The sequence below is a fragment of the Podarcis liolepis genome, assembly GCF_965112155.1.
Source record: "Podarcis liolepis genome assembly, chromosome: 12".
NCBI lineage: Eukaryota > Metazoa > Chordata > Lepidosauria > Squamata > Lacertidae > Podarcis > Podarcis liolepis.
This window is the reverse complement of record NC_139563.1, coordinates 42742639-42814727: the sequence shown is the minus strand read 5'-3', so window position 1 is coordinate 42814727 and position 72089 is coordinate 42742639. Positions and strand designations below refer to the sequence as shown.

Here is a 72089-nt window from a genome sequence, read left to right as displayed (position 1 = left end):
AAACACACAGGCCTTTTCTCACACCTAACACATGAATGCATGCATTTATTCATTCTCTGTCTCACATGTATACCCTACCTATTCATTCAATCTCTCGTACTTAATTCACCACCCCTACTGGTGGCTAGACTTAGGGGGGGTGGTTGGGGTAATCATTTTAGCTTCTTAAAAGCCTAACTGCTGGAGGGGCAATGTGATATCAATGGAGACTACAACTGGCTAACCATTCCCTCCCCAACTGCAGTTTCTATGTGGATTGCTCCTCACACAACAATTGTCGGAGGCAATGGAGCATTTCCAACAATCCAAGCAGGGGGGATTGATGGTGGTCACATTGCATAGGGCTGGGGTCACATTGCTGCACCCCCCTCCAACCATGCAAATGGCCTCCTCCATTGGGCTGGAAAAGAGCCTTAGACTGGCTCTGATGGGAGGCTGGTTTCAAAACTAATTGCAGCTTAGTTGGTAGAGCACAAGACTCTTAATCTCAGGGTTGTGGGTTCGAGCCCGTGTTGCGCAAAAGATTCCTGCATTGCAGGGGGTTAGACTAGATGACCCAAGTGGTCCCTTCCAACTCTGTGATTCTGTCTGTCTGAATGGGGCAAGCCGGAGAGGCTGCAGCCTGAATGGGCCTATCCCTGTTTTATAATAATATTTCTGTTGTTAACCACAAGTTATGTAGCTGAAAACGAAGCAGGATAGAAATGTCTAAATTGGCAAAGAGCAGGGGTCAGCAAACTTTTTCAGCAGGGGGCCGGTCCACTGTCCCTCAGACCTTGTGGGGGGCTGGACTATATTTTTTGGGGGGGGAATGAACGAATTTCTATGCCCCACAAATAACCCAGAGATGCATTTTAAATAAAAGGACACATTCTACTCATGTAAAAACACCAGGCAGGCCCCACAAATAACCCAGAGATGCATTTAAATAAAAGGACACATTCTATTCATGTAAAAACACGCTGATTCCTGGACCGTCCGTGGGCCAGATTTAGAAGGCAATTGGGCCGGATCCAGCCCCCGGGCCTTAGTTTGCCTACCCATGGCAAAGAGCATTACGAGTATTGCTAGCCCCACCCAGCACTCACCCCCAGGGCACACAAACACCACTGGAGCCAGGAATTGGTAGCTAAAACCAGCAAGGCCCAAAGAATTCACCTTGCCAGGGAGGCACATTGGCCAGGCCCCCAAAAAGCGTTTCACCCCACCCCCACCCCTCCCTGCCCTTCGTTCCACCCCTCATTCCGCCCTTTTTAGTGATATTTTTCAGGTCCCTTCTGAGTTTGGTGCCATGCAATCGCTTGTCCCATCCGACGCGCGTAAAATCGGTCTTTGCCTGCGCAGTGCTTTAAGTTGGGAATTGCTTTATTAATTAAACAGGATCACATTGAACAGTTTCCATCAGCTTCCAGGGATGTGACAGAGGCCCTAACCGGGTGACTGGGGTTGGTGGTGGGTTGGAGGTGGGCTAAGAAAAACCTGGGAAATGTGTAGACCAAACTAAGGCCCAGGGGCCGGATCCAGCCCAATCACCTTCTAAATCCGGCCCGCGGACAGTCCAGGAATCAGCCTGTTTTTACTTGAGTAGAATGTGTCCTTCTATTTAAAATGCTTCTCTATGTTATTTGTGGGGCCTGCCTGGTGTTTTTACATGAGTAGAATGTGTGCTTTTATTTAAAATACATCTCTGGGTTATTTGTGGGGCATAGAAATTCATTCATTCCCCCCCCCCCCATATAGTCCAGCACCCCACAAGGTCTGAGGGATAGTGGACCGGCCCCCTGCTGAAGACGTTTGCTGACCCCTGGTGTAGACGCTCCTGTTGACTCTGTAACCAGTGCACTCTCCCATCATGTGCAGACATAATGATGGTTGCAATCCATCACTATTCTGTCGTTTATTAGGAAATACTGTGTTTTGATGCATCTCTGCCCCTGTAACCAGCTTCGGTCTGAATTGAGGAAAAAGCTGTGTTTTAAAACAGTAATGTGCACATAGCCTAATTAATCTGTTGACTCCTTCTACAGCTCAGTGTAAAAAGAAGTAGCTTTGCTGAGGCCTTTCTAAGCCTGTTTGGAGATTTGGACAATGACTTTGGACGCATAGCTGAGTAGAGCGATGCAACTCTGTCCTAGCCAGCGAGTTATTTCTGTTATGTTGTCAGGCTGAAGAACCTGATGGTGGAGAAAATGTTTTCTGCCATCTCCAAATTCCAAAGTGGAATTTAAAGCTTTGGACTGCTTTGTTTCTTGTGAAAACAAAGGCTTCCCCCCCCCCCCGCCGCCGCCGCAATGTAGTTTGGCACGGTGTTTCTACAATTAAAGCGTCTGACCACTTGAGGGGAAAGCCTGATTAGACTGAGTTCAAAAGTGCCTGATAAGGATAAATGGAGCCCATGGGTCTAATTTTCAGAAGGCAGAATGTTCCCACTCTGTTTTGAAGTCAATGCCGAGGATAAGTGTAGAGATTAAATGTGCAGATGGCTCTGCTACTTTGTAGAGTTTGAGATTTGGACAGAAAGTAATCAAACAGACCAAATTTCCATAAACTCAGCAGTGAAATGGATTTGTTTTTTATTAGATTGCTTTATTCAAAATAAGTTTGGTAGTAGCTGTGCTCCTAGTGCCAGGGGTGCCAACTTGAATAAAATACTTGGGGGGGGGGGTGTCAGGTAAGCCCTGTCCTGCATATAATGGGTTGCACCCATACCAATTGAATGGCAATGCCCACCAACTTTGGGGGGGGGGGCAGTCCCCTCAAATATTTTGGTCCCTAGGAGTTGGCTCCTATGCCTAGTGCAGTGCTTCACAAACTTTTTTCTCTGGACCACACGGAATAAAAAAAATCAACTGGTAAGAAGTACATTGGAAAACAAAAAGAAGCAATTCCTAGCAGTGATTGGTTTATAACATAGAACACAACTACTTTATAATATGATCACGGAACATCCAGAAATTACAAAACAATGCAGCTACATAAGAACGCAAATCACTCCCAAAATATAATTATAAACGAGCCTCTTGCAAATATATGTACCTTATGGTGAGTAGGTATGCAAAGTCAGTGAGAGGTGCGGGCTAATCTGCTGGGTAATCTCATTTATATTAGGTTTAATTTGAGACAAATAAACTCTCATCTCCTCATCAACACAAAGAAGCTTCGCTCTTGCTCTCATTTTGAAAAGATATACATCCGTATTCTGCAAATAAATTTTTTGTTTTGATGTTATATTATACTATACTACACTGAAATGTTTAAATGTTTCTTGGATTATCCTTGAATCTTCCTGTCACACTTTCCAGTCTCTCCTGGAGCGCCACACCCTTTGAGAACCGCTGTCCTGGTGGCATGAAGTTCAGAAAGCTGCTCCTTAGAATCTCCAGAAGTGTAGCTATTAATTGAGGGCTTGTTTACATTTGATGTTTATTTAATCTACATATCCTCCATTCAAATTAGACTGGGGTAGTCCACACAACTGTATGTATTTAAATCTGTATATGAGGAGCAACTCTGGTCTTTCCCATTCATACCAGTGGTCATTGCCTTGTAAGACTCAGGGTTCAAATCCCCACTCAGCCATGAAGTTCACTCAGTGACCTTGAGCCGGTCACTGTCTCCCAGCCTAATCTACTACTTCACAGGGTTGTCGTGAGGATTAAAATGAGCAGAGGGAGAGCCATGTGGCCCTCTTGAGCTCCTTGGAGAAAAAGGTGGGACATAAATGAAAATAATAATAATAATAATGCCTTCTCAATGTGAGTTTCCCTTTTTAAAAACCTTGCTCTGTTTTTGTTTTTTTGTTACATTTGACATTCAATAAATAAATAAAAAATTATCCATGCTAAAAGCACTATCTCAAGGCACAGCTAGGATTAACATGAATCCAATTTAATTAACTGCACAATTTGTTCATTCATTCTTTTGTGCTGATCTTTATAGTTGTTTCATACTTTCTGAATGTTGCTAGGTTCAGAGTGTCTGCGGTGGCAAATCCAGTAGCATAGAAATCTCTGCAGTGTGTACCGTATTTGTGCATCCCTTTGTCAGACCGATTATTGTGTTTACAAGGTGATCTCACCAAATTTCTGGATCCATCTTCCATGCACCATTTGTTCCCCCTCCTTGCGTTACAAGCTCTCCGTTCATTTCCTCTTACAGTATCGGTCTCATCAGCCTCCCTTTGCTGGAACACTGCATTTTGATGGAGTAACACATTACATCCCCGCCATTGAGTGTTCACTCTCTGTAAATACCTAAATAAATAAATCCATGCAAGGTTTTAATGCTGCTTCTCTGTAATAAAAGCTGTGAACAAAATTAGATGTCCTGTATATCTGATGCACGAAAGGTTTCCAGCACGAGGATGCAGAATATCTGCTTAAGAATTTGTTGGTTGGAGTCATACAGAAAATTCTGACGGCATGGAATGGCATTTCCCATTTCTCATTATGACCATACTACCTAACCCTTATGAGTGAATGGCTTTATTTTCCTCCCATTAGTCACTTAGAATGTAACAATTACCACCACACCTTTCCACTTTTACAAATAAGACTGCTTTCTTTGTGTGTGATTAAATACTCATGTGCCTCTTTAACCAGTATCTTTTCTGTTTTCTGCTTCCTTAAAAAAAAGAATTCCTTCCTTCCTTTCCCCTTTCTTTTTCGTTAGCCATGTAAAACTGGGACTTGAAACTATTTCCTCCAATTCAAGAGAAATAGTTTAAGAGGGCTCCCATTAGCTTGGGCATGGTGGTGAATGGGTTATTGTGGGGCAGGGTAGCTACATAAAACAGTCTTTGTGCTGACTTGACATCTGTAACCAAGGATAGGAACTGTCAGGATTGTTTCTCAAATGTAATAGAAATATAAAGCTGGTATAGATCATTGTGGGGTATGGAGTATTAAGGGAGGGGTGGTATCTCTGGTGGGGGATATGACTTGCCCCTTCTGGGGTAGGTTGTCCCCCTTTGGTTCCCCACCTGCACTCAGCTCTCACCTGTGGCTCCTAGAAGCTGGCAGCATGTGGCAGTGGTCACACACTGGGAATAGCTGGCTAAACCAGGTGAAGTTATATTTACTGGTAAATGATTCTTTGATTGTCCTTGAATCTTCCTGCCATGCTTGCCATCTTCTCCTGCCACACCAGTGTGGCACACTGCACCCTTTGAGAACCACTGCCTTAGTGGGTGATCAGATGCTGTCAGTCACTTTGTGTTCAGTGGCCCTTCCTCCCAGATGAGTGAGTATCAGGAGGCTTGCAGGTGAAATCTGCAAAACTATCTACGTCTCTTCAATGAACTCATGGAGAGTTACATCCAAGCAAACATACACATGACTGGATTATACAGTTGCATTTTGATGAGACAATGAAAAACCCATTTGAGTGCCGCAGAACTGATATCCTCTTTGTTATCTGGGCTATCCAGTGTTCCGTATGTAGGTAAAGGTAAAGGTGGCGCTGTGGTCTAAACCACTGAGCCTCTTGGACTTGCCGATCGGAAGGTCGGCGGTTTGGATCCCCGCAACAGAGTGAGCTCCCGTTGCTCTGTCCCAGCTCCTGCCAACCTAGCAGTTCGAAAGCATGTCAGTGCAAGTAGATAAATAGGTCCCGCTGCAGCGTGAAGGTAAACGGCGTTTCCGTGCGCTCTGGCTTCCGTCATGGTGTCCCGTTGTGCCAGAAGCGGTAATGTCTTGCTGGCCACATGACCTAGAAAGCTGTCTGTGGACAAACGCTGGCTCCCTCAGCCTGAAAGTGAGATAAGCGCCAAAACCCCATAGTCACCTTTGACTGGACATAACCATCCAGGGGTCCTTTACCTTTTACCTACCTGTGTGTATTTTTTTATTGATTACCCACCCTCCTTTCTACCCTTCTGAAATATGATATTAAGACTATTTTGGCAAGTAGAATCAGACTACCAGCTGCTTGTTCTCCCATTCTTGTGAATGCAATATGTTTCAACTCAGGGCCACCCCACCTATGAGACAAGGTGAAGCGACAGGATCCACAGAGGCAGCAATTGCTGCAATGGCTCCTTGGAGGCTGGAGCAGCCCACCTGCAATTCTGCCTCTACAGCAGCAGCTTGATGAATAGGAGGTGCTTCTGGTGGGGGCCACCCTCTAGGGTCTCCTGGTCCCTGCACACACACCCCCCCCCGTGTGATTCAGAGTGGGACACTTTCCCCCATTCTACAACGGCCTTTGAGTCCCACTTTAACCATCGAGTAAGATTGATTTTATTTCCCCCTTTGTCTGTGGATCTTTATTGCACTCTTGTTCCCAATGTAGATCTTCACTCATCTTTTCTTCTCTGGTGGAGCGCCATTTTGTGGTATGCCTCGGGTGTCAAAATGTATTGAGCCGGCCCTGTTTTAACTGTTTTTAATTCTGAATTTTAAATGGTTGCAACTAATAATAATGGCAATAATGGGTAGTCAGATGTTATTGGACTACAACTTCCACCACCAGCCTCTCTCTCTCTCTCTCTCTCTCTCTCTCTCTCTCTCTCTCTCTCTGTGTGTGTGTGTGTGTGTTAACAGTGTTGCAGTATCTCTCCCCCCCCCCCCCCCGCCCAGCATTATCCTAGGTAGGCATAAATACCATCTTAAATCAAAACTCTTGAAAATCTCCGTTTGGTATGTCCTTTGCTCCTCACAACCTTCTGCATTGTTTGATTTACACTAGAATTGGTTTCACTTGGCTCTTCCGCTCCAAAATGCTGTAATTAATGTTGTCACAGGGCTTATGCCTAGGAGCAAGGATAGCAGCTATGGAATGTGCAAGGCTGGATTCTTCTGAAAAAAATACACCCTAAGTGATTATAGGAGTTCTTAAGACCATTTCAGGAATTCTCATTGCATTGATACTGATCTTTGTATATGACATACTTGTGTTTCCTTTTGCAAAGAGATATTATTCAAGGTAAGGGGCGCGGGTGGTGCTGTGGTCTAAACCACTGAGCCTCTTGGGCTTGCCAATCAGAAGGTCGGCAGTTTGAATCCCTGCAACGGGATGTGCTCCCGTTGATCTGTCCCAGCTCTTGTTAGCCTAGTAGTTTGAAAGCACCCCAGTGCAAGTAGATAAATAGGTCCCGCTGCGGCGGGAAGGTAAATGGCATTTCTGTGCACTCTGGTTTCCGTCACAGTGTTCCATTGCACCAAAAGTGGTTAGGTCATACTGGCCACATGACCCAGAGAGCTGTCTGTGGACAAACGCCGGCTTCCTCGGCCTGAAAGCGAGATGAGCGCCGTAACCCCATACAGTGGTACCTCAGGTTAAGAACTTAATTTGTTCCGGAGGTCCGTTCTTAACCTGAAACGGTTCTTTACCTGAGGTACCACTTTAGCTAATGGGGCCTCCTGCTGCCGTGCCACCGCCGCGCAATTTCTGTTCTCATCCTGAAGTAAAGTTCTTAACCTGAGGTACTATTTCTGGGTTAGCAGAGTATGTAACCTGAAGTGTCTGTAACCCGAGGTACCACTGTAGTTGCCTTTGACTGGACTTAACCACCCAGGGGTCCTTTACCTTGACCTTACCTTATTATACAATGTAAATATTCAGCTTGAAGCCTCTTTTATATTTTGTGTTCACTGAAATGTGACCTCACTTGAGTGCTGAGGCACACTTGGTCAGTGGCGGACCTTGGGTCTCAAATTTCAGCAGCACCCTGTGTGATGGCGAAATCCCCTCCCCCCGGTCTCTCACCTTCCATTCTGCACCATCGTTGCAGCACCTCCTGTGGCGCTCCCAAGACTCCACACTCGGTGCAACCAAACATTACAGTGGTACCTTGGGTTACAGACGCTTCAGGTTACAGACTCCACTAACCCAGAAACAGTACTTCGGGTTAAGAACTTTGCTTCAGGATGAAAACAGAAATTGTGCAGCGGCAGTGGGAGGCGCCATTAGCTAAAATGGTACCTCAGGTTAAGAACAGACCTCCAGAACGAATTAAGTTCTTAACCCGAGGTACCACTGTACAAGTTTGGCCCTGGATTCAAACTTGTGACGCCCAGCATGTGAGACCCAGCATGTGAACCCTACTAGGCTAGGGTTCCTTCAGCAGCCCCTCAGCAGCATGTTTCTCTTATGCCTCCATTTTTGCATGCACGGTACATCAATTTCTCGGATTAGCAAGGTTAAACTTTATAGACAAGTCTGAAATCTTTATATTTGGCTTTTCTATATCCTTCATTCATAATTCATTTGTTTCTGATACATCAAATAATAGCCCAGTTGCTGGCCTAGAGGCTCTCGTTTGAGAGATAGGTTTGATATGTTATCATTCCCAGAATGCAGAAACGATGTGGCCTGGTGCATTTCTAATATTGGATTCTGCATATAGAAAAGAAAGCACACGGTTATTTGCTGATGTACTGCTAATTGAGGGGGGGGGCGGTATTGCAAGAATTGAGTTCAAGCCAAATTAAGCTAGTCACACTTAATTCCCACGAAAATCCATGGAACAGATTTGAAATTGTCTACTTTATATCTCAGTGATTTCAGAGATAACGTGTCCAATATTTATTTATTTCTTATGACATTTATAGCCCACCTTTCCCTCCACAGAGCTCAAGGTGGTGTACACAGCTATCCCCCTCTCCGTTTGATACTCGCAACAACCCTGTGAGATAGGCTAGGCTGAGAGACAGTGACTGTCACCCAAGGGGCTCCATGGCTGAGTGGGGACTGGGACCCTGCTCTCCCAGGTATTTTTCAGCACTCTTAACCACCACTCCACACTGTCTGCACTGTGGCTCCAGCCCACTGCCTTTCCAAAGCACCGAGATCTTCCCATCGCGGCTGCATATTATGTAATAGTCACTATTTTTCTCATGCTTGAAATGTTGACGAAGCAATATTGACATATTTGTATCTGTATTAGCACATGCTCTGTTTTGCACTCATGGTGTGTGGGTTTTAAAAAGCATGTGTGCGTCCTCCCACCTGCATTCTGATTAAGCTCTTTCGCACTTGAGTTTTCCGTGAGCCATAGCTTGCTGGTAGCACATATGCTACTTCAGCCCCTGGTTTCTCTTACCATGGTTGGGAAAGACTCTTTGTTAGCCTCTTTTTAATACAGTCATACCTTGGTTGTCAAATGCTTTGGTACTCGGATGTTTTGGCTCCCAAATGCCGCAGACCCGGAAGTGAGTGTTCCGGTTTGCGAACGTTTTTCGGAAGCTGAACATCCGACGCAGCTTCCTCAGCTTCCGTTTGAGTGCAGGAAGCTCCTGCAGCCAATTGGAAGCTGCACCTTGGTTTTTGAACCGTTCCGGGAGTCGAATGGACTCCCGGATAGGGATTAAGTTTGACAACCAAGGTATGACTAATAATGCTTCCCCATAATGCTTGTGCCTTATCTCAGGGGAAAGGGTTAAGCACTCCCTCCCCGGCGCTTGTTTCCCATCAAATTAGCTTTAAAGTGGCTTTAAGTAAAGAATGCAGGTGGCACTGTGGGTTAAACCACAGAGCCTAGGACTTGCTGATCAGAAGGTCGGCGGTTCGAATCCCTGCAACGGGGTGAGCTCCTGTTGCTCGGTCCCTGCTCCTGCCAACCTAGCAGTTTGAAAGCACGTCAAAGTGCAAGTAGATAAATAGGTACCGCTCCGGCGGGAAGGTAAACGGCGTTTCCGTGCGCTGCTCTGGTTTGCCATGTTAGTCATGCTGGCCACATGACCCGGAAGCTGTACGCTGGCTCCCTTGGCCAATAAAGTGAGATGAGCGCCGCAACCCCAGAGTCGGCCACAACTGGACCTAATGGTCAGGGGTCCCTTTACCTTTAAGTAAAGAAAAATACGTTTGGAGATCTGAGGCCAGATTTCTCCTGCCACATGTAATTTGGCCTTTAGCTACTGGTAAATTCCATCAGTTACACCCAATCAGTTGGCTCAAGTTTCTATATTGTTTTGTGTCTACTGTCTATTTGGCAACGTAGTTCCAAATAATACTATAGCAAGTCTTTCCTCTCTTTACTGTTTAACGTACCATCTCTCCATCTGTGTCTTAAAAATAAAAATCTAACCCTTTCTGCTGCATTGGTTGTGTGACTTTGTGGTCTTGTTGCTCATCTATTGCCTGCATATCATTCTGCAGATACACATTCATATTTTACATATCAGCCCCCAGTATTCTCAGGCAACCAGACTCACTGGCGCCTGCTGTGAATTGACCTATTGGACTTCTCCAAGTTCAGTTTTTACCTAATGACAGGCAGCTGCAAACCACCCACCAGTTAAAATCCCCCTGCTATGCCCAGGAGTGACACTATGTCAGAGAATTGTGGGAAATGTAAAATGATGGGTGGCTCACAGCTGGTCACTGCAGATTGCAATCCTTCTGCCTGCCACTGCTGCTAATCTCACCAGTGTTGGGGTGGGGGTGCCAGATGACCCTTTGCCAGGGCACTCTCTTAAATCTGCAGCTACCCTACATCCAATAACATCCTGAATGATAAAGGCTATGATTTAATGGGTGGACAGAGCTGAATGTGAGTGAAGCAAGCTGGCCGTGCATCTGCACAATTCCCTCTGCTGGTCTGTTACAATCTAAGGGATGCGGGTGGCGCTGTGGTCTAAGCCACCAAGCCTCTTGGGCTTGCCGATCAGAAGGTCAGCGGTTCGAATCCCCGTGACCAGGTGAGTTCCTGTTGCTCTGTCCCAGCTCCTGCCAACCTATAGCAGTTCAAAAGCACGCCAGTGCAAGCAGATAAATAGGTACCGCTGTGGCGGGAAGGTAAACAGTATTTCCATGCACTCTGGTTTCCGTCACGGTGTTCCGTTGCACCAGAAGCGGTTTAGTCCTGCTGGCCACATGACCCAGAAAGCTATCTGTGGACAAACGCCAGCTCCCTCGGCCTGAAAGTGAGATGAGTGCCACAACCCCATAGTCGCCTTTGACTGGACTTAACCGTCCAGGGGTCCTTTACCTTTTTACCTTTTTTTATTACAATCCTTAAACTGTGACTGCTCCACCCAGTAATTTTTCCACTTCTCGATAGGTTTGGTGAAAATCAAGGTTCACCCATCCGTTGACACCACTGTTTTCCTTTATACAACCAGGGTTTCCCTCCACATCTCTTATGTTTTAAACTCCTGCCCTCTCCCTGCATACAGCAGCCACCATTACAGATAGGAGAGTATTAAATTTCACTGTCTGCCCAGAGGCACTGAAGGTGATATACCAGTGATAAAACAGTAAATACAATTCATTTTTTAAGAAAATTAATCCAAAGGCATAGCCACCTCAAAGTACTGCACTTCTGCTTTGAAATCCGGCTTGCTTTTATGTTTGTATCGCAAAAATATTGTAGAACAATGTAGCCAAAGTCCCAATGAAAGAAAAGAGTTACTCAGTTATGAAATAAAAAAAAATGAGCTACAAATATCCTATCATTACATGACAGAGTAAGCTTACCTAACAATGGCAGGATATAATTGATACAAAAAGTACATGTACAAGCCTGCTGGGACAAAAGGTTTATCCTTACTACAGGATTGCTCTCAGGGGTTGACAGCTTGATCCCTAAGAGTTGCAGAACCAGCGCAGAAAGGAGAAATGGGAATCGTAGGGAACTCCCTCCCGTGTCTGCTGTGAGAATGAATAAGAATTTTGCAACATTCCAGGCAGTGAGAAAGGCAGAAATAATTAACAATACCTTCTGGCAAAGAAAAGCTTATTGCATTGACATTTACGCTAGCTAGATTGTATGAATCATTGCTTAGCCAGGTCAAACCTTTTAGCGCGTGTAATCTTTCTATTGCGTTCACTGATTGCCCACTAAAGCTATCTAGTTACAGCTTAATTAAAGTTCTCTATCTTATCCAGTGCTGAGAATGAGTTCAGCTAAAAACTAGCACAAAGGGGATCTCAGAAAACTGGGAAAGCTGACACCGTGTTACCCAAATATCTTCAAAAATTAATTCAAGTCTAGACTGCAAACTACATAGGCAAGGTTTATGGGACTGTTTCTCCACACTTAATTATACTGCACGATCATATTACTTGACATGATGAACTGATTCTCTCCTCTATAGAGAAAGAGACTGTATGCCATGTTTTCACTGCTGGGCTCAAATATTGCTATATAACATTAGTGCCGTTAACTAATTCTGCTTTTTGCATACCACATCTTAAGACTGTGCCTACCAGGGCATTAATGTGAATGTGCGGCAATTTTTCTATATGTGCATTCAGGGCCGGCCCACCCATGAGGCAAACTGAGGCATCTGCCTCAGGCGGCAGGATCCACAGGGGCGGCATGTCCTGCCTCTGGTATTGCATTGCCCACTGCCGCAGTGGCAGCAACGGCAGTGGCATGCTCCTTGGAGGCTGGATCTGGCGCTGCCTCAGCAGCCCCACCAATTCTGCCTCTATGGGGGCCTCTTGGTGACTAGGAGGCACTGCTGGTCTCCAAACCTTAGGGAGGAAATATTTGGGGTTGCCACCTGGGGTCCCCTGGTCTCTGCACCCATCCAGCGTGATTCAGAGCAGGCCCCTTTCCCCTCTGCAGTGGATTTTGATTCCCACTTCAGCTGGGAGGTAAGGTTGATTTGATCGCCCGCTTGTTCCTGATTTAGATCTTCACTTTTTCCCTGGCTGGGGGGGGGGGGGAGCATCATTTTTTGGTTTGCCTCAAGTGCCAAAATGTCTTGGGCTCGCCCTGTGTGCATTTGTGTAATAAACACACTAGACGTAACCGGCTGTACGTTTGAAAAAATAATATATACTATTCATTGTATTGAATTGTAGATTTCAACAGAAGTACCGGTAGCTTATAAAGTTCAATGAAAAAAGTAGAAGACCCAGTGGATCAGTTCATTCTCTAATCAGTTTATGCATAAGGTCCATGTATGTGAAAGTGTATTGTATTTATTTGCATTACCTAGAGCTTGTACTACTGGTGAAGCCCAAGACAGTGAAACAAGGCTAATATTCTGGAAATCCTTGTCTTAGACTCTGTGAAAGGATTCTGTGGAACTGCAACAACCTTTCGTGTGGATTGTTGGACTCTATGAACTGACAGGTGGAATAGACACTTTCACATATATAGACCTTATGCATACTTCTGTTGAAATCTACAATTAAATACAATGAATGGCATATATTATTTTTTCAAACGTACAGCCGGTTACGTCTTGTGTGTTTATTGAATATGTTTCACGTAACCAGAGGTTTGTTGCTGCTGTGTGCATTTGTGAACATTCATCCATATGACATCAAGGAACACGTTGCTGAAAACATGAAGACCAACAACAAGATGTTCTTTAAATATACTAGTAGTAGGAAACCGCCTAGGGCAGTGGTTTTCAACGAGTGTGCCGTGGCACCCTGGGGTGCCTTGAATGATGGTCAGGGGTGCTGCGGGCAACACTGGCCTCTATCGCTCTTTCTTTCCCTCCCTTCTCTGATGCCCTTTGGCATCTTCCTCCCGAAGGCTTGCACAGCTGATCATTGCAGCAGCCCTGGCCAAAAGCACCCCAGGAGAATGGTGCCTCTGGGAGGCACCTCTCTTTGGGGCGGTGGTGGGACAAATCAAAGACCTGGGGCGGCAGCAGCAGCTGCCCGGAGGACTCCCAAGGAGAGGAGGCTGAGGGAACACTCCACAAGGGAGGGTGTTCGAAAAAGAGTGAGAGGCTGCCAGCTCTGCAGGCAAGGGGTGACATAACTGGGCTCCTAAGCCCCACAGGGGTGCCTCAGAAAGAATGTATAGTGGTACCTCGGGTTAAGAACTTAATTCATTCTGGAGGTCCAGGGACGCGGACTTATAAAAAATATTGGGGGGGGGGGCCCGGGAAAGCTCATGAATAATAAATGAGCTCATGAATATGCAAATAAAGTGGCGCTGCCTCCTCGTGAGCGAATAGGGGAGAGCGTGCTGCGCCTATTAATCAGCTCCGGAGCGGAAATTGGGTGGAGCTTTTGCTCAGGAGGGAGGGCAGGAGGCATGCAGCCCGACCCTGTGCATTATGGGCTGGGGGAGGGGCGGCGATGGCGCTCTGCTGGAGGGGCGCCGGAGATTATTGGGGGGCGGAGCCCCCCCAAACGAATTTTTGAGGGGGCTCGGGCCCCCTCAAGCCCTATGGAGTCGGCACCTATGCGGAGGTCCGTTCTTAACCTGAAACCATTCTTAACCTGCGGTACCACTAATAGGGCCTCCTGCCACCGCCGCGCGATTTCTGTTCTCATCCTGAAGCAAAGTTCTTAACCCGAGGTACTATTTCTGGGTTAGCGGAGTCTGTAACCTGAAGCGTCTGTAACCTGAGGTACCACTGTAGTTGGCTAAGGGAGCCCTGGACTCAAAAAGATTGAAAACCCCTGGCCTAGGGACTCAGTTAGACCCTTGGATGACAAGAGAGTCAACTGAGTTATAAAGGAGGATGAAGAGATCCCAGAGAAGCTGAATGCATTACCATCTTGGCCTGAATATAAGCTGCACCTTTAAAGTTGGAGGGGGGGGGAAGAAAAAGAAAAATATCCGAACATATGCCTCTCCTTTCCTCGCTGTTCCTGGCTACATACTGGCGGGTGGGGGGGCTGCGCTGCGTCGCCGGCAGCCTTTCCCCTTCCTCACTCTCCCCCTTTCCGGCCTTGGGGGAGAGGACTGGGGACTACGCACGGGGTGGGCACCGCTTCGCTGCACTCCTGGCTGCATACCGTAAGGTCGCAAATATAAACCGCACACTTTTCAGTTGGAATTGGCGGGGGAAAGTGCGGCTTATATTCAGTCCAATACGGTACAGTGGTACCTCGGGATGCGAACGGGATCCGTTCTGGAGCCCCATTCGCATCCTGAACAGAACGTAAGACGCGACTGCGCTTGTGTGAGTCGTGTTTCGCCGCTTCCGCGCATGAGCGTGACATCATTTTGAGTGTCTGCGCATGCACAAGTGGCGAAACCCGGAAGTAACGTGCTCCATTACTTCTGGGCTGCCGTGGAGTGCAACCTGAAAATACTTATCCTGAAGCGTATTTATCTTAAGGTATGACTGTATTTGAATCTGTTTTCACAATGGAGGATATAGGGCAGATCCCAGTGCCTGAACTAACCTTTGCAGGCGGTGAGTCTGGTGGATAAAGACAGATAGCGATGATGAAAGTTTAAGTTCCAGGCCTGATAGGCAAAATAAAAACTGACAAGTTGCTGGGTCCAGATGACACCCACCGAGAATTTCAAAGAACTACAGTTCCCAGAGTTCCTTTGGATGAAGGATTCTGACAGCTATAGTTCTATGAGCGGAATAAGATTCTCCTAACAACCCTCAGCACCCTTAACAAACCACAGTTCCCAGGATTGGGGGGGGGGGGACCATGACTGTTTAAGGTGGTATGATGATGCTTTAAATGTATAGTGCGGATGAGAGTCTGGCTAGTCAAAGGTGGAGACAGGCAGAATATGGCAGACAACATATGAAGCCTGGCAGAAACAAGAGCAGACTGAATTTTCAAACCCCAGAACTGGTAATCATGGTTTAACTAGACCATTAAAATACAGAGTAGACATTTCCGTTTTCTTTCCAGACTACGTGTTGAGATTCATTCCCGTTAGTAACTTCTGAAACATGAGCAGTCCAGGTTTGCTTTATCTTAAAACCCAACGTATAATGCATGAATACAATTGTGGAATCCTCAGAAAAAGCCAGAATGTAAAATTGCATTTCTGAGTGTTGGTTCTATTGAAAAGGAAAGTCATCTGCCAGAATCTTGATACGTCATGCTAATGAAAACTTTTTTTTGGGAGGGGAGAAGTAATGGGGCATGCAGCCTCTTGTACATCAGTCATGACCTTCGTCTGCAAACAGGTTTTTCATTCTGCTTTCTGCTCTCATGAATAACATTTCAGATTTCCTCCTTATGAACTGGCCTCAAGGTGAGGAGTAGCCTTCATAGTTAACTGGCACACATTTTGGGCATTTGTGATTTTCTAAGCTTCAGGTTTCCCTTGACAGATTTAACCATGGATGAACTATTTATATTATGTAACCACAAACGACATGTAAACAGAGTGGAATCGGATTCAGAAGATTTGTTATTAGCATCAGCCACTAGCCATAGCAATAAAATAAAATACAGTGGTACCTCGGGTTAAGTACTGAATTCGTTCCAGAGGTCCGTTCTTAACCTGAACCTGTTCTTAACCTGAAGCACCACTTTAGCTAATGGGGCCTCCCGCTGCCGCCGCGCCGCCAGAGCACGATTTCTGTTCTCATCCTGAAGCAAAGTTCTTAACCCGAGGTAATATTTCTGGGTTAGCGGCGTCTGTAACCTGAAGCGTATGTAACCTGAAGCATATGTAACCCGAGCTACCACTGTACAGTATACTGAAGAGGGAGGTAAAAACTTAACTACACAAAATACATTCTGGAAGTTTGCATCAATAATCAAATAATACCCGGTAGATCTTATTCTAATTGCCCCTGCTAATTTTTTCGCAGCTTTTGCTGTCACCTGGTTATCTGGATCTGCTAGAGGAAAGAACACAGTAGCAATTGTTGAGTGACCCGGCATGGACAGTAGTAGAGGGGTAATAACTTCACTCCTCAAAGGGGAGTGGATAAAACAGAGTGGATAAAATTGACAATTTAAGAAAATTGCAGATATCAGTCTGATTATTTTTTTGTAAAAACCCACATACATATCAGTTTTATTATGCATTTTGAACAAAATACAAGCATATTACCTCTCACAGCCATGATTCCTTCTAAATCCATGTCTTCTTCTTCTTCTTTGGTGATCACTCGTAGCCGAGTAAGATTGTCTTCCATAAACACGGTTTTAACAAGTGACTGTGGAGGCCAATTCTGGATCCACAGGTCCTTCCACAGTGGAGACATTGGTTTCCAGGCAGGAGTTGATCACAGTGAGGGTTTGCTAAGCGTGCCTTCCTCTTAGCACATTTCTCCCTTGCATCCTGAGTTCGAGTGTCTTCAAAGCCCATGACACCTTTGGTAAAGGTTGTTCTCCAACTGGAGCGCTCGCAGGCCAGTGTTTCCCAGTTGTCAGTGTTTATACTACATTTTTAAAGATTTGCCTTGAGACAGTCTTTAAACCTCTTTTGTTGACCACCAGCATTACGCTTTCCATTTTTAAGTTCGGAATAGAGTAGTTGCTTTGGAAGACGATCACCAGGCATCCGCACAACATGACCAGTCCAACGAAGCTGATGTTGAAGAACCATTGCGTCAACACTGGTGATCTTTGCTTCTTCCAGTACACTGGCATTAGTTCGCCTGTCTTCCCAGGTGATGTGTAAAATGTATGTCCAACAAATCTACAAACAGCAATTCTATAGTCATATTACATCAGAGAGGAGCCACCACTATGATGGTAGAACAGCTGTTGTGTCCAGTGTATATGTTTTGCCTAAGATGGGAGGAGAAAAAACACAACTGGGGGCATGCCTGTCAATTATAAAGCTTTATACATATATATAGCACTTTATCATTGACAGGCATGCCCCCAGTGACCATGGCAACACTGCCACGTTGGCAATGATGCCCACTAACAATGGATTAATGCCCCCAACAAACATCTCTGCTTCATTAACACATGCAAGCAGGGCTGACTCAGGGATGCACAAAGGATGGAGAAAATGTAGATTTACTCTGTAAATAAAAATGCATGTGGGGTCCGGATCTCAGAGTCTTGAAAAGATGACACCTGGTGCAGGGTAATATTTTTTAGCAAGAGACACCAGTGCAAGTATACAGCTATGCAAGAGATGGGGACTCGATGGCCCTTCAAAAGTTCTTGGACTACAACTCCCAGCATCCCAGACCATTGCTTGGGACCAGTGCTTTTCTCTGGGGGGACGCAGGAGCACGCATACTCCTAAACATTTTGTGAATCAGTGTTTGGCCTCATTGAGGGGCAGTATTTCAATACGAATAGGAAAATGAGAGTACCCCTAAACATTTTTTTAGGAAAAAAAAGCACTGCCTGGGACTGATGGGAACCAGAGTCCAACAGCATCTGGACTCCAAGTTCAGATTCCTCATGTCTCAGTTATGCTATGTGTCTTGGGCAAATGATTGAAAACCATGGTCCAAATTAAGCCTCCGAATTAATACAAACTAATAAACTGCAGGGCACTCACCCTGACCTTTGTAATTCAACGTATGAGCAATGATAGTAGTAAACAGTTAAGGTAAGTATTTACTGGAACCGAGGTCTTCTTGGCTTGCATAAAACGATGCTGCAGCCATTATTATAGTTTGGGTTCCTAGCAAACTCTTTATAATTCATTGTGATGCTGTTTTAGGTTTATTGTAAATTCTATCACCGATGTTCATAAATAATACAGTTTCTTCTAAGATACGTCCTACATGGACCAATTTTGTGTGCCTCGCCTCTATCTACTTCCCCCCACTTAAAAAAAAAAAAATTCATTGCATTGGCAATGAATAAATAAGAGCGATCATCTCAATGAGACCAGGGACAGAGAACTTCTGGCCTTCTATATGAAGAAGAAGAACATTTGCATCAGCCACTAGCCATAGCAATAAAATAACATACAATATAGTGAAGATGGAGGTAAAAGCTTAACTATACAAAATACATTCTGGAAGCCTTCTGTATGTTTCTGGAATTCTGCTTGCTTGACCATAGAGAAGCTACTGGGGGTTGAGACCAACAACCTCTGCAGGCCCAGAGGTTCCTCACCCTTGCCATAGACACTAACTATTGGAGATGGATGTGTGGTTGTGGCATTTCAGGGCTGACCTTTGCATTGAAGCATCTACCGTTACATGTGTGTACCTGGACTCCCATGTGCTCTGCCAGCACTCATGGATGTTCATATACACCCTGTTGAGAGGTTTAGGATCTTTGGCTGGAGTTATGACATGTGCTTGTTATGGATGAGTGTTAACCCTTAATCTTATGTCCACATATTATAGCAAATAGGAGTGACAGAATATATAAAAATGCATCTTTAGACAACAAAGTTACATTCTAAGCAGGTAGGCACACCTTAATTAAAGAATAAGATTCCCTGCGGGAGGCAGTGGAAGACAGAAGTGCCTGGCGTGCCCTGGTCCATGGGGTCACGAAGAGTCGGACACGACTAAACGACTAAACAACAAAAAATTCCCTAACTATTCTAAAGGGCAAAAAGGTAAAGTACTCCTGGGCAGTTACGTCCAGTTAAAGGTGACTATGGGGTTGCGGTGATCATCTCGCTTTCAGGCCAAGGGAGCCAGTGTTTAACCACAGACAGCTTTCTGGGTCATGTGGCCAGTATGACTAAACCGCTTCTGGTGCAACGGGACACCGTGATGGAAGCCAGAGTGCATGGAAACACTGTTTACTTTCCCGCCACAGTGTTACCTATTTATCTGTTTGCACTGGCGTGCTTTCGAACTGCTAGGTTGGCAGGAGCTGGGAAAGAGCAACAGGAACTCACTCCTTCACGTGGATTCGAACCGCTGACCTTCTGATCGGCAAGCCCAAGAGGCTCATTGGTTTAGACCACAGTGCCACCCGTGGCCTACAGAAGCATGGGCATGACAATTTTGCCATAAACCCACACTGGGGGGGGGGGGGGAGAAAGTTTGCCTGTCCTTAAGGCAAAGCAGAAGTGTGCAGACTCCTAGGGAGCAGTGGATATGTTCTGTCCTGTTGGAGCTATGAGAGCCTACTAGCCTTTGAATCTAATGCTTTTTTAAATACCTTTTTGCCAAGGCATGTCAGTGTATAGAAGAGGGGTATGTGAAATGACTGATTCCTACAATTTCCATAATCCCTTCCAGATTTTCCTGCCTATATCTCACTTTGCCCATCTTTGGTAATCCTATTCCTGTTTGCTTAACAAAAGGGTGAAAGACTTGTGATAGCGAACAGTTATCTAAACCTAGGCATCTCTGTCTGAGATCTGTCTTTAAATCACCTTACCATTGTGTGGATGGATCCCACTGAAGAGATGAGTATCCTGTATTTGGCAACCCTATATTTGCATATGTTGATCTTTAGGTCAGGTGTGTGTGAACTCAGAATATTCCTGAATGCCTGGAGTGCGGCTTGGGCCAGGTTACCAAGGAGTTCATCATGGAGGGTCTCATGTCATATTAGTTATGTCAATCTTACACTTATGCCACAATTTATAGAGATAAACCATATCATAAGTTCAGATTCGTACAACCTTCCTCACACTACTTGTAATACCAATGAAACACCTGAGACTGAAATGCGATTCTGATGTTGTGTTTACTGTGGGCACAACAGCCTTCAGTTCTATTTGCATTGAAAATTTATTTGTGGACAAAAGCAGATCTTAGAATTTGGACATTTTTTCTTTTCCTTCTTGAAAATGTTGGATTTCAGCATTTCCCCAATTTTGCATTTGATGATGAACTGAGCCATGAATCTCATTAGAGTGATTTAGGGTCAGTTACGCTATCTGTCAACTTAACCTATCTCACAGGGTTGCTGTGATTATAAAACGATACTGCTAGTGCTGGGAGAGAGAACTATCTATCTTGCCTTGAGTTCCTTACAGAAAGGGCAGCATATATAAATGTAATAAATAAATACATATGACAAGCTGATGGATACTGATCCAACAGGGAGAGCATTGATCACATCCGTCTTTTATGTACCACTGACCAAGACCCATGGCATGCTAACAATACCAGCTCCCAAGAGAATTTAACAGAATTATGAATTCTAAATGAAGGCTGCGGAGAAGTTCTGATGGGCAGAGAACTGATGGCATCAAAGTGGAAACATTAATTCCGGAAACATTTTAAACATTTAGAGAACTGACATAGACTTAATTGGGTGCTTTGTACTGAGCCAAAAGGTTGTCCAAACTCATTTGTAAATTGGCTGTGCAGCTGCTAAGAGTGAGGTCACTCCCTGAAGCAGTGCAAGGAGTCCATGTGTGGGAAGAACATGTTCTCCCAACACAGACTCTCGTGGGAAAGAGAATGTTATCTTGTGCAATGCTGCTCCTGTGACACCTTGAACTTAGGAAACAATGCAATACATTTTGAATTTTGATCTGAGTATTGTAATTAATTAATTATGATAATGCAGTGCTTAGGTACTGCATATATAAACCCAGCAGCACTGATGTGTACTGTTAAAATATTAGGTTTTGACCCAGAATACCGAGGTTCAAATCTCCGTTCAACCATTTAGTTTACTGAGCAAGTCACTACTGTATTGGTCAACATACCCCGTGAAGCCCCTATACTCTAAAATACGCCATTAACATTATTAAATAATACTAAATTGATACATAGTTGTTTCAATTTCCCCCTTCTCATTTCATTCAAGTAATATATTTATTAGAAAGTGCATCTTAAAGTGTGGTATTATGAATCATATTAAACTAATACATAGCTGCTTCATTAAATAGGTATTTCTCTTCCCATGCCCTATCAATCTTCCCACCCCCTTTCTCATATCATTTGTGAATAATATTTATTAAGAAGTGCATTTTTGGAAATGAAAAGGTGAACATAGGAACTATTGGGTGGAATGGAGGAAAACTTGCTCTACATGGATCTCTTCTTAAAACAGGGATGGGGACTCTGTGAACCTCCAATTTTTGGTGAACTGCAACTCCCATTACCCTTAATCATTGGCCAGACTGGCTGGGGCTGATGGGAGTTGGAGTTCTAACAGCATTGTAGGGTTGCCCTGAACAAAAGGATCCCAGTTCAGCAGGCCTGTTGAAAACACTTGAGGAGGCACCATGAAATGGAGTAGCAATATTGGGGAAGACAGACAAGTAGGCTGAGCCAGTATAAAGCACGTTCCTATAGTAGCCTACTGGGTTGCCACGTTTCAAAAATTGAAAATCAGGACACAAAAGTCGTTGAGCTTTTTTTGGCAAAGTTGCTGAGCTTTTTGTTTTGCTTGTGAAAAAACCCACCACCACGTTTTCCAGCTATTGTTTTAAAGGAGAATTGGCAAAAACAACACTGGCAATATGGGTAGCATTACGTCCAGATTTCCCCCGACATTTTATTTTTGGGATGATTTTCGCCCAGACGCTGCTTCCAACCACAGTGTTCTGGGTATGTCGGGAAATTCCGGACGTCTGGCAACCTTATATCCAGTGCTTTTTTCCCTTAAAAAAATGTTTAGGGGTACTCTCATTTTCCCACTCATATTGAAATACTGCCCCTCAATGAGGCCAAACTTAGATTCACAAAATGTTTAGGGGTATGCGTCCCCCTGCATCCCCCCAGAAAGAAACCACTGCTTATATCTGCACCTTGAAATATGGCTCAGTTTAAAATATCCATATAGGCTTCTTCCTATATGGATGCACTTTACTTCTGTGTGCATCTGATCCCTTCCTCTCTGAGGCTCAGCTCTGCACGGGGACCTGCTGCCCCATTGTGCATCCTACTGCCTGAGGCCGTCGCCTCATTTTGCCCCCTGGGCTGAAGACCAAGAGGGTGGAGGACTCGGAGGCAGCTTCTTCCGAATACAACCACGTATGTAGGACCACACCGTTAGGCTCCTACTCATCCACCGAGTTACTTCAGCTTCCGAAGCAGCCATTTAACGTTATGGGGGCTGCGGGGAACACACCTAATGATCTCATCCGCCATAGTTGTTTATGGATTAGGACCGCTTTATTTTTTTATTTCCCCTCAAGGGGTACGTTTTAAACACTACGAAAGCAAGATTGCCTGAGCGGCTTCCAAGGGCCGCGCACATTCATTCTTCCTCGGACCACGAAGGGATGTGGTTAAAAACGCCCCACACTGCCTCTCAAGCACCGTCGACGCCTATTCAGACAACCCCCTGAAGCAATTTACCGGTATTCCCCCTCGCTCGATTTCTCTCGTGTTTGTGTGTGTTCTGTGTACTCAAGAGGGACTTTTACTTCTAAGCAGCAGCGTGCATGGGGCGGGGACGGGGAGGCAGCGCCGCCCTGCATGAAGGGCTCCCCTTGAGTGAGGAGGAGGAAGGTCGCGCCGTAAATCCCCCTCTGCCTCTGAGGAGAGAGAGAGAGACAGAAGAGAGCGAGCCGCCTCGCCTCTCCGCGTCATCCCTCCGGCCCAGGAGGAGGAGGAGCCGCATTCCCGCGCCGATTGGTCGGCGCTGCTGCCAGTCGCGCAGGCGGGCGAGGGGCGCGGCCAAGCGTAGAGCCGGCTCGGCTCCCGGCGAGAGCAAAAAAGGGAAAGAAAAAAAAGCGGCCGGCCGAGTCAGGAGCCTCGTTGTGCTGCCGACGTCGAGGACAGAAGAAGGAACAGTGCCGGCTTGTAGTAGTAATAGTAGTGCCAGTACCATTATTCCTTCCAGCGCAGCCACCCTCTCTCCTCCCGAGCCCTGCACCATGGAGGAGGAGCGGTCGGGGGAGCAGATGAGACCGCTACTCACAACGGTAACTGAAGAGCGGCGGGAGGAGGCGGGATGGCAGTTGGCGGTTGCGCGCGAGGGAGGGAGGGGGGGACGTGGAGGGAGGCGCTCGCGCCCCTTTATCTCTCCCGCCTTTCCCCTGGGCTGAGAGGCTCGGGCGGCCGTTGCTGCCGCCGCCGCCGCTGCGCCTCTTTGTGGGGGCGGAGCCCCACCGAGCGCCTCACTGGGCTCCCTGGCTCTGTGACGGGGAAGCGGCGCCGGATTAATGCCCGAGGAGGCGACACAAAGCCAGGCGCTCTTTTCTTTCCGGTCTCGAGTCTCCCCCTCACACACAGAAACCGACAGGTGTCAGTCTCTCTCCCTCGCCTCCCCTCAGCCCTTCCTTCCACTTCGCGCTTCCTCTTTCCCCCCCCCCTTCATCTCCGCAGCCAAACACTACTAACAACAACAACCACAGGAGCAATACTGTTGTGACACGTGGATGGAATTAAGACTTGCGGGGGGGGGCGGCGGGCGGGCGGTTTTCTTGCTCATGGAAACATTTCGCTTCAGCATCATCTCCGCCGAATGAATCCTCCACTTGGCGCGTGTGAGGAAATGGAGGGAGGCGCGCGTCTCCTTCCTTTCCACAACCAGCTCCTGCTGGTCTGGGCTCATTGCTTTTGTTCAGGCAAGAGCTCTTGATAGGGTGAGGGGTGGGCAGAGAGGGAGAGGGAGGGGGGAGCCTGGTTCTTTGTTCGAAGCTCCCCCCCTCCCTTCTCCCTCTTACCCTTCTAACATGCTCCCTTCATTCGGGCTGGGAAGTGTCAAACGGGGTAAAGGAGGATGCATAGTGGGCAGGCTGCAGCGGGTCAGGGCTGGCCTCTGCTGCCCTATGGGAACTAATAATAGTAATAATAATAATAATAATAATAATAATAATAATAATAATAATAATAGGAAAGGACATGTGTCCTGGGCACAGTGCAGCAGGCGAGGTAGGGGCATCTCCGGTGAGATGCCTTGCTTGCTTGCCTTCCGTCCTCCTGCTCCTCTTGAGTCCTTTGTGAGTGCAAACACATGGCTAACCCGAAGCAGCTCTTTTGTCCTCAGAGCTCAAGGAAGTGGCAGATAACTCAGCAGTGATTCACTTTACTTCCTTTCATGGCTGGGGGTGAAATGAGGCGCAGTCTGTCTCTTCCCCGCCACCCCACCCTTCCCTGCTTTTTAAAGTGGTACTAGGGGGAAAAAACATTAGTGGTTCATCACAGATTTTTTTTTTGCCCCCTTGCGTTTTAGATGAGTTAGCCAGGATTTTTATTGAGTGTTTCCATGACTTTGTCCTGCTGCTAAGGATGCTTTCATTCCCAAGGTTCCTTGGGACGGTGCCGGGGCAGATAATCTAGTTTTAAATGGCACTAGAAGATGGAGAGCTCTTCTGATAGCAAACGAAGTTAAGCGAGTGAACAACCTAGTGTAAAAGCTTTCCCTCTACATCATTTGGCTTGTTCACTGAAGAGTAATATGTATTAGTACCATGTGGCAAACAATTTAAGTACTGGATTTAACTTGATTGCTGCACATTAGGATCTACATCTACAGCAAATTGTTCGATACAATCTATGTAGAAAGGTAGTGGTCTATTTTTTTGTTTTTTTGGTAAAACAGTTGTGGTAGACTACATTGTGGGTAGTATTGAACTATGTATTAATTAGAGTATGCCTATTTAAATCAAAGTAAATAAATGTCAAATGTGTGGTTTTTGCACACTGGAGGTGGCATAATAAAAAATGCTAACTTGCGCAAAAGGCACTAATAGAAAAAGAGTTATCACTCCTGATCTATGATGAGGGGAACAAAAGTAGGGCTCCTAAGATCTCTTGGACAAAGAGTCAAGAGTCTTTAGCTTCAGGTTTGCCAACAGCCACAAACAAAGGGGGGGGGAGCCACAGGATTTGTCCCTTTCCTGTGGTTAGTAGATGTCCTTAAATCCAAATACAGTAATGTCTGATCTTTTTGATATCCAGCTGTCACACAGAAGTGACACTTGGAAACCATGCCAGGTTTTTTGCCTGGAGTGTATCTCTAAAAGTTACTTGCCCAGTTGTTTGCCAAGGCTTCTGGTGTGGAAAGACTCCACAGTTATAGCAGTTTTCATTTGGCAGGGATTCAGGTCTCTCATCTTAGCACTGCTTTCATTTATATACCACCTCTGCCCTCCACCTTGCCTCATCTGAGTGTTGCTTGTAAGTGTCTGACAGCAGATAAGCAGAATGTTACTCTGGGAAGGGTAGTGTCTAAGAAAGGGAGGATGCATTTGATCCGATTGCTGATTCTGCAGTGGTTCCTTTGACCCTGTGGGTTCTTGCGCTCTTTGGCTATCCTCTCATGCTGAGTATGAGTGATCTGTTGCAAATATATTTTGTTTTGTTTTTGGTCATAATAGTTTTTGAGGGAATAATTTTGCATCTTTTGAATTCTTACAGATTACAGGAGGAGACGGTCGTTCCAGCTTCTTGAAGGAGGTGGGGGCCCATTAATCTTTTGAGTAGAGAAACGCATGACTACAAAAAATGAATTGCTGCATTTACTTTTAAGATATATTTCTACATAGGAGACTATGATATATTCACTGAAAGATGCTAGAGAAGATTGGATTTGGTTTTACAATCATGGAGAGGGTTAATGGTCCCTGTCCTCATAAGCTTACATAGATTGTGGTCTGCCTAGTTCTCTTTTCCTGTCTGGGAAGAAAAGAGCACTCATTTATTTTAATATGAAAGTGTTTTTATAATGAAACGGATGTAGACCTGTGCGTATTTCCTTTTTGCAACAATTAGCTCTTCAGCTACGTGTAGTTCTAGAATGTTCAATTGCACCTACTTTTTTGCTTTGTGGCAATGATTTTTGATCAGGCCTTTTTTACCATTTACAGTTTGAAGCACCACATACTGTATAGGTTTTCTGAACCTATCTGGAGGCTTTCACAGTAGTATTACAAGTACTAATAATACTTCACAGGTAATATTAACCATTCTTCTCAGGCAACCTTTCTGTGGAATATGCCAGCTTTAGGATTTAATGTTTTGCTAGAGGTTGGATCTGTGTTGATCTTCTGATGAAGCGTCTTGCATGCTAACTTTTTGGAGGGTTTCCTATCGACTAATATGAAAATTCCTTGAAAGTAATAAGCAACATCACATTTTATCCGACACTTATGATAAATCATTAAGTGTGAATGCCCTAGGAAGACAAGCAAATCTTACTGCATCTTATACATATGTAGGATCCTGCATATTATAATCTACACATCTATAGCATCCTGAGTGCTTCTCAGAAATCTGTTCTTGGAAATCTGGAAGGGTATTTTTAGAACAGTTAAATGAGCCTACAGCTTCCTACAGTATCTGTTGAGGGTCATATAATCAATCTTAAACTAACAAATCCACTAAAATAGCTTTAATTATTTATTACTATTCTCTTCTGCACTGATGATTCATGTAGGTGCATCTGTGTCCATGGTTGCAATTAGCTGTACCAAGTGGCTATTGGATATGAGAGAAAGGGGTGAACTTCACCCCATAGCCTACTAGTAAGCACAGCACTCGCCTCCTTTTGAGTTACCTGAAGTAGGTGGAACAAGGAAGGATGAATGTGCTGGAAAGAGGGTTCCTCTCTTTGCTTGCATGCTAATCTATTTTCTGTTCCGTTGGAGATTAAGAACATGAAAGGAACTAATAAGTGAACTAGATAATTTCCTATCATTTAATGAACCTGAGATAAGGATGGAATTCTTCAGATTCTAATGTAGAACATTTCCCTCTGGTTTGATCCAACACAATTACCATTTAATATTTCAAAAAGTCAAGCCTGCCTTTATATAGCTGTCTAAAAATGCAGTACTGAAATCTAATAAATGCAAGGCTATCCTAAAAAGGCAAGGAACTATATGTATTTGTGCAGTGCTATTTAGCTCTTGTTTATACAACTGAATATAGCTGGAATAGTCCCCCCACCAAAAAATATGATGAAAATACATTGGGTGAAATATTTTCTACCTGCTATTGCTCTGACTTCCCTGTATATGCATATTGTGCCTTGTGTTTTATTTTGTTAGCTAATAGTGGGACTGTGCATAGGATTTCACAGACGTGTGTGCCAGAAAAAAATGTCTTAACTCAAAATAGCTTGTACATATGGCTTCCTGCTATAGAATTACACAAACTTGTCACCTGATGGCATTGTCCTTCATAAATCACATTCAGTCATTACTCCATTATGAGGTTGGTTCTTCATCATTCTCACAGGAGTTAAGTATTTTGGCTTAAAACATTTGGTTGCAATATTATCATATATATTTTTTGGTTCTTTTTATTGGCTTCTCCAAAAGCCAGCTAAACTGAGGTTATGTACTTCATTTGCAATAACAAATCTACTTGATTAGCCTGCTTCTAAACTAGTGAAAATAAGAAAGGGTATTAGCTGAGGACTTAATCAAGACACCTTTTGAACGAAACATTTTGCTAAGCTGAATTTCATGGTTCCTGACAATAATTCTAACTTTATTTTGCACCTTGAGTGAGTTTTAGCTAACCTTGTAAGTAATTGTACACACAATTCTAGATAATATGCAGCTCTATAAAAAGTGTAAGAATGGGATTACAACTCCACATATGACACTGTGTGCATTGGTTTTATCTTGCTCAAGAGTTAGCTTGCAGATACCCCACTGAAAATAATGACAAAACTTAATATTGATTTTGATGGCCTAGGTCTAGGACTACACTGAAGAGAATCATGTGATGGAATATTTTATGATGCACAGAAGCTCTTATCTTAATAGAAGCAGGATAGATTAAAAAAAAAATCCTCAAATGAGATGCAGAGAAGAGAGGGGAATTAAGAAGGCTAATGCCAGGGAAGCCCTAAGAGGAGAGGCAGAGGAGAATAATAGCATCATCAATTCATTCAAATTCAGTAGATAGGTCAAGGAGTTTTTTCTAATATAAGCACCCACCTTGCATTTCAGACTTTCTGATGACGATCCGATCTTTATTACATCCCATGGAGATTCTAAATTACCAGTAGTCCCTGCTAGGATAAGGCCTAATGCTCTGAAGTTCTCTTGATAGAGGTGTATAGCTACTTCCTTCTGCCTTTCTGAAAATATAAACTTCCTTATTGAGAATCTTTGAGAATTATTTCTTGCCTACAGAATTATTTGTTGTGTGTCTGTGTTTGCCTTAATTTTGTTGTTGATGCAGGGCTGGGGAGTGGGGAACTGATGGGACATGCAAAATAACAAAGAATTTCTTAGGTGAAGGACTAGGGCTTGCATAAAGTGGTTAGAAACTGTTTGACCTGCCTAGTTAGATTCTGACAAGAGGTAGCTCAGTACAGTTTAGCTGCTGAAAACCTTTGAACAAAATTGCTCACTCATAATATGTTCCGTTCTACTTCTGTCATTTCTGACTTGGGTAATCTTGAGATGTGTTCTTGTTGTCCCCCCACCCCATCTCCTTTTTAAAATGAAGGCTGGGAGTGTCAGCTCAGGATTTCTAACATATTTGAATATGCCATTTACAAACACTTCCAAATAATGATATATCTCACCAAGTTGAAACATAGTTTAGAGGTGCCTCTGCTTCAGTGAGGATTTTTGTTGTTTATGGTTTAGTTTGCTTTTACAAATATAGGATGTTCTGTTGCAGAGGCACTAGAGGGCACTGCTCTCATATCTTGGTTAGAGAAATCCTGTGTTACGAAAATACACATAATATGTGGAAAGCCAGGGAGGACTCCATTTATAACATTTTAGGCTGTAATCTTATACATAATTACCTGGGAATAAGCCCCATTGAACTCAGTTGGAGGTTTTAGATGAGCTGAGATGTAAGTAGTGAAGAAAGGAGAAATCATGAAGGAAGAATATACACAAATAGCCAAGGTAAGATGGGCCAGAGCTCAGAATGAACTCAGGCTTGCAAGAGAGGTTAGAACATGGGTAGGCAAACTAAGGCCCGGGGGCTGGATCTGGCCCAATCCCCTTCTAAATCTGGCATGCAAATGGCCTGGGAATCAGTGTGTTTTTACATGAGTAGAATGTGCCCTTTTATTTAAAATGCATCTCTGGGTTATTTGTGGGGCATAGGAATTCGTTCTCCCCACCCCCAATATAGTCCGGCCCCCCACAAGGTCTGAGGGACAGTGGACCGGCCCCCTGCTGAAAAAGTTTGCTGACCCCTGGGTTAGAAATGAAAAAGGTTTTTGTGGCTATGTTCAAAGCAAGAGGAAGAACAATCAAGTATTAGGTCCCTTGCTTGGAGAAGATGGGGAAATGCTCACTAACTCGTTATCTTGGAAAAACTGACAAGTGGGGTGCCTCAGGGTTCTGTCCCAGGCCTGTTGTTCAAATTAATTATAAACAACTTGGATGAAGGAATTGAGGGGGTGCTCATCAAATTTGCAGATGACACCAAACTAGGAGGGGTAGCCAAAGCCGCTGAAGACATTATCTGGATTCAAGATTACCTTAACAGACTGGAGAACTGGGCCAAAATGAATTTCAAGAGGGACAGATGTCAGGTTCTACACTTAGGCAGGAAGAACCAGCTGCAAAAATATAAAATGGAGGTAGGTCCCTTCCAACTCTGTGATTCTGTGACATCTGGTTTATCAGTAGGACTTGTGAAAAGGATCTAGGGGTCTTAGTAGATCACAAGTTTAACATGAATCTATAGTAGGATGCTGCAACAAGAACAAAACTAATGTTATTTTAAGCTGAATCAACAGAAGTATAGTGTCCTGACCAAGGGAAATAATAGTCCTGCTCTATTCTGCCTTGGTCATACAGACCATACCTGGAGTACAGTCTCCAGTTTTGGGCACTACGATTTAAGAAGGATATTGACAAGCTGGAATGTGTGCAGAGGAGGTTGACCAAGATAATCAAGAGTCTGGAAACCAAGCCTTATGAGGAACAGTTGAGGGAGTTGGATCTGTTTAGCTTGGTAAAGAGGAGACTGAGAACATATATGATAGCAACCTTCAAGTATCTAAAGAGCAGTCACATGGAGGATTGAGTGTTTTCTCCTGTTCTGGAGGCTAGGACCCGAAATAATAGATTCAAGTTACAAGAATATACATTCTCACTAAACATAAGGAACAGGAAGAACTTTCTGTCACTAAGAGCTGTTCGACAGTAGAACAGTCTTCCCATGAGAAGTGGTGGACTCTTCATCCTTGGAGGTTTTTAAGCAGAGGCCGGATGGCCATCTGTCATGCATGATTTAGTTGAGATTCCTGCACAGGGATTTGGACTAGATGACCCTCAGGGATCCCTTCCAGCTCTACAGTTTTGTGAGTCTCTGATTTGACTTCTGAGTACAGTTGTTCCTCCCTTTGCGTCTGGGATTTGTTCCGGAGCCCTGGATGCTCAATGAAAGGGACACTCAACAAAGTGCTGCTCTGCGCATGCGTGAAGTGTGATTTAGCACTTCTGCGCATGCGGCAAACCCGGAAGTACCCAGTTCCAGTACTTCCAGGTTTGCCACGGACGTTGGACGAAGTGGACCCTAAATGGGACAGACTCAAAACGAGGTACCACTGTAGATGTGTCAGATTACACTGCACACTTGGCACTCCTGAAGCTAGTATCTTGGTCATGGCAATAAGCCATACTTGTGAATAGATACAGCTATTCTTTTCTTCATATATAAAGCCTTCAGCGTGTTGTGGGGTACTTAAAGTGTGTGTGGACAGGATACACGGATCATACTTCAACTACAAATAAAACTTAACTAGTTTGACATCTATGGAAATTGAAGTGCACTTGTGCTAATAGCAGAAAGGGTGCTGCAACAGGTAATGAACCTAGGCAGTGATCTAGTTAGCACAGAAAGCCAAACCATGACTTAGCATGAATGCATAGGCGCCGACTCCATGGGGCCTGAGGGGGCCCGAGCCCCCTCAAAAATTCGTTTGGGGGGCTCCGCCCCCCCAATAATCTTGGGCGCCCCTCCAGCAGAGCGCCACCACCGCCCCTCCCCCAGCCCAAAATGGACAGGGTCGGGCTGCATGCCTCCTGCCCTCCCTCCCGAGCAAAAGCTCCACCCAATTTCCTTCGGAGCTGAATAGGCGCAGCACGCTCTCCCCTATTTGCTCACGAGGAGGTGGCGCCACTTTATCTGCATATTCATGAGCTTATTTATTATTCATGAGCTTTCGCGGGCTCCCCCAATATTTTTTATAAGTCGGCGCCCCTGCATGAATGAGAATACATGCAGGTTGTTGGAGCAAAGTTTGCAGCCACAGTGCTCCTTCTGAGCCATGATTTGTCTTAGCATTGTGTTCAAACCCAGGCTTGTGGTTTGTACCTTCAGACAAACTCCAAGTGATAAGGCAAGAACAAACTTTTTTTTACAGCTTGTGACTTGCTTGTCTCACTCCCAACATTCAGGCGCAATGCTTTACCAAACCATGGCTTTTCCCTGGGTAGCATGAGAGCAGAACGGCTGAGCGCAGAACACCTGAGCGAGGAGCAATTGAGCTTTGATCTTTGCTTGAGCATCCTGCACATTACTGCCAAACCCTGGTTTATCTTAGTGTTAAGTGCAAGTGGGGTCCTTGTGTTCTTTAAAATATCTGCTTGAGTATAAAATATGTGTTTGGAATGTGACTGGAAGCATATCACAGGCATTCAAATAGCTTTTGTATAATGATTCCAAATTATTACTTGCTTCTTTGTTTCTGGTACATATGGATGCGTGGTGGTTCCTCTTCAGACTGTAGAGTTAAGTGTTGATAGCAAAGATTAGGTGATTTAAAAATATTGCTTGATACTAATTCTTCATGAGCAATGGGATTCAATAGAATATTTAATACAGTGATGAACAGCATATGCAGTATTCTGGATTCAAAATATACTGAAATAAAGTCTCAAGGCTTGCTTCATATGATCTAATGAGAGACCATTTATATGAATGTGAAAGTGTGTGTTTGTAATCAAGAAAAGAGGAATGCCTTGCTTCCATAGGTGGTCAGAATATCAGCAGGGTAAAAGATGCTTATTCTTGAGGCTAGCTTTATGTTGCCAGGAGATTGAGAAAAGGAGCAGCTGACATTATCTGACAGTTCTTTTCCTTCAGCAGCTCTGATGATCTTCTTAAGAAAATAATTTATTGTTTGCTCTGGCAATAATCACTTTTGCCTAGTCAGGGGAGATTGTAGGAGCAATTAAGAACTGCACTCTTGTTTTCAAATTTTGAATGTCTGGTGAATGCATTTAGTTCATATGACACTTTGTATGACATTTAGATTAGTGCACAAAAGAACATGCTTGAAATTGAGGTCTAGAGTTGTACTCTGGTTCAGAGGAAAGCTTGGGATATACTATCAGCCATACTTCAGAGGAACACATTGTCAGTTGAGTTCTCTTTATTTTTACTGAGTGTAAAGCTAAAGTGGCACAGGCCTATGCTAAACAGAGTCTATTCCTAACTCCTGAAGTAGTAGTAGCTTAGTACAGTATGTTCTGTCACAGTGATGAAAGGAGGACCAAGCTGGAAATGCCAAAAAGTGCTTCTGCTGATTGACCTAGTTCTATAAGAACAAAATCTATTTGTTTCACTCTTTGTTGAGACTTGATGCATTCAGTGTATCTGCACTATCTTTCTTCAAGTCACACTGCTGCTAGTGTTCACTTAAATTAATCATCTGTAATGGAATCTACTTAAGCAGCGTTTTGGAAACTGCAAGCTGCTTAGTGTAGTGAAAAATAGACTCTTAAAATCAGATTATATGATATGCAATTTCTAATTACTCTTGGCTATTACTCTTGCCTATATTTGAATACCCTAGGCAAGGCAGTGGCATGTTTTGAATTGAAGGACAATGGTTCTTCCCCCACTCCCTCTCCAGTTCAAGAGACACTAAAATCAATTTAGCGGGTATATCAGACCTTTTACAAATCTAATTATATGCTGCTAAACAGCAAGGGCCCCAAAGGCCAAAATGGAAATTTTTACATATTTCACTCACTAGAGCTTGCGTAGTTAATTATATAGCTGTTCTTGCTCACACAATTGTCAGTCTCTGATTATAGTGACCACCAGCCATTTGAAATTAATTTTGTATTATTTGCCTATAGGGATGGGGCTGGTCCTGTGTCATTCTGCCTGACAACCAAATTCTTCTTTACCTAGTACTGGCCCACATTGGAAACGAATGGACTGTTAGTTCCATTTTCTTACCTATAGAGCTGGTAATGGTCCTGTGTCATTCTGTCTGTCACTCTATTTACCTAGTACCAGCCCACATACCAAAGAATGGACCTTTGGTTTCTGATTTCTGAATTACATATTGGGAAATGTTCTTTATAATGTCCCCAAGGACATCAGTAGTATATATATTTTTACACTGTTGGAAATAATTCCTGTGCATGTGCTATTTGATTAATACTTTCATTTGACTTCATAGCTGGAGAGTCTACCCACCCAGTATTTAAAAACTGAAATGTGTAAAATCATTTCTTTCATAAAGGAAATGCAAGCACTGGCACTGTACAGAGATGAATTGTCAATCCCCATTCGGCCATGAAGCTCACTTGCTGACCATGGGCAAGCCACACTGTCTCTCAGCCCACCCTACGTCAAAGGGTTTTGGTGGGGAGGACCTTGTATGCTACCTTGAGGTCCTTGGAGAAAAAGGTGGGACATAAATGCTACAAACAAATAATAATTTTGTTGTTCATCAAATGTACCTGCAAATGTTTAGAACAGTACCTTGCAACATGAAGGTATTTCATATATTTCAAAAACTTGAGTAAAGCCAAAGAAAACTCACAGAAATAGTGTATTAGTAGAAACATATGTTTGAAAATAAGTGGTTCAACACATTGCATTTCATTTATAAACTATTTATCACATTTATCACTCTACTCTTGTGCTATATATCAATATTGGCATATATTAAAAGACAGGACAAAAATGAGCAACATTTCCCAAAAGTCAGTTACCCTGTATGAAATTGTGTATGTCATATTCCTTCTGTTATTGTTTTAGCACTTTTTAAATACTTGTTTTCAAGAACCTTCACTCTCTGGTTCAGAAGTTCATACTGGGATAATTTCGGTAGATAAGTATAAGCAGATAAGAATAAAAGTGTGCAAGTCAACTTACTAAGGTTGGCAGTGGCAACAACTCAATTATTCCATTAAATGAACACAGCAATGTCACGTGGACCTAGCTTTCAAAAACAGTCTTTTTCCTTGGTTTGAAAATTGTCTGAATGCCTTGGGCCTTCTGTCATTTCCTTTACTCTTAACAAATGATTGGTTTGTGAACAGCTATGAGGACTGTATGTGGATCAGTAGAGGACTTCAGAACCAGGATTTTTTATTCTTCCTATCATGCCTGTATTGTTTTGTGACAGTCTTAAAACCTTTATTCTCTCTGGGGTTTTTTTTTTGTTTTTTTGGAGGAGATGGAGAAGTAGTTGCTGCAGTACCACATTGGTCTAGGTCAGGGGTCTGCAACCTTTAAGACAAAAAGAGCCACTTGGACCCGTTTCCGAAGAAAAAACAACAACTGGGAGCTGCAAAACCATTGCGATAAAACAAATATATCTCCGGAGCCACGATCTGACAGCGGGCAGGAAGGTGACGTCGGGACGGTGCGTGACTAACGCACGCACCGCCCCCATGCGACGTCACAGCCAGTACAGCGCCCGCCACAGTGAGGAGTGTCGGGGCGCACAATGCGCCTCCTCCCCTTGCTAGTATCCGCCCCGGAGCCGCAGCAAAGATGTAAAAGAGCCGCATGCGGCTCCGGAGCCGCGGGTTGCAGACCCCTGGTCTAGGTAGAAGTAGGAGGCAAGTGATATTTGAAAGCTTTGAAAGCTTTGAATATTTGAAAAATAATTCTAACATCTGTAGGAACTTATGAAAGACTGAGCATTCACTTGACAAACACAAACTAATGTTCAGCACTTCTTCTGAATTTTTCTGACATTGTCCAGAATGTGTGTCACCTTGTAAAGGTATATGTGTGTCTCTGTGTGTTCATCCCACCCCGCTCCACTCCTTTGAAAGCTGATGATGTACCATCATTCGATTTATTAGTTGACATTATAGTATCTAAAAACTCTTATTTTTAAGGGAATTCACAATTTGTTTTAAGTTTGACAATATATATTTGCTCACGTGCACACACACACACACAGATATACTTTTGTATATCATTTTGGGATTTAAATTTTTTGAAGTGGTTTATAAGTATTATAAACAATAATTAAACAGCCTCAACTGTAAAGGTTATGTCATACTTCTCAGCCTTGCATTACTGTATATTTATGCATGGTATAGCAAATGTGCAGATTTGAAATTTGGCTTTGTAAAAAATGCACTCGTTAAACAGCTATCCTTTTGTGGTGTAGCCTTTTAAGGCTGTGTTTATAAAATGTTCCATTCTATTTTAGGAATCTAGTTTAAGAACCAGGTATTAATTATATAAGAACCTGGTCCTTGGTTAACATTATGGTTAATTCTTGTTTTGCATTTGGTCCTTAAAATAAAAATGTGGCAGAGCAGCCTTTAAACTAATAGGGTGGGGGCCATTCCATTCCAGGGATGAGGAGTAAAATGTTTATCATTTTTCAAATGGGGGATGGTTACAGCAAGGCATTGAGAAAGCAGGGGCACATGCTAACTATTAGAGAAGCAAAGGCCCCATAGGGTAAAACCCATATTCCAAAGACCAAACACACTAGTTATGGGTGTTTATATGCTACTGCTAGAAGCCTGTGAGCCAAAATGAACGTTAGCTAGAGTCCTTGGTTTTGAGAGAAGAGCATAGCTATAATGGACATAAGGGAAACTTGGTGGACTGGAAAAAAACCTGTTAGACCTGGTTATCGCTGTTAAAAAGTATATAGGAAAGACAGGGAAGGTTGTGCTGGAGGTGCTGTAATCCCATACCTCAAAGAGGGCATAAAGTCCAGCAAGACAGAAATCCTCAAAAGGGCAGACTCCACAGAGTTGCTGTGGGTGGAAACACCAGGCCCAAAGAATAATTAGTACTATTGTCCAGTGAACAAAACACCCAGGTTGATATTGATCTTGAGAATGAAATCAAGAAGGCATGAAAAATAGGATGTAATGTAGTAATAAGTGACTTCAAATACTCTAACGTAGACTGGCTACATGTGTCCCAGTCATGACAAAGAGATAAAAATTTCTTGATACCCTAAATCATTGTGACCTAGAATAGTTTCTCATGGAACCAGTCAGTGACCTTGGACTTAATCTTAAGTGACACTGAGGTCCTGGTGTGGGATGTAAGTGTTGTTAAACCAGTTAGGAGCAGTGGCCATAGTGCTATGAAATTCAACACACACACACACATACAATTGTTTGTTATATAAATATTTAAAAGCCTTGGTTTTTACAGTAACATGTTTTTAATATTTTGTTGGGAGCTGCCCAGAGTAGTTGGGCCAGCCTGGTCAGATGGGCAGCATAGAAATAATAAAATTATTTTTTAAATTTTTTTTATTTTATTCATCTCCATTTTATAGAGGTAGTGAAGTCCACTAAGTTGGATGCCTTTGTAAATTGATTAAGTCAAAATCATGAAGGGTATGGCTGTCATTGGTTTCTAGCCATTTTGACTATGTCCTGCCTCCACTGTCAGAAGCAACATGCCTCTGATTACCAGCTGCTGGTAATCTCAGATTGTCAGAGTGCTGTTGCACTGATGTCCTGCTTGTGGGTTTCCTATAGGCATCTGATTGGCTGCAATAAGAATTGGATGCCAGCCTTATGTTCTTAAATTCTAGGGTAAGAAAGTGTATTGTTAAGAAGACCAAAATTAGTTATAAACTACAATTTTGGTTTCTTACATAACGACAGGATAGTTTTTAGCAAAGCCCTCTTCCTGTCTACGTAAGAGGAGGAAAGGGGAGGGGGGAGCACAGAAGCCTGCTCATGTATCTATCACATGGTTTAGTGTTATGTGCAAACTAAACATATGTATGTAGGAACTTGTACCTTATATTTCGTTCCTTAGAAACTATAGTTTAAAAAATGATTCTTGGCATCTGCTCTGTAATGGGAATTGATCTTCCTTCCCCCACCCTCCCACCTGCAGTACTTTTTATAGATCCCCAAAAGAGCTTTTCAGGCTCAACGTAGCTAGAAAATTGGCTTTTATGAATATATAAATGTGTACAGTGTTTGAGACCTTTTTTAGTTTGGGGATTTGAGTCAAACACAGTGACGATAAAACCTTGGGCCTTAACAGCAAAACATTCATATTGCAGGCCGTTTTTAGCTACTGCTGTAGCTAAACGTTAAGTCACAAACCACATAGTTTCAATTCCTTTTTTGGTGTTCCCTTGGTGGGAATTGAAGGCATGCCATGTTCCTCAATTCTGTTATTATGTGACCTGTGCTGGATGTAGTTACTGGCCTGGAAGACTAAGTATCTTTACAAGATAACTGGCTGCAACAGAGTGATTTATACAGCTGTACGTCTGTGTTGGCTGTACTGTTATAAAGTAGTTATGTGTGGTCTGGTTTCTTGAGGCTCATAGCACTGCAAACTTGCACAAGGGCATTCTTCATTTCTTCAGCATCAGCATGGAAGGAACACATATAGACAAGGAGCTGGTAAATACTTCTTTCAAAGAAATAACATTTTAAAGTGGCTAGAACAGAACTCATGATAGTCACTCTTGTATGTCAGATTGCGTAAATAATTGTCTTGAAAACCTTTGTAATATCAGGGCTTGATATACATACAAATTTAGCTATATTGTCTTTTTATAAATTCCTTTAGCTTTATAACACGTGTGACTGGAAATTTTGACTCAAATACAATTAATAGTACTACCTATTAACTCATCTCTTTAGAGAGGGCAGATTTTTTCAGGATTAATGTATGTTAGGAAATTGTACTAAAATGTGTTAAAAGTAGCATCTTGTGAAATTACAGGTTTCTTGGCTAAACATGCCTTCCACTAAACTTTCTTAGCACCCTTCTCTCCTTTATTCATCATATTATAACAATTTTTGTTAGGTCTGTAGTATACTTTTGACTATGTAAGATTCTTGGGCAGGTCATCTGTACATAATCAGGATTAGAAGCTCATCAGCATTCTTTGCGAAACTAGTATCATAGGTCTTTTTCTCAGTATCATGTTCAGTAGAGGATAACTATTTAATTGGAAAACAGTATGGTTTAAAGTTAGTGAGAAAAAGCTTCCTGAGTTCAGTATTTGATAGAAGTTGCAGAACATGCCTAGATAGCTTTACTTAAGTGACTTATCAATATGGAGGTATCCAACATTTAAAAAACCATGTCTGATTCCAGTAGTCTCCTGGACTTCACTTTTTATTCCCCACTTATTCTGTTTTGCTATCTTCTAGGAATATATCTTGCTGTAGTAGATAATGTGGTTGCTAACTTGGATATTGATTTAGTATGATTTAAGTCTAACCCTTCTTCATGTTAATAGATTTTCCATGTGGCTGCATGTAAAGAAAATATGTTTGAGAATCTTAGAAAGTTTCTCAGTGGTATATCAGCTTTTGTTACATGAACAATTGTAATATAAAATCAGGTAAAGTCTGTCCATATTTGTAAGGTATTTTTAATGTTTCTGCTTTTGCACTGGATGATAGAAAGGTGGTCTTTAAGTTTTAGGCTGCTATCCTAACCCCAACCCTGCCTGCCAGTGGAGACTTGTGTAGTGGTAAAGCCACTGCCACATCTGCTACCCAGCCACTTGCGGGGGGGGGGGCAGGGCTGGTGGCAGCAGCCGCAGCAGCATGATTGGGCTTGATACTTGCCAGCAAGAGCCATTAAAACAGCTTGTAATCCAGTTCATTCCAGGCCAGCACAGCCCTGCCTCCTCCCTGCCCTTGTTTCATGCCTTTCTGTTACGAGTGTGTACATGGATCCGCATGTGCACAGCCAGCACTCATGTTCACTGCTGAGAGGTTTAGGATCTTTTCCTGGAGTTATAACGTTTGCTTGTTATGGATGTGCATTAACCCTTAATCTTATGCCCACAAGAAGCTCTCACTCAAAGCAATGAAGCTTGGTTTATTATATATAAAACTGGAGCAACGGAATATATTAAACTGTTGCTTTAGACAGCAAAGTTACAGGCTAAGCAGGTAGCAAATTACATTACATACACACCTTAACTAAAGAGTAAAAGATTCCCTAACTATTCTAAAAGCCCTACAGAAGCTGCCATAAACCTACGCTAGAAGGAGTGGGGAAACGAAAGTATGCTTGTCCTTAAAGTGAAGCAGCAGTGTGTTGAGACCTGGGGAGCACTGGTTAAGTTCTATCCTGTTGGAGCTATGAGAGCCAACTAGCCTTTGAATCTAATAGGTTTTTTAAAATACCTTTTTGCCAAGGCATACTAGTGGAGAGGGAAAGGGTCTGTGAAATGATTGATTCCTACCATTTCCATAATCTCTTCCAGACTTTCCTGCCTAGTTCTCACCTTGCCCATCTTTGGTCATCCTGTTCCTGTTTGCTTAACAAAAGGGTGAAAGACTTTGATGGTATCTGCACCTGCCCATCTCTGCCTGCCATCTGCCTTTAAATCACCTTACCATTGTGGGGATGGATCTCACTGAGGAGTTGAGTATCATGTACTTGAAAACAAGATTTGCATGTGTTAATCTTCTGGTCAGATGTGGGTGAAGGCAGGATATGCCCAAAATGCATTTCAGCAGGAGGCTGGAGTCCGGCTTTTTCCATGGTCACCAAAGCTCATCATGAAGGATCTTGTGTCATATTAGAGTTCTGTCAACCTTATACTTAAGTCATGATCTGCTGAGATAAACCATATTGTAAATTCAGATTAACACACACCTCCTTACATTTCCACAGCATGCATTGTGGCCACCTGTTCAGCAGATTTTCTTCTGAGTCCAAACCCCTTACTGCCTGGCATAATGGGATGGGGGTGGATTGCCATGCCTTAAATACAAGTGTGTAAAAGTGTGTACTTGCTGATTTCTGCTGTCATAACATATACCCTGGTGAAATCCCTGTCAAATATAAACATGTACAGGTATCTGATGAATTGGCCTTAAGTGTAATGCTACTTTTTGCCTTTAATGTAGGTAGTTTAGTGTGCATTTTTCACAAAGCAAAAATATTACGACAACTTTAGTTTTACATTACACATCTGTTAGATGAGCATTTTTTCAGCTGACAGCATTAGTTCAATTAAAAGTTGTGGTGTTTTTAAAAGTGATGGTAGAACACTTAAAGTTATTTGAGAATGCTAATCAAATTAAGGACATGCTTTGATCAGAATAAACTTACATTTATTTTAAGGTATCTTACTTTTCTTAGAAGACTTGCTGATTAATATTAAACAGTGCAAATTGTTGGTGAAAATGCATACTTCAAAGTGTTTCTGCATTTTATGGATTCTCTTAGTTTCTCCTTTCTGTCTCTGTTCTGATTTAGTTCTATTGCCTGCAGAGAATCAGATTCCAGTCTGTTTCATCTCAATAGGAATTGCAAAGACAATGAGAAACTCCTTCCCTATTTCCCCTTATATTTGCTTCAGTGTTAAAATGTCTTGTGGTAGCCTCAGGTGGGAGCTATGATGTCAGAAGCTTACAAACACAGTAAGATGAATGCAAATTAGGAGTGCCATCTGACATGACTGATGTAAGTAAGTGCAAAGCTGATTGTCGGTTTATGTGGACTGCAACAACCAGGAAAACATTCCTGGAATTGTGGAAAAATGCCTGGAACAACAGTTTATTATGTTGAAGCATCTTCTATACAAGGGAAGGCTAATACAATTGGGGCAGGTTTTTTGTTTTTTTAAGACAACAATTGGGGCAGGTATGCTTGAGATCGATAACATTTTGAACAAAATGTTATCGATCTCAAGCATACCTGCCCCAGTTGTTGTTGGGGCAGGTTGTTTTCCATCAACAATACTAAAACTCAGGGTCATGCAATGAAGCTGATTGGCAGCAGGTTGAAGACTTTTAACATGACACATGGTTTTGAAGTTCACTACCAAATGATTTTGTAAGATCCAGTATATTAAACAGCTTTAAAAAGTACTAGAGAAATTCTTGGTCACCATATTACCTATCATGCTGCATTTTTTCAGCAAACGGGTCTTTATTTAAGTCGAATTTTTGCCTAATTCTATTGTGTCAGAACATGTAACAGCTTGTAAAGACTGCAAAGCCCCTCTTATTCAGCTTTCTGATGAGTCAATCCTTTTTCTGCATGGAATTGGACTACTGGGGAAGCTAAATAGGTTTGTATAAACCTCACTAGCTTTCAGCTACATACTTTTCAGACACAGAAAAGTATAGTAAGAGAGACGCAGAGCAGAAGGTGACTTTCATTATATGTCCTAGAAAGTTGCAAATTCAGCAATGTGTTGAGCGAGTTTTACTTGCACGTTATTAAGTATTGGAAACCTATGTGACTAAGTTCTGTTTATAGCAACAGATATAGTATATTGAAGACTAAGGATTATAATTTAAGCAGAAAATTAGTTCCTAACTCAGAGCTTTGTTAATTTCAAGTTGTTTGACAAAAAAAAATATTAAGAATGGGATTAAGGCTATTATTACTTCATGGAATAATCTCATTCTCAGTGTATTAGTATTGTAATTTTTAAAAACAGGCATGCCTTTAATGCCTTGGGAAGGTCTACAAGGGCACACATGCCTTTCGGTAATCTAATCTATAGACAGGCTGCTTTCACATGATATAATTTTGAAGGCCACTTCTTTATGAGCGAGCTGGCAAAGAACGCCTGTTTCATATTTGTCAATCAAGACTAAGGACACTAAATTACAATGTTGGTATAAACAGCATTCTAAAACACATTTTTTTCCTCTGGCATAGTGTAAGCCGTTTCGTTGCTTTTAATTAAAGCAACATTGCAATAATCAAACCTCATAATGTATTGAAAATTAATCATCAAATGGTAGTATTAATAACCAAATAAGAGAGGGAAATGTAAATACAAATACAAATGTAAAAGCTTGTGGAACCATACAACTGATTTAGCCTTCAGTCCTTCCTCCTGAATTAGAACATTTTTATGACTCCAACCTGAAATGAGAATTTAAGTAGGCTGTTTTTGCCTTCTCTGAGTTAATAAGACAACTTCATCATTTGGTAATGTCTCAACATTGGCTCCACTTAGTTGTGGTCATCTTTTTTTTTTTTTTAAAAAAATATTTTTATTAAAGATTTCTTAGTTCACAAAAATACGTGCATTGTCTCTTTTTTCAAGTTGTGTTTTCTACAGATCAGTTTCATTTGTTATGAGACTTTAGTATTGCATACATTGTTAGGTTAGGAAGAAAAGAGAGGGAAAGGGGGAAATGGTGAGTGGGGTGGGGTGGCAATGCTTCTCTTCTTAGTGTATGTGTGGGGTTTTGTTTCAGCGTCACATATGGGTTCTCTTACTATTCGCTTGCTGTATTTCCTTGGTGGTGAGAGAGGTTGGGGATGGCCTAGGGTGTGGTTGGTTGGCTGTAGTTGTGGCCATCTTAAATTTGTGGTGCTTTATGCACCCCTCATCTAACCTTAATGTACAGTCATACCTCGGGTTAAAGTAGCTTCAGGTTGAGCATTTTCGGGTTGTGGTCTGCAGCGACCCAGAAGTAACGGAATGTGTTACTTCCAGGTTTCGCCGCTCGTGCATACGCAGACGCTAAAAACGACGTCATGCGCAGACGCGGCGAATCACGACCCGCAGATGCAGGCTGTGTTCACTTCAGGATGTGAACGGGGCTCTGGAATGGATCCCATTCGCATCCAGAGGTACCACTGTACTTTAGTATTTGTCCAAAGTACATTAAGGAGATCTTGTTTTGAACATTGCACTACTTGTTTTTAAAGTTCTTAAATGCATTAGCATTGAATAGTAAGAAACATAGAATCATAGTTTGAAGGGACACCGAGGGTCATCTAATCCAACCCTTGGTAGTGCAGAAATCCTGTCCACAGGCATCCCTGGGTGGGCTTAAACTACCAACCTTCTGGTTAGCAGCCAGACACACTGACACATGTGCCACAGAACATTAATGATCATCAATGGTATGGGGCAAAAAGTAGTTAATTGTGTGCTGTGTTTTTTAAACCATAAAAAGCTGGTAGGAGTTTAAAAGTTAATAGATAATCTGAATGCACACAAGAGTTAAAAATGCTACATAATTAAACCTTTTCTTAGGCGATACCATAGCCTATGGAAGAATGGTGACTCTGTAGTTCTTCAAATGCTGTTGAGTCCAGTTATCCAGCAGCCCTAGATAGCTAGTGGTCAAAGAGGATGGGAGTTGTAGTCTAGCAATATCTGGAGGGTCACAGGTTCTCATCTCCTGGTATGCGCAGATGACTTTGATTAAAAATAATACAGTGGTGCCCCGCAAGACGAAATTAATTCGTTCCGCAATTTTTGCCGTCTAACGAATTTTTCTTCTTGCGAAGCACGGTTTAAATGGTTTAACAAAGTCGCAAGACGTTTTCGTCTTGCGAAGCAAACCCATAGGGGAATTCGTCTTGCGAGGCAAATCGCGAATGAAAAAACCTTTCGTCTAGCGAGTTTTTTGTCTTGCGAGGCATTCGTCTTGCGGGGCACCACTGTGTATATATATATATATATATATATATATATATATATATATATATGCAGGTTTTGGTGTCTTCGGGTGTCTTCCCGTGTAAGAGTTGGGGTGTCTAGGCGACGTTTCGACGAGGTCTCACTCGTCATCTTCAGGCTGGTGCTTTCGGCTTCTTGTTACTGGAACAGAGCAGGATCTCAGTGTTTGAGTTCCTATAAATACTGTTGAGGGGGTGTGGTGTATAGCCTCCAACGTTCTGGGCAGAGAGGAAGTTCCCAGGTTAGTGTGCCTTTTCTTCTTTTGTTCCTTAATTACTTGAGGGATATCTTGAGTGATTTCTTGAGTGATATTCTGAGTACCACTTAGGTGGGTCATTAAGTGTGGATTAGTTGCTAAAGCTTTCGTGTCTTGACCTCTTGAGCTTGTGAAGAGTTTTTCTGAGAAGATGGCTGTACTGCACTTAGTTGTGCTCTGGCTTGGCTTCGTGTATAGGGGCGAGCTGTGGTTTTGTGCCCTGTGCCAGCCAGATCTGTGTAGGGATTGCAGGGGGGTGCAGCATCCGGAGGTGCCACTATGGTTTGGCTACTGGATGGTGTCTGTAATTTATCTGTGGAGAGGGTCTGGGTTTGGGTCTGGTGTGGTTGATTGGTGATGGCGTTCTGTGTGCCTCTGGTTCTGGTGTCGGTTTTTGTGGGGAGGGCTAATTTCCAGATGTCTGGCAGGCGGGACGTGTCGTCACGCTTGTTCATGTTGTTCAACATCGAAGCTCATGTATCTCTCTTCACACAAGTGCCCATTAATGAAGCCTTGACAGCCATTCAAAACAAATACAATCCCCCCGAATACATCCTGGACCTGACCAACCACTGCCTAACCAACACGTACTTCATCCACAATGGACAAAGATACAAACAGATAGAAGGAGCACCTATGGGATCACCCCTCTCACCGGTCATCGCAAATTTGTACATGGAACACTTTGAAACCAATGCTTTAGACAAGTCAGAACACAAACCCAAACTTTGGCTCAGATATGTTGACGACACCTTTGTAATTTGGCCACACGGGAAAGAAAAACTAGATAGCTTCCTCACACATCTCAACAGCCTACACCCCAAAATACAATTCACTATGGAAATAGAAGCCAACAACCAACTTCCCTTCCTTGACGTCCTAATCTACAAAAAACCTGATGGCTCCCTAGGACACACTATCTACCGGAAAAAAACACACACCAACCGCTACTTACATGCACAATCACACCACCACCCTGCACAAATAAACTCCGTAGCCAAGACTCTCATCTCCAGAACCAAACGCCTGGCTGACAAAGACCACTTGACAACTGAGTTACAGAATCTCTCAAATGTGTTAATCGCCAATGGATACCAGCAAAACAGGGTTACGAAGCTAATCCAAAAAGAAACACCCCCCAAAAACCAAGACACAGAAGAAAACAATGGCATGGCCCTCCTTCCTTATATCAAGGGCACTACAGATAAAATTAGCAAAATCCTCCATAAACACAATATCAAAACAGCCTTTTGCACCAACCAAAAAATAGCCAATATCCTCAGAAACCCCAAAGATAAAATCCAGTTGGAAAACCAAGGGGTCTATGAAATACCCTGCAAAGTCTGCCCAGCCACGTACATTGGACAAACAAACAGACGAATAAATGCACGTATCGCAGAACACAAGAATGCCGTCAAAAAAGAAGAAAAAACTTCCTCTCTTTTCCAACACATGAAAGAAACAGGACACGAAATTAATTTTGCAGATTCCAAATTGCTCTTTAACACGGAACATCACCACAAGAGAATAATCATGGAAGCCATCGAGATAGAGAAACACCCTCACAACATGAACAAGCGTGACGACACGTCCCGCCTGCCAGACATCTGGAAATTAGCCCTCCCCACAAAAACCGACACCAGAACCAGAGGCACACAGAACGCCATCACCAATCAACCACACCAGACCCAAACCCAGACCCTCTCCACAGATAAATTACAGACACCATCCAGTAGCCAAACCATAGTGGCACCTCCGGATGCTGCACCCCCCTGCAATCCCTACACAGATCTGGCTGGCACAGGGCACAAAACCACAGCTCGCCCCTATACACGAAGCCAAGCCAGAGCACAACTAAGTGCAGTACAGCCATCTTCTCAGAAAAACTCTTCACAAGCTCAAGAGGTCAAGACACGAAAGCTTTAGCAACTAATCCACACTTAATGACCCACCTAAGTGGTACTCAGAATATCACTCAAGAAATCACTCAAGATATCCCTCAAGTAATTAAGGAACAAAAGAAGAAAAGGCACACTAACCTGGGAACTTCCTCTCTGCCCAGAACGTTGGAGGCTATACACCACACCCCCTTAACAGTATTTATAGGAACTCAAACACTGAGATCCTGCTCTGTTCCAGTAACAAGAAGCCGAAAGCACCAGCCTGAAGATGACGAGTGAGACCTCGTTGAAACGTCGCCTAGACACCCCAACTCTTACACGGGAAGACACCCGAAGACACCAAAACCTGCATTCCTGTACCCGTGAAAATCTACGAAAGCATATATATATATATATATATATATATATATATATATATATATATATATATTTATACCTGTCTTCTTCCCTGACAGGACTCAAGGTGGCTTGCAGATAAAAATAAGAGCTACTAAACACATAGGAAAAAACCATGAAAACACAAATAATTGATAGAATTACAAGTTATATGCATATATAAAATATATTAAAACCATACTGATAATTATAATAAAAACATCATGGCACCAGTCTTTTCATTAAAATCAGTTTGTTTTAGAAGGCCTGTTAGAACAAGAAAGTCTTCATCTCCTGGTAGAAGGACAACCAGGAGGGAGCCAGTCTATTTTCTCTTAAGGAGCTAGCAGCCATCAATAATTCTCTCTCTTGCGACCCTACCAAGCATGCAGTCATGATTGTGAATCATATCATAACTTTATATGTAACCTAAAAATGAACTTTTTTTCTGGCATTCTCCTTTTAGGAGTATCTAGCAGTATTTGCAAGATGCAGTCTCATGACGGTTTTTTCTAGAAGAAAAGAATCTTATCTTTTGTAGAGAAGACTGCATTCCACTCTAAGGGAAAAATGCTGGAAATAGAGGTAGTAATGAGGGGAAGAATCTGCATTTAATAATTTTAGTTATACTTAAGGCTTAGTTATTGTTTGTATGTGTGTATATATATATATATAGAGAGAGAGAGGTAGTAATGAAGGGAAGAATCTCTCTCTCTCTCTCTCTCTCTCTCTCTCTCTCTCTCTCTCCCCCCCCCTCTCTCTGTGTGTGTGTGTGTGTGTGTCTGTATATATATGTGTGTGTGTATATATCTATCTATTTATATCTGTATGTATCTATATGGCCCTCAATGTTTGCCCACCCTTGGCGTAGCCTCTATTTCTAGTGGGGTCTCCCTTATGTCACATTTTAGACTGTAAGCTCCTGAGAGCGAGGATTTGTTCTCTTAATACCGTCTAGAGAGTCATCCACTCACTAAATAAATGAAATATTCTGAGCATCTTAGCAGTTTCTATTGCAACATTATATGATACAAGCAGGAATATATATATAGAGTGGAATGCACTCTCTCTATATATATATATGGCATGACTTGTTTTTGAGAAACCTGTGCTGAGTCTTAGTAATCACAACATTCTTTTCTAAAAGCTCACAGACCGACTTTCTAATTATCTATTCTAGGACCTGGTATCTATGTCAGTAGTTACCTGTGTCTTCTTTCTCCCCCTTTTTGAAGATGGTAACAACGTTTGTCCACCTCCAGTCCACAGGGACCTTATCTATTATCGAGGAATACTCAAAGATTATAGACAGAGGTTCTGAGATTACATTTGCAAGCTTTTTTAGTACCCTTGGGTGCAGCTCATCAGGCCCTATTTATCAATATTGACTATTTTTCACTTACACCAAATTTGTGATGGGGGTATGTGGCCACCAGGCCCATTAGCAGTATGGGAGGAGGGACAGGGATGGCTTGTGCAGCCCTGCAACCTTTCAATGTTTATGGGTTGTCTTGAACCCACTTCATCCCCTTAAGGGCCTGATGCAAAGAGGTAGTTATTTGCGTAAATCTGCCCAATGAGTTTTTGGCTAAGCCGTGATTGGAACTGTAGATTTTGTGCCGCTTGGCTTTCAGGTTTTTTTGAGTATGATTCTTTCTCTTCCTCCCACTTGCCATTCAGAATCTTAAGTCTCTGCAATGCTACACTATTGCCAACTAATTCATAGGTTTTTGGAAGGAGAAATATCTACAGCTTAACTCTTTAAGAAATGTTGGAAGCCAGTAGTTAAATGGAAAACACTTTAATGCAGATTTAAGCTACAAAATCCATAATACGGAAATGCATTTAATGTTTAACTTGGCAGAAGTAAAAAGAGAGAAATATTACGTGCAACATAATGCCTTTTTAAGGTCATTATAAAAATGTGTCTGCTAAATGCACATCTTGAAAAAGAGGATATATTTGTGAAGCTTGTTTTCACTCCAAGTTTTTAATGTTTCCTTTGAATCATGGTAGTTTCCCTTCCCTGTTATAGAAGATGCACAGTCTGTTACTCAGTAACTCTTGTTTTCACATGCTAGACAAGCTTCCACAAAACTATTAAGTTGGACTATGGCAGGCAATTGAAAATGGGGTGTAAAACTGGTTTTCATTCCACTCAGGCTTTCTGGGCGACACGATGACTTGCCAAAAAACTTATACTAAAATATGCAGTTCCAGAAAATAACCCTGTGTTCTCTGTTGTTCCTAACCTTCTGAAGATGGTATGACAAGCAATTTTAATTTTTTTGGTCATAGTCATTTATAAAATGGAAACATAAATATGTAGATGTGATTATAGTGTTAAACTGGATGTCTGCTCTGTCTTTTTTAGGGTCACGATGAAGAAGCTGTTGTGGATACGGGCAAAATCAGCTCTACTATCAACACAAACTTTGAGAAAGAAGAACTAGAAAGTAAGTATATTTTTTCAGTCTCGTTAGGATTGTTATTTTTCCCCAAGTTCAAAAGTAAAACATGTTAGAATCCTAGTGCTGCACTTGTGTTATCTGGTTTGGCATGGTTGCATCAATGCCATTTGAAGTCATGCCTGGGATTTCCACCTAAGTTGTTAGTGTGCATTGCATCCAATATGCAAGATGAAGTCAGGTACAATTACCCTTTCTCCTTTCTAGCTCTATGCTTTGCCATCCTTTCTAGTGAAAGAGACAGGATTTGAGGTGCTCTGAGAACCTCAAGAGAGCACAACACCAAAAAAACCCCTCCTGCAATCATCTCCAGTTTGGAGTAGAATCAGGGGTCAGAGAGTATCCCTGCAGTTGTGCTGTGCTTGGGATGTGCTTGTTGAATGGTTTAAAGGGTATTAGGATAGCTACTGATTTAAGCTCTCTATGATTTGTAACTGGTTGTAGAAGAGAAACAAACTTATACAGGTAACCATGTAAATGAGAGTATGCTATACGTGCAGGAACAAATCTAATTAAGTGACTTGCACTGTGCAACAGTGAAAGCTGTCTACAAACTCAGGCACACACTTTACTAAGAACACTTCACACAAAGAACTTGAAGATGTTAGTTGGACAGAAGACAATGATGCCATTTTGTGAAGTGAGCAGTCATCTAGTATTTGCTTATGTTATGAAATTTGGCTCCTGGTGCATCCTTGAAAAACGATGGCTTGTGCCATCTGCTTTTTCCATGGCATAAGTCCAAACAAAGCTCCTTAAGAAGAGGGGGCTGCACTTGACTTTTACTTAGCTTCACTTAGGTTTTTCTTTGACAGGTGTAACCGTGTTTACATTTAATAGTTCTATTATCTCGGATATGTGATACTATAAACTGTGTTCTTAATAATAGTGGCAGACTTTTCAATCTGGATTTCTGCTCTTTGACAGCAAAATATTCTTCCGTTTCTCTGTGTATGTAGGTTTAACATGTTAGCATAATGGAGAAATCCTTGAACATGTGTAAGAAAATGCCAAAGCTAGATTTCAGTTTTAAACAAAAAATTGTTTCAAGTAGACTCCATTGAAGCTAGAGTGCTATGCTTCATAGTTAATGAGTTTACAAAAGAGGTATTATATATATCTGAATGAATAAAATCAAGAATTAAATTGTAATATTGAGTTGCCAGAGAAGGTAGAGGTTTTTTTATGAGACGATCCTTTGTTAGCGTAAGAATTTTCTGGGTGTTTTTTTTTTAAATATAAGATTTTATGTTGCATAGTACTAAGTTACAGGTATAATACAGTAATAATATAAAATTATTGGATAAAAAGTAGTGAATTGCTTTTTTTAAAGTGTATTCTGATGCTGTGCAAAAATCAGCTGATTTGGAATTGCCTTTAATGTATTTTGTTTATTTTCTACGTATCATACGTTTTCCAGGGTGTGGGGTCTGAGTATATACAGTAGAATAAGTAGTGAGCACCTTTTAAGAAATTTTAAAGTGACACCATTAATGACCTTAACTGGTAAATACCATTTGTGGATTTTGTCAACTAAGCTTGGATAAAGTCATGTCTAATTAAACCAAACAACTGTCTCTGGAGCTATGTATACTAAATTTAGTATCCTTCATTCTATTAATGCTGTTGAGTATTGGATTAAGCTAATTCAGTAACAAGCTTTGCTTGGTATTAGTATGGCACAGCCATTGTGGAAGTGGGGTTTCTGAAGGTCATTTAACAATTCATCTGTATCCTTTGGACTATAAGGATTTTTTTTGTATATGACGTGAGACCATGGAATTTAATGGAATTACTTAATATTTTTACATATGCATGATGTTCCTCTTCCCCTCCATCCCCCCCTCTCTCCCACATACTCAGAGACTATATTAGGCATCATATCTTCTTTGCAGTATGCCTCGGTGAAATATGGAAGTAGTTTTAAGTTTTTGATGAAGGGGATACTATGGTTAATTAGATGCTTTTAATTATTTCATTGTGCCACTACAAAGGGGTGAAGAGAGAACAGGCTGCATATACAGGCAAAAGGCTCATTTATATCTCAGTTCCTTAAACTTGAGTTAGGATTATCTAAATTCATCTGGAGCATGCCATTCTAGTAGACCTTTCCCCAAGTAGATTTATTTGTGAAGAATTCTTACACACACACACACACACACACACACACACAGCAGTTCCTCTACAGTGTTCCTGTGTAAATTTCTTACTTTTCAATGTCTATTTTCTTTCTCTTTGAACTGTGGGTGTGATCAAGTTTGCTTCCTGCTTAAATTGCAGTGAAGTTGAACATCCTGCGTTTGACTTAGAAGCCAGGTTTGATGTCAGACTGCTGGCCAGCTGCAGCTGGGAACAGGACTCTTTTTCTGACCTAGACTTAGTTAAAAAACACACGCCACAATTCAGTGAGGTGAGGCTTACAGCAAGTTCTAAATCACTTGCTTTGAAGTTGAGAAGAATACTGATTTTGACTGTGTTCCAACCGACACTGGTTTATTGATTGTGATAGACATGGACCATAGCACACATGGTCTTGACAATTTCATTACAGGCCAGTTGAGATGTTCGAGTTCAGTGCTGCTTTCCACTCCCTTCTTTATTATTTATTAAATTTCTATGTCGCACTTCACCCGAGCATCAGAGGGCGGTTTACAACATTCATAAACATAGTAACAAAAACAATACCCCCCCAGTTTCACTAGCTAAGAGCCTGTGAGAAAAGGAAAGTTTCTGAGGGTGCCAGGCGAGCCTCTCTGGGGAGGGCATTCCACAAGTGGGGAGCCACTGCAGTAAATGCCCTATCTCATATTGCTGCCCTCTGGACCTCTTGTGGAGGAGGTAAACAAAGAAGGGCCTCAAATTGTGATGACAGGGTCTGGATCAGTTTTTATGTGGAGAGGAGGTCCTTGATGAATTGTGCCTGAGCCAGCACTTTGAATTGGGCGTGGAAACTAATTGAAAGCTAGTGCAGTTGTGCCAGGATCGGTGTAATACACTCAAACTATATTGTTCTGGTGAGCAAGCTGGCTGCTGAATTCTGTACCCGCTGAAGTTTCCGAACTGACTTCAGAGGCAGCCCTACATATAACGCATTGCAGTAATCTAATCTAGGTGCTACTAGAGCATAGGCAATGGTAAGCTATTCCTGTCCAGATAGAGGTGCAGCTGGGCTACTAGCTGAAGCTGATGGAACTCACTCCCTGCCACTAAGGCCACCTGAGCCTCAAACTGATGTGGTTTTTTTCTTTAAAAATCTGCATGATTTTTTCCAGATATTCAGAATAGAAGGATGGGGCAAGGAGATCCTGTTTAATATTTCTCCATGTCATTTTGCAGCTGTGAGGCTACTTTTAGTTCAACAAAAACACTGTGGGGGAAAGGGAACATCTTATTGTATCTAGTTTGGGCCCAGTACTGTATTCAGATTTCAGTAATTGGAAATGTAAAAGCCTGCCTTTTCTGTCTAGAAAATGAAATTGTGGTAGCCTAAGATAGTAAAGAGATTACCAATTATCACATGATTTTTGTAGTATGTGATTTAAAAATAGTGTAATAAAAGGAATAAGTAGTGAACATCTACAAAAATTCTAAAACGACACCATTAATGACGTTATTGCTATGTGCTGTTTGGCAAACTACTGTGGATGTTGCAGCAGCAGCTTTCCTTTATCTATTGGTGGTTGGGCAAGGTGATGTTTGAAGTCCTTTACATATCTCATTATTCTGTACCAAATTCATTTTCTGAGCTGGTACAGTGGTGCCCTGCAAGACGAATGCCTCACAAGACGGAAAACCCGCTAGACGAAAGGGTTTTCCGTTTTTGAGCTGCTTCACAAGACGATTTTCCCTATGGGCTTGCTTTGCAAGACGAAAACGTCTTGCGAGTGTTCCGATTTTTTTCCGCTCCCCCCCTTTTTCTAAGCCGCTAATAACCTTTTAGCCGCTAATCCGCTAAGCCTTTAATAGCCGCTAAGTCTTTAATAGCCGCTAAACCGCTAATAGCGCTAATCCGCTAATAGGGTTGCTTCGCAAGACGAAAAAACCGCTAGACGAAGAGACTCGCGGAACGGATTAATTTCGTCTTGCGAGGCACCACTGTACATCCTTTAAGGAGTTCAAACTTTTTCTTGAAAGGGGTCTAGATGTTCAAAAATCAGTGAAGATGTTTTTATTTCTATCCTGATAATGAAAAAAGGAAAATCCATTTGTGCCAAATTGGGACTTCTCTGTTGCCTTCAAATTCTTGTAAATAGAACATTATTACAATGTTCCTCAAATAGCAGGATTGGCTCTTTGTCATCTTTTGGATAATTCATGTGTACTGTATAGTACAACAAGTGTCCCAATGCTAATTTAAAGCCAATTATGTTGTCTGTGGTTGTCTGATTGATATGCCTAATACGTTTCATAACATTTTTGGTTAAGGTCACAGAGCTGTTTATATTGGTGTGCACGTCCCCTTTGGAAAGCAGAGTCGACGACGTCATAGGCACCGTGGACATAAGCATCATAGAAGAAGAAAAGAAAAGGAAACTGACAAAGAAGATGGGCGAGAATCTCCATCCTATGGTAAAAAAAAAAGATAGTTCTTTCATTGTACTTTAAGCAGCAATATAGTAAAACCCAGTTTTTTGGTGATTTATTTTTAAGAAGAGTAGAATTGACAGAATGGAAGGGTTTTATGGGCATGTTCCAGAGAAATTACAATAGTTAGTTCTCTGTGTTTATACAATGTTCACAGAGCATATTGCCTCAGTATTATTCTTTATGAACTTTTTACGTCAAGAACTTGCACTCTGTTCTTGTGCTACATCAGATTCAGAACTTTTTTAATTGTTTTCTACTATAGAGCCTTGAAAATGGTGGGTTACGTGGCTGCTAACTTGATTTTTGTGTTAAAAACAAGAAATGTACATGACTACAGATAATGAAATGAATGTAAAGAGAGGAACAGAGGGAAACATTGCATAACATGAGTGTTGTAATGTTAAAGGAGGAAGTTGTATGATGGAGAGAGTCTGATATCCATAAGGAAGTAGTTCAGGAATTTGGATTTGTGAATTTCAATTTATTAATGCACTCAAAACTGTAGCAAGATTAAAGCCATATAACAAACTTAACCGAACATTCAGTATCATTCAGGAGAATATGCATTCTGCCTGGATTGTTCATATATGTTTTTGAAATAGTTAATATCCCTGGATCCCGCCCCCCCCCCACCTTGAGAAGGATCATGTCCAGTTTAATCCATGACCATTATTGTGACTATGATCATGGAAAGACATGGAGCTAAATGTATGTCCTTCCATTTAACATCCAAATGCATTTTGCTCCCTTTCATGCTCCCTTTGCCATTTTTGTTCAGTGGAAGGTTTTGCTAGAAGGTTAATAGGTTAGAAATGAGTTAATCAAAAATGAAAATGCAACAGTACTTGAGTATTTTGAGCCTTTAAAAAGACTCAAATCAAGTTTGGAAATCTTGGTACTGGAACAAGGGGCTTTATTTCATTCTCAAACCATCATAATCTCCTTTATCTGTTAAGGATTTTTGTCTGTCTTTCTATGCCAGTTATGATTTCTCTTTGTAAAGAAATCTGTGTAAAGATTAAGTACCATTTCAAATGTTCCTGTATTTACAAACATAGCAGTTATTCTTCTCTCTACAAATTCTGTATATTGCTAGTACACAAGCACAGTTTGCTCAAGACCATATAGTATCTTCACAGCAGATGTGTAGAATCATAGAATTGCAGAGCTAGAAGGGACCCCAAGGGTCATCCAGTCCAGCCCCTTGCAGTGTAAGAATCTCAGTCAAAGCGTATAAGGGGAAGAGAGGGCAGTGTGTGAAGAGAATCATGGTTTAATGTTAATGTGAGCCAGTTTAAAGAGTCTTACTTACATATGGCCAAGGGAAATAGATTATACATGTGCACCAGTGAGTCTTTGCCTCAGGTATGTTTGGCAATGGTTCATAAAACCTTTGTAAACCAGGGACTAGCACATGCCTGTGCACAAAAGGAGACCCTGATCATGGGATCCATTTGTGCAAGACAGATTCCAGGAGTGTGTATTGTATGGGCACTCTTTCATAAATGCTGCAGTCCGAGTGATCTCAGTGAGACCTAGCCATTGCAGAGTTTCTGCAAACAGTGCTCTGTTTTGTTTCAATTTAGCTGTATGTATTCATGTACATTCATTGCCCACTAAGAACCACTGGAATATGGGGAGCTAAAATCTAAATAATAGATGGTGTTATTTTTCTAGAAAGTTGGTGGTTAAAAAATAAGTTCTCTTCCACTTCCAGCATCAGTGGTTGTCTTTTTGTTTTTAGCAGTGTGGTGGTATAAGTAAGAGTCTGACAGTCTAAACCTTAAACTAAGATGTGCCCTTCACAATCTTATTTCCATCAAGACACACCATCCCAGAGGGTACAATTTATCCTGGGTACCGAGGATGATGATGAAGAACACATTCCCCACGATCTATTCACTGAAATGGATGAACTTTGCTTTAGAGAAGGAGAAGAATATGAATGGAAAGAAACTGCCAGGTAACCAATGAATATTCCTCTTCAAATTCTCTCCCTGATGATTACAACACAAAGAGACTTGGCCCTCCAGTTTACATTAAGACAAGTGGAAATCTGAAGTGCCTGATAAGTATTCCTTAACACCTAAGCATACTTCTCCTAGCTCTGCGGCTGTTGATACTACTGCTTATTTTTTTAAAAAAGATATTGCTCACTTTTATATAAGGGTGCTGCTGTCAGGTGGTAGGGCGGTTGATAAATGAAGGATAAATGAGGCTGTAATCCTGTACTCTTTTACCTGGGAGTACGTCCTAGTGAGTTTAGTATGGCTTACTTCTGAGTAGGAAAGAATACGATTGTACTGTAAATATTTTAATAAAAGCAAACACTTAAATTATAGAATGTATGGAAAGAAGATTCTGAGAAGCAGGGCCAAATGAGAGATTTTATGTATTCTTACTTAGTTCTTTTTGTTGTAAATTGCCCTGGGGCCTGTGCAATGAGCGGTATATCAATCATCTAAAGAAATACATAGATTGTAAACAGCAGAGTTTTAAAAAAATTAAAAATAGTTTTTATGAAGGTTTTTTGTGTTTAAATAGCAGTATTTTGAAAAATAATGACTTGTTAGTGTGCATGTAGCTCAGTGCATTTTCGTTTCAGATGGCTAAAATTTGAAGAAGATGTTGAAGATGGTGGTGATAGGTGGAGCAAACCTTATGTGGCTACCCTGTCTCTGCACAGTCTCTTTGAACTGAGAAGCTGTATCTTAAACGGGACAGTCATGTTGGATATGAGAGCCAGTACGCTGGATGAAATAGCAGGTTACAGCCAATTTTCCTTTAAGATTTTTTAAATTTTGCTTGTGTAGATCTAGTTCTAAAACAACAAAATAAAGCAGTTTTTCAGTTATTCTGTGTAAGAAAGAAACACAATAAAGGCAAAAAATACCTACCATTATACTTAAAGCTTGAAGTTAAAAGTCCTGCTGATTAACTGTGTTTCATTAGCAGATAAGGGCCATGCTAAAAGTTGTACTTGCTTTAAATTTCTGTAGCATAATGTCGTAACACAAAAAATTCATTTTATTGCGTGTGTTAGCATAAATCTTAACCAGAACCTCTCTGCGACTGGGGTAGATAACAAGATGGTTCCAGCCTGAGGGTTTATTGCAGGGCTTCAATGCTTATTCTGTCACTCTGCTACATATTTTGTTGGCAGCAATTTTAAGTTTTGGGATTAAATCTAAGCAAAAATGTGCCTCTTTCAGAAGAAATCTGGACATTTCCAAATAAGGACCACATTGTATACAGTATGATTGCATCTTGTGCACAATTCACTTGCGTTATTTCAACCTTGTGCGGTTGAAAGACAGCTGGTTGAAATTGCACAAATTAATTGCATGTATGGCGGAGAGCTTAAAAGCTCTTTTTGTGCTGGGTTTTGCTGGCATGGAAAGAGCTTTTAATGTCTCTTGCCTTGTATACTGGGCAAGTTCTGCTCAGCGCATGGACTCTGGGATGCTATCGTGAGATCTCGCAGGAGCTTTGCACTGTTTAGAAATGCTCGCTTTATAATCTTTAACCAGAATCATCATTTACAAAAGGAAGGTCTTACGGATTGCTCTTAATGCGGAATTTGACTTAAATCAGCTTCAGGAGGTCACTATTTTTGATTTAATCTTTTTCTCTCTATAGATATGGTATTGGATAACATGATAGCTTCTGGTCACCTGGATGAATCTATGAGAGACAATGTCAGAGAAGCTCTTCTGAAGAGGCACCATCATCAGAATGAAAAAAAATTCACTAATCGGATTCCCCTTGTCCGATCCTTTGCAGATATAGGCAAGAAACATTCTGACCCTCTCTTGCTTGAAAGAAATGGTGAGATAAGTCATGGCATTCAGTTTGTTTTAACTTTTAACAAATTTAATGCAGAGATGTGAGAAAAGTCAGCACACTTGAAGAAAACAAGTTCGTAATTCATTCCTGATATATAAGGAGTTGAGTAAACATTTGTCTGTAGGATTAGTGACTTTGCCTTCATGCCTTTTGATCTGTAAGAGTTGAGAACTGTGCTTACACCACTGAATATATGGATAGATGCTTGTGAAACCAAGGCTTATGAATATTGTGTCTTGTTTTATTATATACCTCCTCTATTTTCTGGCTCTTCCTGTTTTATGCCTATGCTACTGCATTTTATAATAAGTTCATTTTTCTTTTAGGAATAATCAATAAATGATATTTTGGTGAGGAAAACCACACTGCTTTTTATCTAAATGATTGCCTTGGTTTCTCCTGTCTGCTATTCTCTGTATGTGCATGTGTTTATATTTGCTTATAATATAGAATCATTATAGGATATTCTGATAGTGTGCTTTTTATTTACTGAGTGGCTCTCACATTTGGTGTTTCGTTTCTGTTGGTGTGGTTTCTGATGCTAAAAAAAAATAGAGTCACTGCTCAGGTAATTTCAGGTAATCAATGTGTATCTCATTTTATATTGCTATCTATACTCTTAATTAGAATTATCACATATTTGACTTTTCATGTATGTATATATCAAATTGCTGATTTTGATAAAACCTGCCTCTAAAGATATTGAGTTTGGTAGCTCCACAACAAACTGTTTCATTATTATTAGGAGCCTGTAATCAGTACAGAGTCTTTTTAGGCCCTGATCCTAGCATTTTTCTTCCATACCTTCCTGTGGTGATGTGTTTTTAAAGTAGGAAAAACAAAGGTTCACATACTGTTGACACCCTAGGTCAGGATAGTGACTGTGTTTTTATTTGGCATGTTGTACTTCAGGTATTGTACTTTCTTGTTTTTCCCAGAACTTGTTTTACAGAAGGTGCTTATATGTCTGCTTTAATATATATAGATTCCTTTATCATAAGCATAGCACTTAGATGTTTTGCTCAATTCTCTCAGGATCTTAAGCAGTCAGCAGTAATATATTTCTCCCTTCCTTCCTTACCTTGTAGATATGTGTACATATAAGCTGACTTTTTTAACATCAAAAATTCTGCTTAGCTCTTATGTTTTGCTTAAGTCTTATCTCACCTATGACTGAGTGATGTTTTGTGTTTTTAGAGTTTTGTTATATAAAATATGAATAACTTGTCTTCCTGCTGAACATTTTTTTTTATCACTTTATTTGTTTTACCTCAGGGGAAGGCCTTTCAGCCTCCCGCCACTCTTTACGAGCTGGTCTCTCTGCCTCAAATATTTCCCTGAGAGGAGAGAATCGCTTATCCCTTCTTCTCAATTACCTTCTTCCTGGATCTCCAGCCGTCTCAAGGAGCGCAACCCCTTTACCTACCCCACAAAGCACTCCACCTTCCAGTCCTAGGTGCGGTCACAAGGGAACCACAAATTTACCACCAGCTGAGCACCAGGGTGCTGAACTCCTAGTGTCTCCTTCTAGTGATGATATCCCTAAAGTAGTAATTCATCCACCTGAGGAGGATTTAGAAGCTCAGGAAAGCGAGGAGAAGACGACAGAGGATAATAGTGACATAATACCAGGCAACTATTTGAACTCAAATTGTCCATGTGTGGTGCTTTCTGCAGCTGAATCACGTCCACTGCAAAGTTTTTATCACACAGCTTGAGCAATCATGAGTTGTATATCAGTCTGTCACTCGTTTGCATGCTTCATTTCTTCTTGTGTGATATTTTCTTGTGTGATACTTTAGTCAGTATTACGAACTGGAGTTGACACTGAAATATTAACACAAGTATTAACACATTGAAAGCAATGAAATATCTGAGTATTTCTCCATACTTTTTATGTTCATAACCTAAAGGAATTCATTCAGCAAGTGCTTCTGCCTTTAAAAAATAAAGAAAGAAACAAGTGAGTTATACATTATAAACTTGAAACTAAGATACCAAATGGTGGCCTTTTACTACTTTTTAAACCTGGTAATTTATAGTAGGTGATGTATAGTTCAGCACCAGATGCCAGTTATCTTAAAAATTATGGTCTGTGCTTTGAAAACACAGTAACATGCTGTACCCAACTTGAAATTCCTACTTCAGGGTAATAAACCAGTTCTTTCCTGTTTAATTTGAAAAGGGCCATTTAACTGTAGCCAGCCCCCTTTTAGGAATTGTAACAAGAAGAAGCTTGTGCAACAGCTAAGGGGGCATTTAATTTTTCTGAATTAAATGGGTAAGAGCTGTCAGTTGCTAGTGTACTTGAACTCTAAACTCCATTGGTTACAGCAACACTTTATACCTGTAAGATTGATGTGGATGCCTTTTGCAGTCCTCAATGTTCTGGTCCTATTCACTTCCTGTGTGAGACCTCTTGCATCAGTCTCCTGTTCTGCACAGTAGCTTTTTGCATAGAGGTTGAGACTAGGAAGATTGACTACTCTAGCTAGGAGCTTAACATCTGATTATGTGTGTTGGTGTACAGCAAATTATTTTTTCAGGCTATTGTAGCAATCAGTTGTTTTAAGACCTGCGATGTAAATGTAAAGCACGTATATATTTAGGGTTAAATGCTCTGAAAATCTTCGAACTGCAAAGTCGAACGTACATTTTTTTATATTTACTTTTTACAGAAGTAGGTCCCCTGCAAATATGGACTAAACATATCTCTCTTTCTCTCTGACTCACGTTTTGTTGCAGTGCTGTGTAAAGTATGACGCAGCTTGAAGGTGCTTTGTAAGCCATATCCTGAAATTATTGCTTTTCTCTGAGGTTGTTTTATTCTATTGCTTTCCTTTGTTGCTCTGTTTCTTGGTTACTGTCATCTGGGGGCACTTTGATATATTAGAATACCGGTAATTTAAACTTTGAGCTTTCTGTTATCTCATGTGAGAAGATACGACCATTGTAGATTTTCATGGAATTGTGTCTTTCAGTAAATAGATAATCTGCTCTGCAGGTATTGGTACTGTCTGGGATCAGACAACACACTGCATAAAACAGCCCTAAGTTTTCCGAACTTGGATTCCACTAGAATAGGATGCAAGGGAAATAATGATAATTTAGTATGAAGTAGTGTAACTAAGAGCGGGCAAGCAATTGTCCTAGAGTACATTTGCTTGCCTGCTCTGCTACTGCAGAGAAAGCCTTCTCTTGCATTCCCAACTTACAGTGGTAGTGTCTTGCAGAAAACACCCTCCCACACACACACTCCAATTAAGTGGGAAGCCTTGTATTGGAGAAATGGGTACTTCAAGTTTCCTGGTCTAAACTAATTAGGGTTATAAAGAAAATAACCAGCATCTGGAATTGAGCTTGCAAACAGACTTGGAGCCAGTGAAGTTGATACAACAATGCAGTAATGCGATACCATTTACAAGAAAGAGCTTTGGTTGTTCCCACCATAGTGATGCTGCAGGGGTCCTAATCGACAACCTCCAGTGGTGTTTCTGTAGATGTTCAACATGTTGGGGACAAGTTGTTATTCTGTGGCTCACTGTAAGCTAGTGGCCGTGGAATTGAGCAGTACCCCTCAGATACCACCTTCTGAGACTTGTTTGCTAGAAAGGACCAGGAATAATGTAAAGCAGTGTCACCAGCCCAAGGAACATAAAAAGCCGCTGAGATGTTAAGCAGAACCAACAGGACCACACTTCTCTTGTTTAGTTTCTGGGCAATCCTGTTGGAGGGCGATAAGCACCATCACAGTTCCAGAGCAGAGTTGGAAGCAAGACTGAACCAGTTGAGCCAATTTCTTTTACATTTATTTATTTAATGTTCCTAATGTGGACTGTTTGTTTCTGCACAAAGAGGTGGTGTTTTTTTCAGTGGCTTATTGAATTCTGTGTTATATGCCAGCTCCGTGATTCTGTGATTTCTTGGTAGCCCCATCTGCATCTTGTCATGACTAGGCCAAGGTTCTTAAAAATGCAATTTTAAAACCATGTATTTCATAGAATGTTACATCAGAAGTAACATACTGTGTCTGCTGTCCAAAATGGTGAAACAACAATTCTAAAATAGTGTACAAGACTAGATGGTAGACAAAGCAGTGAAGTAGAAAAGAAAAAAAGTTGGCATCTTGTAAGAGTTTTAATTAGTAGTAGTAATTTTAATAATAGTAGAATGTGTATACCGCCCTTCAAAACTAATGCAAATCCGTTGATTTTAATAGGTCTGCTCTGAGTGTAATTTTGTTGGATACCACTCTGATATTTCTTTGAACTTTGTAACAGTTCTTCTTGCTATTAGTTTTTTCTTAAAACTGGTTTGCCACCTTGGGAGCAGATGAAACTGCAGTGTTAACTCCAAATAAAATTGGTTCCTCTTGTTCATGTGTAAAATTAATTCTTAGGATCATGAGTCACATCCTATTTAAAATATATTCTTGCTTTAGTATGTTGACTAATGGAAGAGAGATGTAATCTTGAGGCCAGTCTTGTAACAAGCTAGGTGTTTTGCTAGGTATTCTAAAGTATGTTTTTGTGGTTTTTCAGACTCATAGAAAGTATGACATCCTTCTGATGCACGATCCACACACAAAGCATTGGTGGTTAGACACACATTCTTATGTTCTCTTTTAAAAATAACACATTTTTGTTCTGGTGCATTTTGCAAAAGGCCATCATTTAGGCAACATCTAATTTCAACTTTTTAACAAGTGTTCATTGTTTTTCAGAAGAAAATAACTTGTTTGTGTGGCATTTTTGATACTAATGCACCTTTTGTTTATTAACTTCCACATTCGCTTTTAGAAAGCTGCCACTGTCATTGTGTAACTAAGTCTGTTTTCTACTGATGTAATTTTGAATGGCTCTGTATATTCTGCTTGTAGGACTTCTTGCATCACCACAATCTGCACCCGGTAATTTGGACATTGGAAAAAGTGGAGAACTTAAAAGCAGTGGAACAGGGGGAAGTAGAGAAAACAGCACTGTTGATTTCAGCAAGGTAAACTATGTCATTTAGAGAGTAGAAAGAGAGCTTTGTGAATTGTAAAGCTGTTTATTTATTCTGGGTTTAAGATCATTATTCGTATATTGTTAAAAGCAAAAATTCTAAGTGATTTTTTTTGTTTGCTTATTTGGAGTTACTTGTGACAGCTTTCCAACAGATCTGTAATGACTCCTAGAAAGAAATTAAGAATTATGAACATATTTCCATAATTTTCTGGACTGTAGGATTAGCAGCTGATATCTGTACATTACTTCCTATATAAATGACCAAGGAAATCTCCTACAGCCACAAACGATGGCCATGGTTTTAGTCATGGTTTCTAGTATGTCCCCTATTCCAAGCTGCATCTTATGCCAATACCCAGTTAATACCTGCACACGCTTTCTAGTGCTCCTGGATTGGCATGGCCTCTGCATCACCAGCTCATTTATTATTGGCCAGCTGCAGAAACAGGGTAGAGAACTTTTCCTGGAAATCTCTGGCTACATTTGGTGTGCTTAGAGATAGCAAGAGTCGTGCAGCCTTCTGGATGATTTTGTTTTCCAGCCACTATTCCCTTATGCCTTTTGTAGCAGGGTTGTACCCTACTTGGTCACAGTCCAGTTGCGGCAGTGGAAGCCTGATATGTGCCAGTGCTGCTAAAATCGACACTTTAGGACTGCTATCTTGCAGTGGAGGTTTTAATGCGGTGTATATTTTATTTCCTGGAAACAATATATGAGCCTACATTTCTGTTTGCTTGAAGCATTTAAGGCTCTATTCCTCCTCCTAGTTTTCTGTATTTAAACCTGCAGAGGGACAAGATTGCATCCGTTTGTTTTATATAATTCAGTTGAGCAATGTAATTACTAATTTAAAAGTTGTCTGTGAATGTGCATCTTGTGAATTAAATGTAAACGAAGTTAACTTACGTTTTAGTTAATCATGGCAGATGCCACTATTCCTGCTCCTCTATCACAGTTTTTATGTTTTTACTTGGCCTATTCTTCTCTGCACCTGCCTTGTCTCCTGTTGGGCAGGAGTCTGCCTCCTGGCACTGTAGTTGTGGCACACTTGGTGTGGGACTCAAGAGGCCAGCTGTAAGTTTTATTTCCTAGATAGCTGTGTAACTGGTGTCTTAGTTTCAGTGATCTTTGTGTATCTGTCTGTATGTGAACCAATAGTTCATGTGCTGTACAATATGGTGGTATTCTTCTGTAATTATATACACAGTTTGCATAATTAATTTATTAATAAACCTTATATATATATCAATAGATACTTCTTCAAAACTAGTTTTCCCCCTCAGGCTGATTTTATAAAATGAAAGAACTTTGTATATAACTGCAGTGACTTTTTAGTGCTATTTGTAGATACCAATAATAAAAACTGTTTTTTAAAAAAGTAGTTGTGTTTAAATATTTATACTAAAATATGCAACAATGTGTGCAGATTATAAATGTATTTCTGAAGCTTCTTCTGACACACATTTGTTCCTGTAGCAACACCATAGTGTTCTGTACACAACAGAGTCACATACCATTAATCCTAGTTTTAGAAACACTTAGCATTAATCAACTGTAAACTAAGTAGCTATTTTTAATCCTTGTAAATAGGTAGATATGAATTTTATGAGGAAGATTCCCATAGGTGCAGAGGCATCAAATGTGTTGGTGGGAGAAGTGGATTTTTTGGAGAGACCAATTATTGCTTTTGTGAGGCTGGCCCCCGCTGTACTTCTCTCAGGCCTTACAGAAGTTCCTGTTCCTACCCGGTAAGGAAAATCTTACATATAATAAAGCTGGAATTTTGTATTTGTATAATACGGTTTTGACTCTAAGCTTTTCAGGCAGAAATTCTTAACTGAGAAATACTTCCTTTGCTGCCACCTCCTTGTTGTTGTTTTTTACTTTGTGCATTGGTGTGAAATATTGTAGGTACATTTTATTTCATTTTTAAAAAATAAATGGAAATGGTAATCTGCTGCCACTAACTGAGGTAGACACTGGGCAGTCTTCCAGTTCCATATTTATGCTTTCTCACAGCACCTGACATATCTTCACTGATCACTGATGCTAAAAAATTCAGCTTATCGTAGTTCTGATTTCTTGTAGTCTGTTTCATTCTTCCACAGATTCCTTTTTCTTTTGCTGGGTCCAGCAGGCAAAGCGCCCCAATACCATGAGATTGGTCGATCAATAGCAACACTTATGACAGATGACGTGAGTACTAGGCATCCTGTATCTGTTCAAAGTATTCACTTAAAAATCTGAATGAGATCTTCATTCAAGTAGAACTTGGCATGGCTAATGATTATATGGTGATTGAAGGAAATAGCTATGGAACGAGTATGTTTACCATAAGCATGAATTTATGAATGCTGCAGTGAAATGTGTCATGTTGCATTTTTGATAAATTCCTAAAGCTGTGTGTGTGAAATAATTACTAAATGAAAGCACCACTTTTGTGAAATCTGACAGCTATATACATCTCATAGTAATGCTCTTAGATTTTTCACTGTTCCTTCCTCCTTGCGTGGTACAATCCTATGCATGTCAGCTACAATAGGACATATTTCCATGTAAGTGTGTATAGGACTATAGTCCTTGTGAACTTTCCTTTCCTTGCTACTCTGAAACTTTGAGAGATGTTTGCTATGTTTAAATATCAATATTATAGGCTTGAAATGTCATTGTCCATGCAAACAGGTGTATGTGTACATAAGCGCACACACATAACTTGTGTCTTGAGCATGCATTTGAATGCTGATCATAGATATATTTGCATGTAGAATTGAGTATAGAAGCAAGTTATTTATTTGAGCCTTTTAAAATAATAACTGTGATGCCTTTCCAGCCTCTTAGAGAAGAGTTTCACCATGTCAGGAAATCAAATATAAGTGTGTATATATTTTATAAAGGTTTTCCATGATGTTGCTTATAAAGCTAAAGACCGAAATGATCTGCTCTCTGGAATCGATGAATTTTTAGATCAAGTAACAGTTCTGCCTCCAGGAGAGTGGGATCCATCTATTCGAATTGAGCCACCCAAAAGTGTTCCTTCTCAGGTAAGAACTTTTCTAGTGAAGGGCACCTTAAAAGAGTGTAGTGGTGTGACAGGACATAGGTGGGATATGCAAGCAGCTAAAAAAATGTCAAAACTGCATGAGGTACACACAGAATGAAAAAGTGCTGGTTGAAACTGAAAACCACTTCACGGAACTGCTAACCCTTTTGAGAGAGGTGGCTAAATGTTGGCTCCTAACTTTGAAGGAAAACAGGCTATGTTCAGTATCTGAACGCTGCAAAGTGTGTTTGATTACCCTGAGCTCATGATACAGGATGGATAAAACAGTGAATTGAATGTGTCTAGTTGCTTTGATGAAACGAATTCTGCAAATAGTATTTTTTAAAAAACTAAATGGTTTCTGTGTACAGAATTTCTCCCTAGATAATGCCATGCTAATCAGCTGTTCTGATGCAAAAATCATCATTACTTAGAATGAAGGAAAAAGTTTGGTTTTTTCCTCTTGTGAACTTATCTCCTTGCATAGTTAATGATAGCTAAAGTTTTTAATAATCAAAAGATTTTTCTCTCAGAGCCATGTTAAGTGTTGCAGAATAATTTCTCAGTGAATAATTAACGCTGCTTTTTGAAAAATACTTTTTGAGTTTGGCAGGAAAATAGCATCACATGCTCAATGTGTAGGCCTTTCCTTAGGTGCGAGGGAGAGAGCTTGAAATTGTGCTTGCTATTGTGGTCTGACCTTAATGCAATCTTTTCATGCATTTCCTTGATACAGGAAAAACGGAAGATACCTAAATTTCCAAATGGAGCTGCTTCTCCTGGAGAGTCTCTTGAAGAAGGCCATGCTGGACCTGAACTACAGAGGACTGGAAGGTGTGTGGTGTTTGCTTAAATTCTAGCAATATTAAAGAAGTAGAAATCTAAATCCTTACTGCTTTAGAGACTTGCAGAATATACATTTCACAATGTTTAGTTTCCACCTAATACGTTGGCCTGTTTTAGGCACTTAATACTATGGCAGTATACTTCAGTATGCTTCGGGGAAGAATAGAGAATGTGTCGATGCCTTACCCAAATTTATTTTCAAACTGAAACAGTGCTCAAAGTCTTATGTTTGCCATAGATATGGTTTAAAACCAAAAGTTGTATATAGTGGGCTAGATAGTCAAAACATTTTGTAAAGAAAAACCACAGTGATTTCCTGGACATGGAAACATTAGTGATGTCCCCTATCGTCCCTCTTGGCAGAATTCACAGAAAGGAAAAACTTTCTGAGATAGAAGAAGCCATTTTCAAAGAAAATTCTCTTTGCCAATTTGAAATTTCTCTTCGCTAAAAAACAACTGTTGAATATGTATCTGACTACAGATTTACAAATCAGTAAGCTTTATCAAATATAGTTAATGGCTATGAAAAATGAAAGATTTAAGGCGTTTAGATGGCTTTTCACAAAAGTTGTTCACCTTAAACAATTTGAATAACTTTTTTGAGGAACATTATTGAAATGCACAAAAATGATAGCATACTGTACTTTTATTTTTTAATTTAATTACACTCTGTGAGTATAAAAATGTACATAGACACATTTCTTGTGTAATAGTTATTTTAATGGAGATTCAAATGGCTTTCTTTCTAAGAATATTTTTCTGCGACCAAGTTAATTATTCCCAATATATTTTGAATCCGGTATACCAGTGCTATCAAATGTTTGACGCTCATTTCCATTTTCCTTATATATTTTGAGATTTCTCTTGATAGTTTCTGCTGCAGTATAGAACCCCTGCCATTTATTTAGTTGCCCAGAGCTGTATATATTCCACAATTGAGTGCAACCTGGGTATAAGCACAGAACATGGTACTGGCAGCAGAATTTGTCACCCTGAGAACATTCAGTTTTTCATTAAAAATAAGTTTTGGATCTTTAACATTTCAAAGAGAGGCTGAAAAGTGAATGTGTCCTGCATGGTAAAATGTCACAATTCAGAGATGAGACTGAGAGTTATTTCCAAGGGCCAACTGATGGTTTTAAAGATGTATGGGGAAAAAACTGAAGTGCAGAATTTTGAGTTCTTTAGTGCAGTGTATGCACACTTCTGATATTACTGTCTTCTGTATATTTTTGCATTTCTTAATATTATTGTAAGCTGCCTTGATCATTTTCATAGCACTGCTAGGACAATTTGTAAATCCTTTAAGGAATAAATGCAAAACACTTTGAACTGAGACTAACACAAATCTGAAATATTTTGTTCTGTTGCATCTACTCCCATCTGTTAACAAGAGCATTAATGACCACTTTTGTGGGAATTACAGACCATGCACATGGAGTTTTAAAATATCCACAAAGCTGTGGGCTGCATCAAATTATGTAAAAATATTTTTGCTAAAAAAAATTAAGAGGGGTAGCTGGTCCATAAGAGCAAATGCAGGGAAACAGAAGTCCTACAGATTTTCAGCAGAAGTTAGATGTAAAATATCTTGATCAATGTTACATTCAGGTAGGGATACTGAACATTTTCCAAGCTTTTTTCAATGTCTAGCCCATTATACACAAATTATCTGCCAGCATTAAAAACAGAATATCAACTAAGTTTACTTTAGGTACTGAAAATGAGTAGATTAAAATGGTACATTTGCAGTTTGTAATTGTCAGTAGGTTTGGAATATATGAAATAAGGCTACTTTGTGCTAAAAAAATCTGCACTGTCAGTCTTGTGTATCCCATAGTTTTAAGCGTTCTGGAGTCCTTTAGTGTACAGTTTGACGAGTTTCATCTCACCTATTTAGGCTTTTTGGTGGTTTGATACTTGACATCAAAAGGAAAGCACCTTTTTTCTTGAGTGACTTCAAGGATGCATTAAGTCTGCAGTGCCTGGCCTCGATTCTTTTCCTATACTGTGCCTGTATGTCTCCTGTAATCACTTTTGGAGGGCTCCTTGGAGAAGCTACAGAAGGCAGAATAGTGAGTACAAAGAATGGTAGTAGCCAGGCGTTTAGATTTTCAGAGGCAAGTGACTGTGTTCATTTGTCTCCTTTATTCCTACCTTTATTTGAAGACCTTTAGCCACAGCATTTGATTAGCCTTGCCCCCTATTAAATGTTCCTCAAATATTAACTGGAAAACATGGATAAAAATGTGTGTATGAACAGGAGAAGACGCACAGTTAAGGTAAAAATTACTCTGTCTTGATGAATAGTTTCATGGATTGGAAAACAGCTTGCATTGTCTTTATTTTAAAGAGGCCTTAAACTGGCTGTGGAAAGGCTATTGGATCACCCGACTTTGGACCCACCTTGATTTTCTGCTCAAGGCTGATGTTTCGGATAGCTTGGTTGTTTTATTGGGTAGTAGACCAATAAAAAGAATGCCTTTTTAAAAAAAGGTTTTGGAAAGAGAAATGTAGAACTAAGTACTCTGAGCTATCCTAAATGTCGCACACGTGTGGGATAAAATCTAGATGGGCACTTTTGTTAGAGAAAACTGTTTCAGGGAGGAATTGTTTGGAGCAGAAAAGTGGTGAAAAGGTGCTTAACCTTATCTCTGTCCACCACTCTTTGCTGCAACTATGCCCAACCAACTTGGCCACTTTCTCCCCCCTGGGTCCCAGATGCATTTCCCTGCCTGGTGGGGGCAGGTGGGGCACTATGGGGTTGCAGTGGAAAAGTAATGTAAAGGGAAAGGGTGAAACACCTTTCATCAGACCTTCTCTACTCCAATCATCACTCCTGAAGCTGCTTTCCTCTATAAGAATTTGTTGATGTTTAAATACATATATATGTGTGTAAAATGTTTGGTCTTCTTGAAAATAACTGCCCCACTTTATTTGCAGTTGTACAAATTAACTAAATTCTTAATTGTTTTTGGCATTGAATTTTTTGTGACCTTAACCATCCTGTTTTTACTGATGATGATTTAGAATGTATAGGCCATTATAACAGCTGATCTAATGGAGGTTAAAATGAATGGAACACTTAAAAACTGTTTTCACGTAAATATTTCATTGTAAATCTGCCTTCACAGTATAAATGTCTGTAATTTTGAAATTTGTTTTTATATGTATTGAAAATGTTGGTATTGCTTTCCATAACAGGTATTCACATTTTCATACAGTACTAATGCTTCCCCTTTGTTAGACTTGACTTAGTTTTTTTTACATAACTTGAACATTTATATATATTTCTTCTACATTACTGTGGCCCTTTCAAAAACAAAACAAAACAAAAAGCTCCCTGCTGTATTTGCTTGTGGACAATCCACTTTTAGTAACATGGAATAATGAGGTGTAGTAACTGCTAGAAAAGGCTTATAGCATTGGCTCTGAAATACTAGTTAAGCATGTTCTCAAGCAGCTGGTTTAAAAAATATGTACCTCCTGCATGTAAATTGAAAAATGCCTTCTTTCTTTTAGCTGTCTGGGATTGTTTGCTGCCTTCAGTTGCTTGGTGTGCATCAGTGAATATATTAAATTAGCTACTGCACACATGTGTTCAAGCACAGTAACTGACTTGTAAGGTACACACTTGTGTTCACACCACTTCCCCACATCTCCAGAGGCTGTCACTTCCACAGTGCTCCCGCTGTTGCCATCCTGCCTAGAGAAACCAAGGTTAATGCATTGATCAACCCAAGACTAGGTTATGGTTAACATCTGAAGGATTAGATTGATCTTGTGCTACATTAAGTGGTAAACAATGAACTTTGCTGGTTGTGGGCCTGCTTTTTAATTTTCTTCTATAACTCATTCATAACAAAAATGTTCTCAGTTACCTTACATTTATTCAAGATACCATTCCATATATCATTTTCAGATGGTTCAGTTTTGAGCTGTTTTGGCGTATCTCTCCTGTTGAGTTTTAGGTTCTCTTAACGTTAATGGCTTTTAGTGCACTCTTTAGCCCCCTTCAGATGTTTAAAGTGAGCATGTTTAGGAGAGATTGGGGTCACACACGTTAGCTAACAGTGGCTGATGCAGCAGCGTTGGTGGGCTCCTGTTGGTCTCCCATGTTCCCAACACCATGGGGCACTGTTGCTTACTGGGAGGGGTTGGGGGAACTCTGTGATGCAGCAGGTGGCAGTGGAGATAATCTGATACTCCACCACTCATTGCACCATGCTGAGCTCTCTGCACCTTGCCCCTCCCCATCTTGGTAATTGGCAGTGACTCATGGAGTTGGAAACCTGGGAGAGCAAGAGGGACGGTCCACTCCTGCTGCTGCCAGCCAATGTGTGTGGTCCGCGGGGGCACAAAGTGCTCTAAAACAAACAAATAAACAGCAACAACAATTGTTGTTATTATTTTATTATTTGTACCCTGCCCATCTGACTGGGTTGCCATCAATGCTAAGGAAACTCTCCTCATTTGCTGCTACTGCCATTAGCCACAAAAGGCCTAGGGCCAGTGTATTGTGTTTGCCCCATAATTACCTTAAATAGTTTTGAACATCTTGCAATTAATTACGTAAAGGAAAAATAGTGTTGCCTCCCCCATACATTTTTAGATTAGTTTGTCTTAAAGTACCAAAATTAATCTTGTCATTTCCTGTAAATGGGTAACATCACAAAGGGTGCCGTATTGGAAAACTTGTATAGCCAGACAATTACAGTATGTTGTAATTGAGAAAATGCATTACCAGGTGGGATGATGACTTTCTTCTCCATTTATTTTTTGTGCCCATGTTTTCCCCCCATTTATGTTTAATCATCATTGCTGAGTTGCATTCATTCATTGTTGTGTCATGAGAGTTCGAATATAGTAGAGCACATCGTATTCAATTTGGGTACAGGTTTGTTGCAACATTCTTTATACAGGAGAAGACCCTTTATTTATCCTTTTCCTCCCGAATTTGTGTGCTATATTTGTTGACATGTGCCTTTCTTCCTTAGCATGCCAAATGAGTAACTTATTCCCCTTGTTTTTGGATAGTTTTACTACTTTTAAGCACCTCGAATTCTGGCCATGATACTGCTAAGTGACATTTCTAGTTTAAAACTGTATTACAGCCGATAATGGTTATAATGCTTTCATCGTTCTTGCTGCTGTTTATAAATCAATGTGCATACAGCTGAATTGTTGAATCTTATGTTCTGGGAATCACATGTTTCTTTCCTTCCCTCAGAGTGCAATAGAATCTTTATTTGGAGCATCATTAACTGGGATTGCCTATTCACTATTTGCTGGGCAACCTCTGACAATATTGGGGAGCACTGGACCTGTCCTAGTATTTGAGAAAATATTATTTAAATTCTGCAAGTAAGTGAACTTTTATTCACAAGATATAGGTGCATTGCATTTTTTTTCTTGAAAGATTATTTTTATATGTTTGAAGCTTGAAGGTGAAAGTATGTATGGTGACACCTAGCAATGTTTACTTCTGAAATTAGATATCTGAATGGTAGCCAGAAACCATTATGCTATGTTCAGTGTTGCCGCATCAGAGGAATCTGAAGTTGACACTAAAGGCAGATAGAATGACCTTTCTGGAATCAGATGCTAAAGCCTTCTCACTAATTACATTTTTGATTCTTTAGACATGAAGTTATAAATGAATGACATTTTATCACCAAAACCTCAAGGTACAAGAATACACTTTAAAAGAGCACACAAAATTATAATTGAAAAACCATGATAGCACAAATAGAGCAAATAATACTGAAATAGTAAAAACAAGAGA

The 72089-nt window shown here is 41.1% G+C and overlaps 1 protein-coding gene across 16 annotated transcripts; it reads left to right on the top strand.

The window, feature by feature from the left end:
- Nucleotides 1–21262: 21262 nt before the first annotated feature.
- On the top strand, nt 21263–71672 carry LOC310689814 (sodium bicarbonate cotransporter 3-like; the record flags this gene model as incomplete). Of its 16 annotated transcripts, none has more annotated exons than XM_083467981.1 (17): nt 23166–23347; nt 25788–25826; nt 46976–47094; nt 48884–48965; nt 53403–53546; nt 55389–55527; nt 56170–56330; nt 57204–57392; nt 58686–59042; nt 62290–62405; nt 63431–63490; nt 64007–64164; nt 64525–64612; nt 65311–65457; nt 66193–66290; nt 68205–68379; nt 71535–71672. In XM_083467981.1, exons 3-17 carry the CDS (start codon nt 47080–47082, stop codon nt 71670–71672), a joined length of 2067 nt encoding a protein of 688 aa, XP_083324107.1. In that variant the 5' UTR covers nt 23166–23347; nt 25788–25826; nt 46976–47079. The 16 variants fall into 16 exon arrangements, with proteins under 16 accessions (XP_083324109.1, XP_083324101.1, XP_083324110.1 ...); XM_083467980.1 differs by lacking the exon at nt 23166–23347 and adding an exon at nt 24256–24933; XM_083467983.1 differs by lacking the exon at nt 46976–47094 and having other exon boundaries at nt 21263–23347; nt 57204–57353.
- Nucleotides 71673–72089: the final 417 nt, after the last annotated feature.